Genomic DNA, 72,089 nt, shown 5'->3' with positions numbered 1-72,089 from the left:
ATGCTCCCCAGATACACTTTCAAACACCTTGCTTTCTGAACCCTGCCACTTTGCTACCGATCCCGGAGGAGGACAGGCCCCTCCATGACTGTGTTGAAGTGTTAGCTGAGGTAACCACCATACGAAAAGACCTCAGCGACTTGCCATTAGAAAACAGTGAGCTGGTATGGTTCACGGACGGGAGCAGTTATATAAAGGATGGACAGAGAAAAGCGGGGGCAGCCATAGTAGATGACACTGGGAGGATCATCTGGGCTGAGGCCTTGCCCCCTGGAACATCAGCCCAAAAAGCAGAACTGATAGCTATGATACAAGCACTAGAGAGGGCAAAAGGAAAAAGAGTCACTATTTACACTGAGAGCCAATATGCTTTCAGCACTGTGCACATTCAAGGCCCCATATATAAAGAGCGGGGGCTCTTGACGGCAGAGGGAAAAGAGATTAAAAATGTGCCTGAGATTCGCAGACTCTTGGCAGTGGTCCACTTTCCCCGGGCAGTGTCCATAGTGCATGTCCCGGGACACCAGAAAGGAGAGGGTGTCAGGGCCCGAGGCAACCATGCGGCCGATGCAGCAGCCCGTGAGGCAGCTGCTGGAGACCACGAAGCCCATATACTGACTGTGGGATGGGAACACTTCCCCCAAGCCCCGTATACTCCCCCTCTGATTTGAGCTGGGTGCAAGATAATACCACCCGTCCTGCTGGCAAAAACGGATGGTATCGGGACCAAGATGACAACTTGTTGCTTCCTGCTGATCTGGGCAGGCATCTCTGTACCCATTTACATCAAACTACCCATTTGGGAGAGAAAAAGACTTTGACACTCCTACAAACAGCGCAGCTGCGGTTTCCCCAACAGAAGAAAACTATCCAGGATATAGTCCTCACCTGCAAGGCCTGCCAGATGATGAGACCGGGAAAAGGACAGCACACAGGTGTAAGATATCGGGGGGAAAGGCCAGGACATCATTGGGAGATAGATTTCACTGAGGTAAGGCCAGGCAAGTATGGGTACCGTTACCTGTTAGTTTTGGTTGATACGTTTTCTGGGTGGGTAGAAGCTTACCCTACTAAGAAGGAGACAGCGATAGTAGTAGCTAAGAAGCTCCTAGAAGAGATTATATCTAGGTTTGGGCTGCCGGCATCTATCGGCTCTGATAATGGACCTGCATTTGTGGGTAAAATTGTTCAGGAACTGGCCTCAGCCCTGGGGACCAAATGGAAGTTACATTGCGAATACAGTCCCCAGAGCTCAGGACAGGTAGAAAGAATGAATCGGACCCTAAAAGAAACTTTAACAAAACTGGCAATAGAGACTGATGGGGACTGGGTGACCCTCCTTCCCTTCGCGCTTTTTCGGGCACGAAACACCCCCTATAAACTGGGTTTGACTCCCTTTGAAATTGTATATGGAAGTCCCCCCCCCCCCCGTTTGTCCAGCATTTGAGGAAAAGACCAAACCACCTCTCTCGCTACGTGCTTTCCAACAGGAGATGCTAGCTTTGAGTAAGGTGCATAAACATATCTGGTCATTGGTACGGGAAATTCATGAGGGCCAAAATGAAGGAACAATCCCGTCTCATAATATAGGCCCAGGAGATTGGGTCTGGGTTAAAAGACACCAGTCAAGGACCTTAGAACCAAGATGGAAGGGCCCTTATGTTTTCTTCTTACCACCCCTACTGCCCTCAAGGTAGACGGAATTGGACCCTGGGTATATTGCAACCACGTGCGGCAGGCCACTCCAGAGGAACAAGAGAGGGCTCAAAGAGAATGGAAGTCAACTCTGCATCCCTCCAATCCCTTAAAATTGAAGCTCGTCTGACAGCAGATCTCAGACGGATCACTCTGACTCTCCTGATGATGGCGGTCCTCCTCGACCCCGAAACTGCCAGCACTGACCCACATCAACCTGTCAAGATTACCTGGAGACTTCAAAATGGGCTGACTCGAGAGGTACTCAATACGACCACCAAGATACATCCTCCGAACACCACCTGGTGGCCTGACTTATATTTTGACTTTAAGGACTTAGTGGACACCCCTTGGTCAGGGCTTTTGGTCCGATTTAGAGGTTTTTGGGCATGTCCTGGTCATAAAAGTGACGAGGAAACTTGTGGGAGTATACAACATTATTTCTGTAGGTCATGGAGCTGTGTGACTTCAAATGCTGGGGTAGGGAGATGGAAAATTAGCAACCGAGATTTAGTCAACTTCTCCTTCACTCAGCCTGCATCAAGAGAGGAATTCTATGAATTCTATAATCAGGAAGATGAGATACCTAAAGATGAGATTGCTCAGGTAAAATTAACTTTCAACCAGAAGTTGGCTATGCAGGAAAAGTCTTGGGTGTCTGGATTATCTTGGGGCTTCCAGCTACAGGCCGATGGGTTCAGTGTAAACCCTGGGGGAATCTTGATTGTGAGTCAGATCATAGAACCTATCCAAATCCAAAGTGTAGGCCCCAATCAGATTGAAAATCCAGGCCCACAAAGGGTGTTTAAGGCAGATCCAACTAAGAGGACTACAATTCTGAGCCCTACGCCCTCCGTTTCTTGACCAGGAGGCCAGCCTAATATAGCAGAGGCTCTCAACCCCTTGTCCTCCACCTCCAACCTTGAAACGTCGGACCCGTTATAGGATCTAGCTAAAGCCGCCTTTAAAGCCTTAAACCATTCTAACCCCAGAGCAACTCAATTTTGTTGGCTCTGCTACACTCTTTACCCTCCCTTTTATGAAGCAATAGGCTTAGATGTTTCTTACAGTCTGTCCACCAGCTCAGATCCACCTCAATGTCACTGGAGAAAACATAGGGTCGTTCTCACTATGAAAGAAGTTTGGGGAAGAGGACTTTGCTTAGGTAAAGTTCCACTTGAAAAGACTCCCTTGTGCACCTGAACAGTCAATCTCACAGAACTGGACCAAATAAAATGGATTGTGCCTGAGGCAGGGGGATGGTGGGTCTGCTCACATACCGGGCTGACTCCGTGTCTATATGCACCGGTCTTTAATCCGAATAGAGAGTTTTGTGTATTAGTGACTGTGATGCCCAAAATCTTATATCACCCAGAAGAAGCTATGTATGACTATTGGGCCAAGGAGACTATAGATCAGTTGGGGAAAAACAGAGTTAAGAGAGAGCCTATCACAACCATCACACTAGTGAACATGTTCGGTCTCGGGATTGCTGGGGCAGGGACAAGAATAACATCCCTGACTATGCAAAATCAGGGATTCACTTCCCTACGAGCGGCAATAGATAAAGACATTACCCGTATAGAACAGTCAATCAGCCACCTTGAATAATCCCTAACTTCACTGTCAGAAGTAGTTTTACAAAACAGAAGGGGCCTAGACTTGATCTCCCTACACCAAGGCAGATTATGTGTGACTCTGGGAGAAGAATGTTGCTTTTATGCAGACCACACTGGGGTGGAGAGAAAGTCTATGGCAAAAGTAAGAAAAAGATTAGCACAGCAGAAGAGAGAGCAAGAAGCCCAGCAGGGGTGGTTCAAGTCTTGGTTCCATCAGTCTCCTTGGCTAACAACACTAATTTCTACCCTACTCAGACCGCTCATTATACTCCTACTCATTCTAACTTTTGGCCCATGTATTTTAAATAAATTGATAATCTTTGTAAGAGAACAAATCAGTACCGTTCAGGTAATGGTACTGAGGCAACAATATCAGGCAGTGTCTCAGAATGGAGAAGAAGATTCCTCTCAAGGATCAAAACACAGGGGGGAATGTTAGGACCAAACAGGTGCCATGACAGGCTTCAGGGGGCCAAGGTAGGCCTAAGTCTCCTTTACAGAGGGGCTGAGTTATTGCCAAGGAGGAGCTGAGATCATCCTCTGCAGGCGCCAGGACTCGGCCAATCAGTATACTCCCTGTAGCCTGGTTCAAGCTTATCAGGACAAGGAAAGCCCGTGGAAAGCCCGTGCACGCGAAAATCTAGCCAATTAGCAGATGCTAAGGAACCCTTGCAACCAATCCGCCCCTGTCAACTCCCTGTCTTTGTTTTAACCCTATAAACACTGCTGTAATTCTGGGCTCGGGGCCCTTGTTCCACTCCATTGCATTGGATGAAACTTGGGTCCTGGCTCGAGCTAGAAATAAATTCCCTTTTTGCGTTTGCATTGCTGTGGATGTCTTGTTCTCTCAGTTCTGGGGATTGGGACCTTGGGCATAACACATTGCAACTGATATTACAGAAATATAAAGGCTCATAAGGGATTACTACAAATAATCACATGTCAACAAACTGGACAACCTAGAAGAAATAGAAAAATTTCCAGAAACATACAATTTTCCAAGATTGAGTAATGAAGTTACAGAAAATCTGAACAGACCAGTTTCTAGCTAGGAGCTTGAATCATTAATGAAAAATCTCAAAAAACAAAAGTTCAGGACCAGACAGCTTCACTGGTCAATTCTACCAAACATTTAAAAAAGAATCAATAGCAATCCTCCTCAGCCTCTTCCAAAATATATGAGGAGGGAACATATCCCAACTCATTATGTAAGGTCAGTGTTACCCTGACACCAAAACCAGAAGGAAAAAAAAAAATCTGCTTCTGAATAAGGACAAGAGAAGTAAAAATTACCTATACAAGCAAGAAAAGGTCAGACCATTCAGAACTTCTTTTTGATCATGTTATAGAGCTTAAATGTTAATCTAAATTACATGGACCACCATTGAAGCATATTAAGCAAGAGGCAATTATTTAAAAAAGATAACTATGTCTCTTGGGTGAAGAATTTATTGTAGGTGGCAAGAATGTAAGGAAAGAGACTAGTATGAAGTGGCAGTAGATCAGAGCTGATAATGATTTAGTATTGGGAAGGTGCCAATGTCTATACTCAGATTTCTTACATAATGAATCATATTGATAGAGATACTTTTTACTGAAATGGGAAAGTAAGGAGAAAGAGCATATGCAGATGGCTATAGGGACATGGCTGTGGGAGAGAGGTCAAGAATTTAGTTTATAATTTCTCAGAGAGAATACAATATAGTATGTGTTTAAAATAATGTCATAAATACTCAAAGATTCACTTAAGATCACAGTAATGTTTGGCTTCCTTGGTGACCCAGATGGTAAAGAATTTGCCTGTAATACAGGAGACCCGGGTTCCATCCTTGGGTTGGGAAAATCCCCTGGAGAAGGAAATGACAACCCACTCCAGTATTCTTGCCTGGAGAATTTCAAGAGGAGCCTGGCAGGCTACAGTCCATGGGGTCAAAAAGGACACGACTTAGCGACTAACATTTTCCCAGTAATGATTACTGAGCCTAGCTCAATCCAAGTGCAAGAACTTTCAGTCCAAAGGGGAGCAGGCTGACATATAAACATTAGGACAATAGATAATAACACATGCATAATGATTAGAAGTAGTACCAATGTAAGAAGTGTGAGAAGGAGTCAAGGTTTAAAATTGTATGTGAGATAGGCATTCCAAGACAAATGAGTAGTAAGTGTAAAAGGTAACAGAAGCAAGTATTCCTAGTGTGTAAAAGCATAAACTCAGAGGCCTAAATGCCTGGATTGTAATCCTGCCTCTCTTCCTGAGTAGCTGTCAGATACTGGACAAGTTACACAGCATATCTTGACTCCACGTTATCTACTGTTGCTGTTCAGTCGCTTTTGTGTCCAACCCTTTGTGACCCCATGGGTGGCAGCATGCCAGGCTTCCCTGTCCATCACCAGCTCCTGGAGCTTGCTGATGTCCATCAAGTCTGTGATGCCATCTGACCATCTCATTCTCTGTTGTCCCCTTCTTCTCCTGCCTTCAATCTTTCCCAGCATCAGTGTCTTTTCTAATGAGTCGGCTCATCGCATTAGGTGGCCAAAGTATTGGAGCTTTAGCATCCAATGAATAGTCCAGTGAATATTCAGGACTGATTTCCTTTAAGATTGACAGGTTGGATCTCATTGCAGTCCAAGGGACTCTCAAGAGTCTTCTCCAACGCCACATTTTGAAAGCATCAATTCTTTGGGTCTCAGATTTCTTTATAGTCCAACTCTCACATCCATACATGACTACTGGAAAAAGCTCTGACTAGATGGATCTTTCTGGGCAAAGTAACGTCTCTGCTTTTTAATATGCTGTCTAGGTTGGTCATAACTTTTCTTCCAGGAAGCAAGTATCTTAATTTCATGGATGCAGTCACCATCTGCAGTGATTTTGGAACCCAAGAAAATAAAGTTTCTCACTGTTTCCATTGTTTCCCCATCTATTTGCCATGAAGCGATGGAACCAGATGCCATGATCTTAGTTTCTTGAATGTTGAGTTTTAAGCCAGCTTTTTCACTTTCCTCTTTCACCTTCAAGAGGGCTCTTTAGTTCCTCTTCACTTTCCACCATAAGGGTGGTGTGTCATCTGCATATCTGAGGTTGTTGATATTTCTCCTAACATTCATGATTCCAGCTTGTGCCTCATCCAACATGGCATTTCACATGAGGTACTCTGTGTGTAAGTTAAATAAGCAGGGTAACAATACACAGCCTTGATGTACTCCTTCCCCAATTTTTAACTAGTCTGTTGTTCCATGTCTGGTTCTAACTGTTGCTTCTTGACCTGTATACAGGTTTCTCAGGAAGCAGGTAAGGTAGTCTGGTATTCCTATTTCCTTAAGATTTTCCCACAGTTTTTTGTGATCCACATAGTCAAAGGCTTTAGCATAATCAATGAGGCAAAAGCAAACGTTTTATGTAATTTTCTTGCTTTTTCTATGAGCCAATGGATGTTGGCAATTTGATCTAAAAAATGCAGATAATCACGGCACCTATTGCCTTACGTTGCTGTGAGATTTAAATGAATTAATACGTATAAAACGCTGTTGAAGACTAAAAAGTGCTATGGAAATGTTAAGTATGCTGGTATAATCCTGACAATGATGATGGTGATAACAGCGGTAATAACAATGAAAATGATAAGATGGGAGAGAAGTCTAGAGAAGATTGGGGTGGGGAGATAGACAGGGACCAAATATTCAAGTTTTCTTTGCTAGGACTGTGAATCTCACTCTGTGAACCATCTCCCTAAAAAATTTTGAGCACGAAGTAACAATCAGCTATGTGTTTGGAAAGACTGCCCTGGTTGTGGAGAATAAGTGGCAAAGAAACAAAGCCTGTGAGACAGATACAATTGTCAATGAGCCATAAACTCAGGGCAACATAAAATTACTTCTTAATCTCAGATTTTGAAGCCCTCCCTCAAAATGGGTCAGCAGAGGAAGCATTAAGCAGACCTGACTGATAAGAGGGAAATCACTGCTCCTCTGGATCCCACCCAGTCCTGTAAGCCTGCAGGCTATCAGGGGCTTGAGCTTCAGAGTTGGCCTGCTCGCAGCAGGATTTCATTAGGTGTGACTGTGCAGCCTGAGTTCATTACCCTCTCCCCAGATCTGATCCTCTCTCTTCATCTAATCTCTCCCTTCAGGCACCCAGAGAGGCCCCTGGGAGCCTCCCTCAGCTGTACTCCCTGAACAGCAGTATGTCTCATTAACAACTTTTTAATGAGGTCACAGCCTGTGACTGCTCATTAATTGGCTGGTTAGTCTGCAGCCCCAGGGGTGGAAGAGACTGAAGATAGAAGCCAGTGAGAACAGAGCTCAGCCTATAGAGAGCTGAGGATAGGGAGAGAGAATTAACTTCCTTTTAGCAGAGATTCCAAGCTTTTACTCATGGGTCTCCAGGGTCCCTTTGAGCTCTCAGTGACTATGATTCTGCAAACTGAGGTCTGGACAGAGGGTGGGAGGAGCTCCAACAGAACCCAGTAATCCCAGACTTGGTCCCAGCTCTTGGTCTCAAGAGATTCTTATGGAAATCAAATGCTCCTCAGATTTTCTTTGATGCTTGGGTAAAAGGAATTTTGCTCTTGAAACTTTTTATCATCTTGCCGTACATAATCATGGATTCCTTCGCTATCTCCCTACATGTCTAAGTGGAGATTCTTTGTACTATTTACCAAGTTCATTTAAACTGTACCTGTCCTGGGAGTTCAGTAGTTGGTCCTCTTCTATTTTTCTTGTGTACTATTTCTTAGAGATTCCACCATTGTCAAGATTTCAATATATCACTCTTGTGGCAATGAAACTTGAGTATTGGCTTATATCTCCCATGAGAATTATTACTAGTAATAATTGGCCTCCTAACTGGTCTCCCAGCCTTTGGTCATACTAAGTGTGTGTGCTAAGTTGCTTTAGTCGTGTCCGACTCTGTGCAGCCCTATGGACTGTATCTCACCAGGCTCCTCTGTCCACAGGATTTTTCAGGCAAGAATAGTAGAATTCTCTCCTCCAGGGAATCTTCCTAACCCAGGATCAAACCCACGTCTCTTGTGTCTCCTGCACTGGGAGGCGGGTTCTTTACCACTAGTGCCACCTGGGAAGCCAGTCATACTATAAAGACTTCTATATAGGCTCCACTCTCATTCATCCTTCTCACGGTCTCCGAAGTTCTTTCTAAATATGCATGTAATGATCCATTAAAATGATGTCCTAAATCCTTACAATTCACCCTCATCTGCAGAATGAAAGTATGTTCTTAGCATGTCATGCAGGCCTATGTGTAACCCAGCTCAAGCTTATCTTTCCAGTCTCCATCTTTCCATACTGCAACAGTTGAGTGCATATCAACAGTTGTCACACTGGTCGATTTTCTTTCTCCTTATATTATGCATTTCTAGTTTTTCTAAGCATAGTCTTTTTTCATTCTCTTCAACAATTTAGAATCTAAAAAACCTGTATTCAAATCCTGTGCCTGCTACTGAACAGCTTTAAATATCTATCCTTATATTTAATAAGCTGTAAATGGGATGCAATATAATAATATAACATATGCATAACCAGATTTAATGTATTTTGATATATAATAGAATTTAAATTACATGAGCCAATTACTCCCATTCCGGGAACTGTTTGATCTTTCTATAGTATCTCTTTCGATTCAAAGTGGAGGATGGGTTGTATAGAATTCTCAAGGATGTTTGCTATAATTGTAACATGAGAAATCTAATAAATGCTATCTCCTCCCAAGAAGCAGGGTGAATTAAACAGCTAACATTTATTGATAGGCCAATATGAGTTACACATTTTAAAATACAGTATCAGTTATTCCTCTCTGGTTTCATCACAATTTTTAAAATAGGATACTTGTTTCAAAAAAAGCAAGTAACTTATTCCATTGTCACAACTATTTAAGTATCAGACTAAGAGTTTCAATCTTAGTATGAATCCAAAATATCAAGAAGTTTAAAAATTTGCATATTACTTCTCTAAAATATAAAGGTATAACTTGAAAAGAGTTATATAAAATAAGTAAATTTTAAAAAATAATGTTTAACACAGAGATTAAAATAGTTCCTAGGAGAGGAATAATGAGCAAAGATAATAAAACATAACAAAAAAAATATTGAAAATCAACTTAAATGGAAATTATCTGATCTATTTGGTGATGAATGATTTCTCAGGGAGAATTAAAAGCTCTTATAAAATTACTTTTATTTTCTGAGTGAAAAATATAACTCACACTGAATAAATGTACAATAAATGGCAGAATTTATGATTAAGCCTTGTATCTTTACACAATCTTTTCTGTCTAAAATTCCTCCATCTCATAGCTTCCTCCCTATACTAAGTTAATTTCAACTTATCTTTCAAGATTCAGCTCTAGTTGTATTCTCTGGAATACAGTGCTAATGTTTCCCTTCTAGAAACCCTCTCTGATTCCCGTAGACAAAGCTAAGTTCACTAGCCTTTGTCACGTGTATCTTGGGCATATATTGCCGCTAAAGCATTTAATAAAATATTGTTAATTGTATTTTACATGCAAATCTAATAGATGAGTGTAAGGACAATCTCTCACGTTTATATTCCTTTGCCTGACACTCAGGAATACTCATAAATGTTGAGTGACCTCTCAGCCAAATGTTTTCCATGCTTTCCAGGTGTCTCCAGGACATTTTGGCTTATATAGCAGAGTATCTATCTAGCACAATGCTCTCAAACTACAATTTGTGAAATAAATTTTATGAAGATGCTTCCTTCTCCCCGATAATAGTACCAATAAACACAGCAGAGAAGTTTCCACTAATTTCCTCCCCAAAATGTTCTTTAAATATGCTTTCCTCAAAAGGTCCCCTCCAGTTTTAACCACCCAAACCCACCAGAATTGTTATCCAAACTGCCCAGTAAAAAATGTGAACATGGAAATGCCTTTACTGGTAAGTAGTTTTAATAGCTTGTGAGGGTTTATTTGCATTCACTGATAAAAACAACTCACCCCAAAGTAAAAACCATCTGCTGTACTCCAATGTACAGCATGTTGTTTAAAACAACTTACATTACCCATAATGAAACCCATAATGATACATATGAATACCAACAATCAAACATGAATGATGCAACTATGATCCATGTAAAGAGAAAGAGACGCACTTGAGCACCCAACCACCCTACTCAACATAAATGTCCAAACCATACAGAACATGGAGCAAAGATCAAAGCTTGTTAAAGACATGCTGAACTGGTTAGCTAAGGGTTATGCACAGTTCACAAGACAACTCCAACCCTGTGTGATATGCCTACATGATGAAATTCTGAACTCATGGTTACTTAGAATAAAACACAAACTCATTTTCCAGTCATTATATCTAGACAATTATTTCTTATTATTTACCCTTCTTTTTAATTTAATTTTTCATTGATTTATGTTTACATTCCATCAGGAAACACGTGTACCAAATTCTCAGAGTATAATGGTGAACAAATGCACTGCTGTTCAGTTGGTGCTTATCCAGTAAATGGATCAGAGAAACAAAATTAAAACATCATTCAATGTACTTTACTCTGCTATTAATATAATGCCACAACTTGATAACTGCTATTATGGAGTATACAACAAGTCTTCAACTCCTGAAAATTCTTCCTTAGAGATACTTTTTATTCATCTCTGTTAGTTCACATTCCCATTGCCAAAGCTGGTTATTTATTCCTCTTTTTTATTCTCCTTTTTGTCGCCATATCCTTTCACTTAATCAGTGAATATTTACACACTGAGTCCTGAAGGTACAACAAAAAAATAAACAAGATACTGCCCTGTAAGATTTCTTATGCATAGTGCTTTACTGTGCAACAATTCTACACGTTGGTAAGTGCTACAGTGGAACTACTCAACCAGTCTCTCAGTTCAGTTCAGTCGTTCAGTCCTGTACGACTCCTTGTGACCCCATGAATCACAACACGTCAGGCCTCCCTGTCCATCACCAACTCCTGGAGTTCACTCAGACTCACGTCCATCGAGTCAGTGATGCCATCCATCCATCTCATCCTAGATCGTCCCCTTCTCCTCCTGCCCCCAATCCCTACCAGCATCAGAGTCTTTTCCAATGAGTCAACTCTTCGCAAGAGGTGGCCAAAGTACTGGAGCTTCAGCTTTAGCATCATTCCTTCCAAAGGAATTCCAGAGTTTATCTCCTTCAGAATGGACTGGTTGGATCTCCTTTCAGTTCAAGGGACCCTCAAGAGTCTTCTCCAACACCACAGTTCAAAAGCATCAGTTCTCCGAGGGGAAAGATGGCGGAGGAATAGGACGGGAAGATCACTTTCTCCCTCACAAATTCCTCAAAAGAACATTTCAACGCCGAGCAAACTCCACAAAACAACTTCTGTAGGCTGGCAGAGGACATCAGGCAACCAGAAAAGCAGACCATTGTCTTCAAAAACAGGTAGGAAAAAATATAAAAGACGAAAAAGGAGACAAAGGAGGTGGGGAGGGAGCTCCGTCCCGGGAAGGGAAGCCCGTCCCGGGAAGGGAATTTGAAGAAGAGAGGTTTCCAAACACCAGGAAACACTCTCCCTGCCGAGTCTGTGGCGAGCCTTGGAAACACAGAGGGCAACATAACAGGAAGGAAAAATAGATAAATAATTAAAACCAAGAGATTACAAACCCACCAGTAACTCCCCCAGCGGAAAAGCAGCACAGACGCCTGCATCCGCCATTGGGAAGTGGGGGCAGGGCAGGGACGCGCGGGAGGCGCGGGCTGCAGAGTTTTGCAAGAATCGGGCAGGAACGCCCCACGCGCAACCAGAACGATCTAACTTGGGCTAGCAAACCAGACTGTGGGATAGCTACCACGCGAAAAGCTCGAACATAAGACACCGCCAGGACCGAGCACAGAACAAAGGACGGAACGGAAAAAGCCAGCTGCAGACCATCCCCCGCCAGGGACAGGCAGCCAGAGCCGTAAGGACTGGAAAGGGGCAATTGCAGACCCGGAGAGACTTTACGTACCTAACTGCAAGCAGGCTCCTTTGCTGAGACTTCTGGGGGTGCTGGATGGTCGCAGTCTGCCTCGCGGGGTGCGCCGGCGGTCCGCCCGGGGAGCTGGGCGGCAGCGGCGGAGAAGGTGACAAGCCGCGGCGATCGCGCTCGCCAAACTCCTGAGGACCTGGGAAGGGCACAAAGCTCAGTCCCAGCCGCATTTGTGCCTCTGAGGGCTGCCTGAGCGCCGAACCTGAGCGGCTTGGACCGGGGAAGTGCACGCAGCCTAGGGCCGGCCCCAGACGGTTCCCGGCTGAGCATCGTAGAGCCGGAGCGGTTTGTGCGCCGAGAGAAAGGACAGGTCAAGCAGGGCAGAGATACTGTGTACACACAACAGTGCTATTTGTTTGCAGCATCCCCCCTCCCCACAGCGCGACTGAACTAGTGAGCCTAAAAAACCAGCAAACAGAAGAAGTTAAACAGAGGGAACCACCTTGGAAGTGAGCCCACACGGCCCATAACATCAGAGAAGAGCCAGATTTATTTTTAATATTTTCAAAATCATTCCTTTTTTTTTTTTGCTTTTTTCTTTTTTTTCTTTTTTTTCCTAGCTTTTTTTTAATTGTTAAGTCTTCTATTTCTCCTCTAATTTTTATTTCTATAACCTAGTATTACTATTTTTTTAAAAAAAAGACTTTTTTTTTTTTTTAAGGCAAACACCATATATACTCTTTGGATGGTTGTTGGTGTTTTGTTTTGTTTTGCTTTTTTTATTTGTTTTTTAATAATTCTTTTTTTTTCCTTTCTTCCTTTTTCCTTCTGCTTTTCTTTAATATTGTATCTTTGAAAATCCAACCTCTACTCCAGATTTTTAATTGTTGCTCTTAGGTTTTTGTTGTCAATTTTGTACATTTAAAAACCCAAACTTCACTACCCAAGTTTACCTGAGAGCGAGATTACTGGCTTGACCACTCTCTCCTCCTCTGGACTCTCCTTTTTCTCCACCAGGTGGCCTCTGTCTCTTTTCTCCCCCATCTGTTCTCTGTCCAACTCTGTGAATCTCTGTGTGTTCCAGACGGTAGAGAACACCTAAGGAACTAGTTACTGGCAGGATGTCTCTCTCCTACTCATTCCTCTCTCTTATCCTCATGGTCACCTCTGTCTACTTCCTCCCTCTCCTCTTCCCCGTATAACTCTGTAAATACCTCTGAGCGGTTCAGACTATAGAGCACACATAAGGAAGTGACTACTGGCTAGCTTGCTCTCTCCTCTCTTGATCTCACCGCATCTCATTCCAGTTACCTCTAACTACCCCCTCGATCTTCTCTTCTCCTTGTAACTCAGTGAACCTCTCTGAGTGTCCCTCAATGTGGAGAAACTTTTCATCTTTAACCTAGATGTTTTATCATCGGTGCTGTATAGATGGAGAAGTCTAGAGGCTACTGTAAAAATAAAACTGAAAACCAGAAGCAGGAAGCTTAAATCCAAAGCCTGAAAACATTAGTGAACTCTTGAATTCAGGGAACATCAAGCAGTAGGAGCTCATCAAATGCCTTCATACCTACACCGAAACCAAGCTCCACCCAAGGGCCAACAAGTTCCAAAACAAGACATACCACGCAAATTCTCCAGCAACACAGGAACACTCCCCTGAGCCTCAATATACAGGCAGCTCAAAATTATCCCAAAACCTTTGATGTCTCATAACCCATTACGGGTCACTCCACTGCACTCCAGAGAGAAGAAACCCAGCTCCACCCACCAAAACTCCAACACAAGCCTCCCTAACCAGGAAACCTTGACAAACCACTGATAGAACCCCACCCAAAGTGAGGAAGCTCCATAATAAAGAGAACTCCACAAATTACCAGAACATAAAAAGGCCATCCCAAACGCAGCAATATAACCAAGATGAAGAGACAGAGGAATACTCAGCAGGTAAAGGAACAGGAGAGCTGCCCACCAAACCAAACAAAAGAGGAAGAAGTAGGGAATCTACCAGAGAAGGAATTCCGAATATTGATAGTGAAAATGATCCAAAATCTTGAAATCAAAATGGAAACACAGATAAATAGCCTAGAGACAAGGATTGAGAAGATGCAAGAAAGGTTTAACAAGGACCTAGAAGAAATAAAAAAGAGTCAAAATATAATGAATAATGCAATAAATGAGATCAGAAACACTCTGGAGGCAACAAATAGTAGAATAATGGAGGCAGAGGATAGGATTAGTGAAATAGAAGATAGAATGGTAGAAATAAATGAATCAGAGAGGGAACAAGAAAAACGAATTAAAAGAAACGAGGACAATCTCAGAGACCTCCAGGACAATATGAAACGCTCCAACATTCGAATTATAGGAGTCCCAGAAGAAGAAGACAGAAAGAAAGATCATGAGAAAATCCTTGAGGAGATAATAGTTGAAAACTTCCCTAAAATGGGGAAGGAAATAATCACCCAAGTCCAAGAAACACAGAGAGTTCCAAATAGGATAAACCCAAGACGAAACACCCCAAGACACATATTAATCAAATTAACAAAGATCAAACACAAAGAACAAATATTAAAAGCAGCAAGGGAAAAACAACAAATAACACACAAGGGGATTCCCATAAGGATAACAGCTGATCTTTCAATAGAAACTCTTCAGGCCAGGAGGGAATGGCAAGACATACTTAAAGTGATGAAAGACAATAACCTACAGCCCAGATTACTGTACCCAGCAAGGATCTCATTCAAATATGAAGGCGAAATCAAAAGCTTTACAGACAAGCAAAAGCTGAGAGAATTCAGCACCACCAAACCAGCTCTCCAACAAACTCTAAAGGATATCCTCTAGACAGGAAACACGAAAAGGGTGTATAAACCCGAACCCAAAACAATAAAGTAAATGGTAACAGGATCACACTTATCAATAATTACCTTAAACGTAAATGGCTTGAACGCCCCAACCAAAAGACAAAGACTGGCCGAATGGATACAAAAACAAGACCCCTCTATATGCTGCTTACAAGAGACCCACCTCAAAACAAGGGACACATACAGACTGAAAGTGAAGGGCTGGAAAAAGATATACCACGCAAATAGAGACCAAAAGAAAGCAGGAGTGGCAATACTCATTTCCGATAAAATAGACTTTAAAACAAAGGCTGTGAAAAGAGACAAAGAAGGCCACTACATAATGATCAAAGGATCAATCCAAGAAGAAGATATAACAATTATAAATATATATGCACCCAATATAGGAGCACCACAATATGTAAGACAAATGCTAACAAGTATGAAAGGGGAAATCAACAATAACACAATAATAGTGGGAGACTTTAATACCCCACTCACACCTATGGACAGATCAACTAAACAGAAAATTAACAAAGAAACGCAAACTTTAAATGATACATTAGATCAGTTAGACCTAATTGATATCTATAGGACATTTCACACCAAAACAATGAATTTCACCTTTTTTTCAAGTGCTCATGGAACCTTCTCCAGGATAGATCACATCCTGGGCCATAAATCTAAACTTGATAAATTCAAAAAAATCGAAATCATTCCAAGCATCTTTTCTGACCATAATGCATTAAGATTAGATCTCAATTACAGGAGAAAAACTGTTAAAAATTCCAACATATGGAGGATGAACAACACACTTCTGAATAACCAGCAAATCACAGAAGAAATCAAAAAAGAAATCAAAATATGCATAGAAACTAATGAAAATGAAAACACAACAACCCAAAACCTGTGGGACACTATAAAAGCAGTGCTAAGAGGAAAGTTCATAGCAATACAGGCATACCTCAAGAAACAAGAAAAAAGTCAAATAAATAACCTAACTCTACAACTAAAGCAACTAGAAAAGGAAGAGTTGGAGAACCCCAGAGTTAGTAGAAGGAAAGAAATCTTAAAAATTAGGGCAGAAATAAATGCAAAAGAAACAAAAGAGACCATAGCAAAAATCAACAAAGCCAAAAGCTGGTTCTTTGAAAGGATAAATAAAATTGACAAACCATTAGCCAGACTCATCAAGAAGCAAAGAGAGAAAAATCAAATCAATAAAATTAGAAATGAAAATGGAGAGATCACAACAGACAACACAGAAATACAAAGGATCATAAGAGACTACTATCAACAGTTGTATGCCAATAAAATGGACAACGTGGAAGAAATGGACAAATTCTTAGAAAAGTACAATTTTCCAAAACTGAACCAGGAAGAAATAGAAAATCTTAATAGACCCATCACAAGCACGGAAATTGAAACTGTAATCAGAAATCTTCCAGCAAACAAAAGCCCAGGTCCAGACGGCTTCACAGCTGAATTCTACCAAAAATTTCGAGAAGAGCTAACACCTATCCTCCTCAAACTCTTCCAGAAAATTGCAGAGGAAGGTAAACTTCCAAACTCATTCTATGAGGCCACCATCACCCTCATACCAAAACCTGACAAAGATGTCACAAAAAAAGAAAACTACAGGCCAATATCACTGATGAACATACATGCAAAAATCCTCAACAAAATTCTAGCAATCAGAATCCAACAACACATTAAAAAGATCATACACCATGACCAAGTGGGCTTTATCCCAGGGATGCAAGGATTCTTCAATATCTGCAAATCAATCAATGTAATTCACCACATTAACAAATTGAAAAATAAAAAACATATGATTATCTCAATAGATGCAGAGAAGGCCTTTGACAAAATTCAACATCCATTTATGATAAAAACTCTCCAGAAAGCAGGAATAGAAGGAACATACCTCAACATAATAAAAACTATCTATGACAAACCCACAGCAAACATTATCCTCAATGGTGAAAAATTGAAAGCATTTCCCCTAAAGTCAGGAACAAGACAAGGGTGTCCACTTTCACCACTACTATTCAACATAGTTCTGGAAGTTTTGGCCACAGCAATCAGAGCAGAAAAAGAAATAAAAGGAATCCAAATTGGAAAAGAAGAAGTAAAACTCTCACTGTTTGCAGATGACATGATCCTCTACATGGAAAACCCTAAAGACTCCACCAGAAAATTACTAGAGCTAATCAATGAATATAGTAAAGTTGCAGGATATAAAATCAACACACAGAAATCCCTTGCATTCCTATACACGAATAATGAGAAAGTAGAAAAAGAAATTAAGGAAACAATTCCATTCACCATTGCAACGAAAAGAATAAAATACTTAGGAATATATCTACCTAAAGAAACTAAAGACCTATATATAGAAAACTATAAAACACTGATGAAAGAAATCAAAGAGGACACTAATAGATGGAGAAATATACCATGTTCATGGATTGGAAGAATCAATATAGTGAAAATGAGTATACTACCCAAAGCAATTTACAAATTCAATGCAATCCCTATCAAGCTATCAGCCACATTTTTCACAGAACTAGAACAAATAATTTCAAGATTTGTATGGAAATACAAAAAACCTCGAATAGCCAAAGCAATCTTGAGAAAGAAGAATGGAACTGGAGGAATCAACTTGCCTGACTTCAGGCTCTACTACAAAGCCACAGTCATCAAGACAGTATGGTACTGGCACAAAGACAGACATATAGATCAATGGAACAAAATAGAAAGCCCAGAGATAAATCCACACACATATGGACACCTTATCTTTGACAAAGGAGGCAAGAATATACAATGGAGTAAAGACAATCTCTTTAACAAGTGGTGCTGGGAAAACTGGTCAACCACTTGTAAAAGAATGAAACTAGATCACTTCCTGACACCGCACACAAAAATAAACTCAAAATGGATTAAAGATCTAAATGTAAGATCAGAAACTATAAAACTCCTAGAGGAGAACATAGGCAAAACACTCTCCGACATAAATCACAGCAGGATCCTCTATGATCCACCTCCCAGAATTCTGGAAATAAAAGCAAAAATAAACAAGTGGGATCTAATTAAAATTAAAAGCTTCTGCACAACAAAGGAAAATATAAGCAAGGTGAAAAGACAGCCTTCTGAATGGGAGAAAATAATAGCAAATGAAGCAACTGACAAACAACTAATCTCAAAAATATACAAGCAACTCCTACAGATCAATTCCAGAAAAATAAATGACCCAATCAAAAAATGGGCCAAAGAACTAAATAGACATTTCTCCAAAGAAGACATACGGATGGCTAACAAACACATGAAAAGATGCTCAACATCACTCATTATTAGAGAAATGCAAATCAAAACCACAATGAGGTATCACTTCACACCAGTCAGAATGGCTGCGATCCAAAAATCTGCAAGCAATAAATGCTGGAGAGGGTGTGGAGAAAAGGGAACCCTCCTACACTGTTGGTGGGAATGCAAACTAGTACAGCCACTATGGAGAACAGTGTGGAGATTCCTTAAAAAATTGCAAATAGAACTACCTTATGACCCAGCAATCCCACTGCTGGGCATACACACCGAGGAAACCAGAATTGAAAGAGACACATGTACCCCAATGTTCATCGCAGCACTGTTTATAATAGCCAGGACATGGAAACAACCTAGATGTCCATCAGCAGATGAATGGATAAGAAAGCTGTGGTACATATACACAATGGAGTATTACTCAGCCATTAAAAAGAATTCATTTGAATCAGTTCTGATGAGATGGATGAAACTGGAGCCGATTATACAGAGTGAAGTAAGCCAGAAAGAAAAACACCAATACAGTATACTAACACATATATATGGAATTTAGGAAGATGGCAATGACGACCCTGTATGCAAGACAGGGAAAGAGACACAGATGTGTATAACGGACTTTTGGACTCAGAGGGAGAGGGAGAGGGTGGGATGATTTGGGAGAATGACAGTCTAACATGTATACTATCATGTAAGAATTGAATCGCCAGTCTATGTCTGACGCAGGATGCAGCATGCTTGGGGCTGGTGCATGGGGATGACCCAGAGAGATGTTATGGGGAGGGAGTTGGGAGGGGGGTGCATGTTTGGGAACGCATGTAAGAATTAAAGATTTTAAAATTTTAAAAATAAAAAACTAAAAAAAAATAATAATAATAAAGTGAAGTATAATTTAAAAAAAAAAAAGCATCAGTTCTTCAGCCCTCAGCTTTCTTCACAGTCCAGCTCTCACATCCATACATGACCACTGGAAAAACCATAGCCTTGACTAGACAGACCTTGGTTGGCAAAGTAATGTCTCTGCATTTGAATATGCTATCTAGATTAGTCATGACTTTTCTTCCAAGGAGTAAGTGTCTTTTAATTTCATGGCTGCAGTCACCATCTGCAGTGATTTTGGAGCCCAGAAAGAAAAAGTCTGACACTGTTTCCACAATTTCCCCATCTATTTGCCATAAAGTGATGGGACCAGATGCCATGATCTTCATTTTCTGAATGTTGAGCTTTAAGCCAACTTTTTCACTCTCCACTTTCACTTTCCTCAAGAAGCTTTTTAGTTTCTCTTCACTTTCTGCCATTAGGGTGGTGTCATCTGCATATCTGAGGTTATTGATATTTCTCCCAGCAATCAAATCCTGCTAATTCTTCCTTGGCAAAACTCTTCCACATCTTTTGTTTGAATTCTCATTGGCATTGCCTCTGTCAATGGCCTCAGTTCAGTCACTCAGTCATGTCCAACTCTTTGCAACCCCATGAATCGCAGCACACCAGGCCTCCCTGTCCATCACCAACTCCCAGAGTTCACCCAAACTCATGTCCATCCAGTTGGTGATGCCATCCAGCCATCTCATCCTCTACCATCCCCTTCTGCTCCTGCCCCCAATCCCTCCCAGCATCAGAGTCTTTTCCAATGAGTCAACTCCGCATGAGGTGGCCAAAGTGTTGGAGTTTCAGCCTCAGCATCAGTCCTTCCAATGAACACCCAGGACTGGTCTCCTTTAGGATGGACTGGTTGGATCTCCTTGAAGTCCAAGGGACTCTCAAGAGTCTTCTCCAGCACCATAGTTCAAAAGCATCAATCCTTCAGCACTCAGCTTTCTTCACAGTCCAACTCTCACATCCATACGTGACCACTGGAAAAACCATAGCCTTGACTAGACAGACCTTGGTTGGCAAAGTAATGTCTCTGCATTTGAATATGCTATCTAGGTTGGCCATAACTTTTCTTCCAAGGAGTAAGTGTCTGTTAATTTCATGGCTGCAGTCACCATCTGCAGTGATTTTGGAGCCCCCAAAAATAAAGTCTGACACTGTTTCCACTGTTTCCCCATCTATTTCCCATGAAGTGATGGGACCGGATGCCATGACCTTCGTTTTCTGAATGTTAAGCTTTAAGCCAACTTTTTCACTCTCCTCTTTCATTTTCATCAAGAGACTTTTGAGTTCCTCATCACTTTCTGCCATAAGGATGGTGTCATCTGCATATCTGAGGTTATTGATATTTCTCCCAGCAATCTTGATTCCAGCTTGTGCTTCTACCAGCCCAGCGTCTCTCATGATGTACTTTGCATATAAGTTAAATAAGCAGAGTGACAATATACAGCCTTGATGCACTCCTTTTCCTATTTGGAACCAGTCTGTTGTTCCATGTCCAGTTCTAACTGTTGCTTCCTGACCTGCCTAGCCAGGCCTTTGTTGCTGAAATATTACTGTATAGGCCTCCTCACTGTGCTCATGGCTTCATTCTTTCTTTCCAATCATCCTTTACACTCAGGGCTAAGAACTGATTTACAAAATTTATAAATAAATATACAATTATCCAATGCTACCATAGCTATTAAGTAAAATCATAAAATTCTCTGAAGAAGGTTAAGTGAGACTTTTAACATAAGGGAGGCAGGAAACTCTTTTCTTAGAAAGTAACGACCAAAAATCAGAAAGTCATTTCAGAAAATTGAGTAGGAGTTAACCAGGTGAAAATTCGTAGGAAAAACATTAGAAACAAATGAATTAACCTATGCAAAGATCCTAATGAAGGAAAGTTTAATGAATTAGAGGAAAATAAAAGAAGTCAATCTGACAAATACTAAGTGTAGTTGCAGAAACAGCGATGGTAGAAGTAATCAAAGTGATGCTGTCATCATACACTCAACTGGAAAGCCCCTTTCTCTCCCTGATGGAAACCTTCAAGGCTCAATTCAAATAGTGTCTTGATCAAACCTGCTTTATATGACTTGGCATATTTTCTATACTTAATCCCTTTTCCTTTTCACAACAGGTATTAGGACATGGAGTAATTTTAAGATCTTTCTCTAGGTTATAAGGTTATAAATTAATAGGGGAGGAACCAGAATGAAAGTATTATTTTGTTTCAAGTATCTTATTTTTATTAAAAATTTAATAAATTTGCATGATAAAATTAATTAAGAACAAAAGAATATACTATCAAAATATTTCCCTCTCAGGGTTGATCTCTGTTCTTCCCCACTTTCCTGGCCCAAAGGCAATGACTACTATTAGTTCTTTGTATATCTTTCAAAAAATTTACTGTTACACACTTTATATGTATATGTAAAATATTTAGCTCTATAAAACATATTTAACTTGTATACTGTGTATAGTTTCTTTCATCTTGCTTTTTTTTTAAAAAAAAATTTATCTTGGAGTTTATTCCACATTAGTATATTCACAGTTACGTAGTATTGTAAGGCAGACAGGACCCATTGGGCTTTCCCAGGGACAGGCCTTCCCCCATATCTCCTGCTTTAGCTCCTCCGTGAAGTACCTAGATAATAGTATTTGATCAACATTTCCTGAGTTGTTTTGCAGATGTGAAAAAACTTCCCTCTCTTCAACAAATGGAAGATGTTAACTACCTGACTCCTCCTGGAGCCTAAGGACCAATAATGCTAACCCCTGTGACACTACCTTGTTACCTTATCATCAGCCATTCAGAGAATTGTGCACAAGTTGATCAAAGACACTGTGACACCCCTCCCTTACCTGGCTTTTAAAAGTACTTTGCCAAAACCTTTCAGGGAGTTCAGGGCTTTTTAGGGCATAAACCTCCCATCTCCTTGTATGGCCTTGCAATAAAACTTTCTCTGCCCCAAATTCCAACGTTTCCATTTATTTGGCCTCATTTTGCATCAGGCACACGAACTTGCATTAACAGTATTCAATGGAAATATAAAATTTTTAATCAATTTCCTATTGATAGAATTAAGATAATTTTTATATTGCTTTATTATTAAAAATTGTGCTATAATAAGAAACAGTTTAACTTTTCCTGTGTTTAAAATTCTGTGACTCTTAAAGCCTAAGTGACTAGCTCTATCTTGTACTGCTCTCTGCTGCTGCTGCTGCTAAATCGCTTCAGTCGTGTCCAACTCTGTGCAACCCTATGGACAGCAGCCTACCAGGCTCCTCTGTCCGCAGGATTCTCTAGGCAAGAATACTGGAATGGGTTGCCATTTCCTTCTCCAGTACTGCTCTCTAGGCTTTTCGAAAGCCAGTAGCCTCAATTCACTTGATCAACCTCTGGGTAAGGGCTGATAACAATGACCAGCCTACTATTAGCAAAAAAATAAAAAGATCCTATAAGAGAGGAAGCCTGTTTCAGTCTTTTCAGCAGTTTTCTTTTTCTTCCATCCTGGATTTTGTGTATGTTGTTTAGTCGCTAAGTAGTGTCTAATTCTTTGCGACCCCACGGATGTAGCCCTCCAGGCTCCTCTGTTCATGGAATTTCCCAGGGAAGAATACTGAAGTGGATTGCCATTTCCTTTTCCATGGGACCTTCCCGGATCAGAGGTCAAACCTTTGTCTCCTGCTTGACAGGTGGATTCTTTACCACTGAGCCTCCTTGGAAGCCACAATAATTATATAAATGCAGTTTAAAAAGAATGCAGAGCAATAGGAATTTCATTATACAGGTCATCTTCTCTATGATAGTAACAGAAGGCAACAGTGTGACAATTGTTGAGAGAAATCACTGCAGTCTACCTTCTTCCTGCAGGAAGACTACTTCAGGTCCCATGACACACAGCTTGGCCTAAAAGATAATTTAACTTTCCTCTGCCCCCTTTTCCTCTTTCCAGATTTGCTTCTAAAAGCTCTATCTGGCCTCCATTTCCTTTCTTTTTCTTTTTTTTTTTGTCCAATATTATTGTTCAATTGCTTTGCTAGGAGTCCAGATTCATTCATTCCAAGCACTCTTAAGCTCTTTTAGCAAGCCCCAGTGTTCAACACAAACATAGCCAGGGTGAATGAATATTATAGGTTACAGATCTCCATGGCCAAATTTTAAAAGTTGCATAGGACCTACTGTCTTTTCCAGTGAGGTTTTATTGCCTGATTAATCTACAAAAAATAGATATTAAGAGGCTTCTGAGCCAAAGCCAGGAACTAATCACCCCGTGGACTGTAGCCTACCAGGCTCCTCCATCCATGGGATTCTCCAGGCAAGAATACTGGAGTGGGTTGCCATTTCCTTCTCCAGGGGATCTTCCTGACCCAGGGATCGAACCCAGGTCTCCCACGTTGGAGGCAGATGCTTTAACCTCTGAGCCACCAGGGAAGTTGCATAGCAACTACTTAGTGTTAAATGCTTGATTGTTTATTTGTTCAGTCCCTAGCTTCCCTCAATCATATGTAAGCTTTAAGAGCATAGGGACTTTGTTTTGCTTATTCTCTCTTTGAGGGTCTATAACAATGCCTGGCATATAGTAATTACTCAATATTTGTTAATGAACATTACTGATTACCGGGAAGGTTATTATGAGATTCAAGATACAGTAATATATATGGTGTGTGTGTACGTTAGTCTCTCAGTTGTGTCTGACTCGTTGTGAACCCACAGATTGCAACTCGCCAGGATCCTCAGTCTTTGGAATTCTCCAAGCAAGGATACTGGAGTGGGTAGCCATTCCCTTCTCTGTGGGATCTTCCCAAGCCAGGGGTCGAACCCAGGTCCCCTGCATTGCAGGCAGATTCTTTACCATCTGAGCCACCAAGGAAGCCCATATATGCTATAATAGAATATATTAACATCCTTGTTAATATATCCCATCCTGTTCATACCAATCCTGTAAAATAAGCATATTTGTCTAAGCAATATGGAAATGGAAACTCAGAGAGTTTAATAAAATTGCAAGGTGTCAGCAACCAGAGATTTCCAGTGCTGGGATTAAACTTAGGTCATTCAGAATCCAAAACATTTGTGCTTTTCTCTATACAGTATCACACTCCTCGAGTATGGTTTTCCTTTCTTGAACTTCATCCTATTGGCATCTGACATTCCTTAGGGTCCCAAAGAGTAGTGGAATCAAGAAAGGTCAGGTACCCTTGAGAAAGGGCAGGAAGAGGAGCGAAGTTGAGCCCAGAAACACCTGGGGGAAATGCAGGTGCCAGCCCTTCATGTGGCCCTGAGGACCAAAGAGGCACAGCTGGGAACAGATCTGTCACGACTGGGTGCAGGGCCAACCCATCTAGTCTGCTCACTCGCACCAGACACAGGCTGCAGTGACCTGGTTTCAGGTCCAGTCGTTAACGATTCATCCAGGAAAGGGAGTATGACTCCCTGGTACATTTTCTGGTTCTTCAGACAGCAGAGCCAGAGTTTGTCAAACACTCGGGGGCCTGCATGAAGCATAGGTATCAGGTAGAGCTGAACAAGGAAGACCTCCCTACTGGGCACAGGTAAGGATCTCATCAAGGGCCAAATCAACCCAGGCCCCTCTCAAAGTTCAGGTGCTCAGCTAGGCAAGGTTTGGTGGAACACCTAATTCCATTCCTCTGTCCACACTGGGACAGTCTTATCAGTTTTCCCCCTTCCTGAGCCACAGTTTCCCCCTTCTTTGTCATAAGTAACATCTAAGACAACAAGCAGATTGAGATTACCCAGGGTTTTGTTCTTTTCTCCAATTCTGTCCTGTAAATCTTTCTGGGTCAGAAAACTTCCAGTCACTGTAGCTTTGACAGAGCTTTGACAGATATATCTCCTGAAGTCTTGACTGTCCTCTAACTCAGGAAAGACTTGCTTCAGTGGAACAAGATAGATCACATCAAGTACACTATTTCCTTAGGTCAATTCTGTGGGTATAGAAAGGCTAGAAGAGTGGGTTCCTCTTCCTAGGACAGTCAGTGAATGATTAGAAGAAGAATGTTTTTCTGGAAGTTCTAGAGGGACAGACAGGAGCCTGAAAGGTCTTTTGACTGTGATATGTGGTCTTGCCTTTTTGTTTTTATTTATTACCTGTCTGACTGCTTAAAAGATAGTTTCCCTATTCTAAGATTTTTCTTAAAAATAAATGACAAAGACCAAGGCATATTAGTATATTTCACACATTATTATATTGGTATATAATACAAACCTGTGTCTCTGTGTATTCAGGAATGCTTTCAGTTTAAAAAGTTAGCTCAGTGATTTTTACTTTTTCCTAACTCTTTATTTTTATAATATTGTCACAATACAGTGCACCCTTGGTGTTCTGCACATCTTCAGCCAACTTCATTTTCATCCTTATTTCTTAGAAAGCCATCAAAGACTTTACTAGTATCCCTTTTCCTTATACATTACCCCCACCAAGATACTGTATATTTGCTGTGTCAAGACCTTCACTGTAATTTTAATATAATTGATCATTTAAATATATCCTCCTTTAGATGCTAAGCTAAATGGAGGAAGAAAGCTTCACATCACCAATACTTCAATAGAAGTGGAATAGATATTGAATTTTCTCATATAATTTAAGATTCTCTTATTTAATATAGTCCAGGTTAATTATTTATTAATATTATCTTTTGAACATTCCCTCTAAACTTCCTCATATTTTTCACAGAATTTTTCTGAGTATCTGCTTCTTTTTTCCAGTTTGTCCACTCTTGAAAGAGACATAGCTGGACTCTACTGGGACATACTGTTTATCTACTTAGGTGTACTGCAATACTCCTCTCATATCTTAATGTTGAAAGCCAGTGGATATTCTGAATTCTGACAATCGATTGTCAATTATAGCTTTGCTGGAATAATGAGAAATATCCTAAGGTTGTTACCTCATAATCTAATTAGACTTGAAGGAATAAGCATTACATGACTAGAAGTACTCTACAGTTCTTATATTGAAGGAGGAGAGAAAGTGCATTAAAACTATTACAGTCTGTAGATAGCCTTCCTTTGCATCTCACTGCCACATTTTCTACTATTTTGAGTCATGTCAAAACAAAACATGATAAAGCAATTGACTTTTTCTACTCTATACCCTCTCGAATACTCTTCATGTTTGTAGTCCTTAAATGTGTACATAAAGGTAAATCCTACTTTGGCAGTAGATGGAGAATATAAACACCAGGAATCTTTAAAGAAGGGGGGATATATAATAGGTACAAATGGAAAATTTCTACTGTTTTTCCACCTGACTCCACTCCATTGCCTCAGGACCTGTCTCACTGAACCCCACTACTAAGGTATTAAATGTGCAGCAGAAAATGAATGTATATAGATATGATCCAAGTTGTTTTAGTAAATATGGTAACAAAATAGAAAATGGATCATAAAGAGTAAGAGTGGGGAAGGATGAGACATTGCCCATTTCAGAACTCAGACTCCATACTGTCTTCTTCATATTGATTCTTAGATAACCCAAGGCACTTTCTGTTACAACTGAGATCCTGATTGTGCTTTTTTCCTGACACTAAGAAAGAGTCTGAAAACAAATCCAGAATCTGACTCTTCCAATCAAGAGTCTCTCTCCATGACCACACCTTCATTCATTTATCAATGGCTGAAGGAAACTGGACAAGAGTAAGTGAGTTTATCCTCATGAGTTTCTCTTCCTTTCCTACTGAAATACAGTCATTACTCTTCCTGACATTTCTATTCATCTACCTGGTCACTCTGCTGGGAAACAGCCTCATCATTCTGGTGACCTTGGCTGACCCCATGCTGCACAGCCCCATGTACTTCTTCCTCAGGAACTTGTCCTTCTTAGAGATTGGCTTCAACCTAGTCATTGTGCCCAAGATGCTGGGGACCCTGATTGCCCAGGACACAACCATCTCCTTTCTTGGCTGTGCCACTCAGATGTATTTCTTCTTCTTCTTCGGGGTTTCTGAATGCTTCCTCCTGGCCACCATGGCCTATGACCGCTATGTAGCCATCTGCAGTCCCTTGCACTACCCAGTCATCATGAACCCAAGGACACGTGCCAAACTGGCAGCTGTCTCCTGGTTTCCAGGCATTCCTGTAGCTACTGTGCAGACCACGTGGCTCTTCAGCTTTCCATTCTGTGGCATCAACAAGGTGAACCACTTCTTCTGTGACAGCCCTCCTGTGCTGAGGCTGGTCTGTGCAGACACAGCACGGTTTGAGATCTATGCCATCATTGGAACCGTTCTGGTTGTCATGACGCCCTGCTTGCTGATCCTATGTTCCTACACTCGCATTGCTGCTGCCATCCTGAAGACTCCATCGGCTAAGGGGAAGCATAAAGCCTTCTCTACCTGCTCATCCCACCTCCTTGCTGTCTCCCTCTTCTATGTATCTTCAAGCCTCACCTACTTCCGTCCAAAGTCCAATAATTCTCCTGAGAGCAAAAAAGTGCTATCATTGTCCTACACTATTGTAACTCCCATGTTGAACCCCATTATCTACAGCCTGAGAAATAATGAGGTGAAGAATGCCCTTGGCCGGACCTTCCGCAAGGCTATGGGTGTCAGAAACTGCTTTCTGTAGACATTTTGAGGTGGAACTAAAGTTTATTAAATGAGGAACAATCAATTCCATGTTTGGGATTCCTCTCTGCCTCTGTTTTCGTCTTTTCTGGAACAAAACCCAGCTGCTGAAATGCCTGTTGAAAAGACCAGTGGAGGGAAGGAGCACAGAGATATATTATACCTATCATTATTATGTGCCATTTTCCTCTGTTTGCCCAATATGGACTTAACATTCCTTATCTTACTGGTACAAATGCTATTTTGAAACTTCTACGACCAATATATTCTAAGTATTTGCTTTGCTAATGTGCACCAATGTGACATACACTGGGGACAGTGTGAAATTTCTTCTAATGTGAACCTGGGGATGTAAGAGTCTTCTTGATACTTTACTTCGTGTTCTGCAAGACTGACTCCATCAGTAGAAATAAAGGCATAAATCCCCCATGCATTATTTGTCCCATTTCTTCATTTCATTTCACATACCTGAGGCAGTTTTGGCTTTAAATTTGTTTGTATTTAGCATGGTAGAGAAAAGTGGATCACTAATCCCCACAACTATCCTTTCATAACTCCAATATCCTTAATCACCTCCTTTCAGGCTATTTTTCTGAGATAGAATGGTCAGAGTTTCCACTTTTCACTCTTGTTCCATATTGAGGTTTTTAAGCTTTGTTGAAGTAATTCCAAATTTTCACAAACTTAATTTCAGGCATGGTGCTGCTTTCAAGGCTTGCAATGGATCCTAGCTGTTCCTATATGTCTTATTAACAACTGTTATGCTTTGCTTACTTTAGTGCCTTTTAATTTTCAACTTTTGTGTAAGTTGCTGTGAAAGTACAAAAGGCCATAAAACACAATTACTGCGTTCAGAAGTTTATCATTTCATCAACATTTGAAAACATGAAAGAAAACTATGAACTCCTGAAATAACGAAATATTATACAACATAAAAGGGCCTTGCCTGTGTTCATATTCCACTCTGCCATTTATTTTTTGGGTGAATAGAGCAAAGTCAATAACTCTCCATACCTTTTTCCTCATCTGTAAAATTATGCAAATAATAATCATACCTATCCTATAGGTTTTGAAGACTAGATAATAATGTATTTATGACAGCCCAAGGATATTGCAGATTCATATACAGGTTTCAGTTCTTAGCAATTACCTCCTCTGAATACCTTTATGAACTTCCTTCTAATAATCTCTGACAATTATAGACATACTGCATGTACATTTTATAATTATTTTTATCACTTAATGTCATAACTGAGGTTAAGAGATTAGGCACCCAACAAATTATTAGGATAGATAAAGCAGTTTTCTTATCTAAAAACAGGTAATTGTGGTTAACTTCCACATAGAGTTGGTATAAGGATTAAACTGGGTAATGAATATAAAGCTCCTGATACCAATCATAAACATTTATTTTCACACTGTGACAATTATTTGTAAACAGAATAATATTTGAGGACTATAAAACATGTCACCATGTTTAAGTGCCATTACTTTATATGCTTTATATTCTCCATAATTCACTGTTTCTTGTATTTCAGTATAAACAGTAATGTAGTGAACATTTTAATATTTTAAGTTTTTTTCTTAAAGTCTTCTTCAGCTACCATATTGACATAAAATTCCAACAGTAGAATAGTGGGTCTAAGTCCCTGAAATTTTGTTTGTTTATTTTTCCTGTAATTACTGATCTATTCCTGTGATTCAAGCATTGTGTTCATTAGTATTTCCAGTGACAAGTAGGCATAACTTTTAATGGCAAAGAGGACAATTCATCAAGTAACCATAATCAGCCTAAATGTGTAATCACCTGATAAGTACTTCAAAATATGGAGGAAAAAATGGTAAAGGTGAAATGAAAAATAGATAAATCCATATACAGTGGGAGATTTCTATACTCATTTCTCATTAATGAGTAGGACAAGTAGAAAGAAAATCAGTAAGAACATAAAACAATTGAGCAACACCAGAATAAACTAGTCCAAAATGATATTAAAAGACACCATACTACACTTCTCATACCAAGTTAGTGTCTGCTTATCATTTAGGAGTAAACTCCAGTGTTTTCTATCAATCTCTCTTAGATTCCTCCAAGCAAATCCAAGTTCACTCTCCTTTGAACACATGTGGCATCTAGTATGTGTTGAGCTCAGTTAGCACTAAGTTAATAAGTTAGCACTGTTAAGCATTAAAGATGTCACAATTGTATTTTTCATATGCATAGAGGACACAGTCAGGACAGTTCATCATTCATTCTTGTATTACTGAGGCCTAGCCCAGTGCCTGGAATACAATGGGTACTTGGTTATTAAATCAATGATTTAATGTATAATTCCTGAATAGTTTCCCTAGCTCTGAAATGTGAATTCCAGGTTTGCAGCTAAATCCAAGATATCTCTGCTTGGGTGTCAAAGCATATATCTAGCACCATCCTCCCAGACAATTTCCAAATCTTAAAAACCTTTTTCTTTTTAATTCTCCCTCTTTTTGACCTCATCATTTGCTGACATTTTCTTTCATTTCATCAGTTGATATTCACAGACGGAATCTTGGTGTAACAGTAAACCAGGTGCTGCCCTCCCAGAGCTCCTGGTTGTGAGACAGACAAACACACAAACAGCTACAGAATAAAAAAGTGCCATGCAGAGTGCAGTACCATGTTGTAATTCTGCACTTCAGTAAAGGCTATCACAGAAGAGTTCAACCAGTCTCTTAATCCTGCTCATTCTTCCTTGGCAAAAGTCTTCTTGCTCAAACCTTGACTCAATTCACATTTTCACTGCCAATGCCATTATACACTATTATATGACACTAGCCAGGCCCTCATTTCTTAATTATTATCATGAGTCTCCCCAGTGTTCTCATTGCTTCTGAGCACTTCCCATTCCTGCATTACGCTCACTAATAAGTACTGAATTTACAAGGATGAGCAAAACAAAGTCCTTGCCTCAAGGACATTACAGTCCACTGGAGAGGAAAAGTATTAAAGAAAGAACTGCACAAATAATTATAATTACAAATTGAAATCATTACTATGAAGGAAAAGAATATTGCTCTGGAAAAAGAATAAAAGGAGAGAGTCATAATTTATAAGCATGATTCAGAGAAGACTTCACTGAGGAAGTAATATTTAGAGTGATATGAGAAAATCGTGCAGGAGTTCACCAAGTAAAAATAAAAAGGAAAAATACTCAAAGCAAAAGAATTAGTATAAAGGTTCTAAATCAACGATTGCAGAAATAGTATTGTGGAATGATAATGATGTTGGCTCATCATATAGTCAACTGGAATGCTCCTTCCTCACCCTAATGGAAACTTTCAAGTCTCAGATCAGGTAGTATCTTGATGAAATTTGCCTAACATGACATTCACCTAGGTTTATCAAGTTTTCCATACTTAAACTTATTTCCTCTTCACAACAGGTATTGGGACATTGAGTAATTTTAGTATCTTTCTCTAGATCATAAGACTAGGAATTAATGGTGGAGGGATGAGATAAAACTAGAGTATTATTTCAAGTACTTTTATTAAAATCTTAATAAATGTTCATGTTCATGATAAAATTAATTAAGCACAAAATAATATATAATCAAAAGATTTCCTTCTGAGGGTTCACCTCTGTGCTTTCCCACTTTTCTGCACCAAGGAATCTGAAGGGTTAATGCAGCCACAATAGCGAAAGTGGAGATGTGCCTGCAAACGGGGCTCCCTGCTCGGGCTGAACGTACTTGCAAGCGAGGTGTTCTGCCAAGGAGTCTGGACACAGCCTTGAGTTTGATGTCCCTTGCAAATGAGGGAACATTCCCTTCTTGTGATAAGAAGGACGGGGCTCTGGACAGACTCTGCAGTAAGCAGAAATTTCACTCCCTTTTGCTGCACAATAACATGTATGCACATGCACTATACTAAAAAGGCTTAGTCATACAGTCTGGAATTCCACCCAGGGGGCTATATAAAAGTAAACCGCAAGCTTGCTTGCTTGCGCAGTTCTTTTTCCTCTGGCCAGAGTGGTGTCTGTCTTTTGTGTGTGTTGTCTTTGTGTCATTTCACTCGCAATCTCCAACAGAATCAATTATAATTAATTCCTTGTGTATCTTCCTAGCAATTTACTGTTTATATATTTTATATGTATATATGTGTAATGTTGGTTCTATGAAATATATATAATTATATTTTATAATTTTGTAATATTTATATCTTGTCCTTTATTTGAAATGGCTTTTATTTCAAATAAAATTTTATCTTGGAGTTTATTCCACATTAACATAGTATATTCACAGAAAAATAATATTACAATGGGAAATCTATCACTTTTAATCCATCACCTATTGATGGAATTATAATAGTTTTGACATTATTTGTTAATAATTGTACCATAGTAAGAAATAATTTAATCTTTCCTGTGACCTAAAACTGTATGATTCTTAAAGCCTGAATCACCAGCTCTATCCTGTGCTACTCTCTAGACTTTTCAAAACCAGTAGCCTCAATTAACTTGATCAACCTTTGGACAAAGGCTTATATCGTCTGCTTATATGACTGCATTAACGATGACTATCCTGCTGCTGCTGCTGCTGCTGAGTCGCTTCAGTCGTGTCCGACTCTGTGCGACCCCATAGACGGCAGCCTACTAGGCTCCGCCATCCCTGGGATTCTCCAGGCAAGAACACTGGAGTGGGTTGCCATTTCCTTCTCCAATGCATGAAAGTGAAAAGCGAAAGTGAAGTCGCTCAGTCGTGCCCGACTCTTAGCGACCCCGTGGCCTGCAGCCTACCAGGCTCCTCCACCCATGGGATTTTCCAGGCAAGAGTGGGGTGCCATTGCCTTCTCCAATGACTATCCTACTGTTAGCAAAAAACAAAAAGATCCTATGGTAGAGAAGTCCCTTCTTTCAGCAGTTTTCTATTTCTTCCATCCTGAATTTGTGTATAGCAACTACTTAATCTTAAGTACTGAATTGTTTCTTTGTTCAATGCCTGGATTTCTCCATTCAAATGTAAACTTTAGGAGCACAGGGACTTTTTTGTTGTTCATTTCTCTTTCTAAGGGTCTAGAAAAATGCCTGGCATGTAGTAATTAGTCAATATTTGTTGATGAACAAACACTGGCTATTGCGAAGGTTGGAAGTTTATTATAACATGATATTCATGACATAGTAATACATATGTTATAATAGGGCTTCCCAGGTGGCTCAGTAGTAAAGAATCCACCTAGAGCGCAGGAGACCCAGGTTTGATCCCTGGGTTGGGCAGATCTCTGGAGGAGCAAATGTAAACCCACTCCAGTATTCTTGCCTGGAAAATCCCATAGACAGAGGAACCTGGTGGGCTACAGTCTATGAAGTTGCAAAGAGTCAGATATGACTTAGTGATTAGCACGCGCACACACAAGCACATGCTGTAATAGAATACATTAAAATCCTTTTTAATATATCCCATCCTGTCATATCAACCCTGTAAAATAAGCATGTTATCTTTGTCTTAGCAATATGGAAATGGAAACTCAAGAGAGTTTAATAACATTGCTAGGCATCACAAACCAGAGATTTCTAGTGCTGGGATTAAATTTAGGTCACTTAGAATCCAAAATGTTTATGCTTTTCTCTATACAACATCACATTCCTAGAGAAAGGTTTTCCTTTCTTGAACTTCATCCTATTGGCATCTGACATTCCTTAGAGTCCTGAAGTCAAGAAAGGTCATGTACCCTTGAGGAAGGGCAGGAAGAGGAGCTAAGCTGATATCAGAAACACCTGGGGGAAATGCAGGTGCCAGCCCTTCATCTGGCTCTGAGGACAAAAGAGGCACATCTGGGAACAGATCTCCTAAGTCAGGACTGGGAGCAGGGCCAACCCATCTAGTCTGCTCACTCACACCCGACACAGAGAAGGCTGCAGTGATCTGGCTTCAGGTCTGGTCGTTAATGGCTCATCCAGGAAAGGGAGCAGGACCTCCCTGGTACATTTTCTGGTTCTTCTGACAGCAGAGCCAGAGTTCGTCAAACTCTCAGGAGCCTGCGTGAAGCATAGGTATCAGGTAGAGCTGACCAAGGCAGGTCTCCCTACTGGGCACAGGTAAGGATCTCATCAAGGGCCAAATCACCGCAGGCCCATCTCAAGGTTCAGCTGCTCAACTAGACAAGGTTTGGTGGAATGCCAGAATTCTATTCCTGTGTCCATACCGGAAAAATCATATCTGCTTTTTGCCTCCCTGAGCCTTGATTTCCTATTTTTTTTGTCAGAAAGCAAGATCTGAGACCACAAGAAGATTCAGATTACCAAAGTTATTGTCCAACTGTGACTCCAAATCTTTCTGGTTCAGAAAAAATCCCGTCTCTGAAGCTTTGACAGGACAAATACCTCTTCCAACTCTGAACTTTCCTCTAATTAACTCAAGGAAGACTTGCCTCAGTGGAACATTCATGAGGCAGAGTGCACTATTATTTAGCACAATTCTATGACTGCAGAAAGTCCAGAAAAGTGAGTTCCTCCTCCTGGGACAGTCAGTCAATGATTAACAGAAGGTCTAGAGTCTGTCATACAGAGTGAAGTAAGCAAGAAAGAGAAAAGCAAATATTGTATATTAACGCATATATGTGGAATCTAGAATATGGTATAGATGAACTTATCTGCAAAGCAAAAATAGAGACACAGATGTAAAGAACAAACATATGGATACCAAGGGGGAAGGGGAATGGGATGGATTGGGAGATTGGGGTTAGCATATATATACCACTATGTATAAAACACATAGCTAATAAGAACTAACTGTATTGCACAGGAGTGCTATACACTCGATGCTCTGAGGTGACCAAAATGGGAAGGATATGCAAGGAAGAGGGGATGGATGTGACTGATTCACTTTGCTGCACAGCAGAAACTAACACAACATTGCAAGGCAACTATACGCCAATAAAAAATAGATAAGGAAAGAAAGAAGTATGTTCCTATGGAAGTTGTGGAGTGTCTGGCAAGGCGTCTGTGCATCGACCATGGACCAGAAGGTTCTGCAGTGTCTTCCATCAAGACAGTCTGCCATCTCTCCTGCCCAGCAGTTTCCAGAAATTCTATGGGAAAGCCAATAGTTCATTTCATCTCTACTCCCTCCTCCTTCCCGGTCCTTCTCCACCAGAACCACTCACCATGTTTTGTCATGAAATGAAACTTCTAGTGAAAGTCACTTTCAGTAGAAGAATGTGAGTGGACATGAAATTTAATGAAAACTCAAGGAATGATGAATTTTCTGAAATTCTTGTAGTCATTTATTATAGCATCTCAGTCTGGATTTTCACTGGGCTTGTTCTAAGTATTAAGCAGTTCCTTGTCTGAAAGAGTTTGCAAATTAAACTAGAAAATTCTGATTCAATGGATAATTAGAATAGAAAATTAAAGATAATTATTTTTAAAGCCAGGAATAACCCCATCTGGAAGGAGCGCAGTGAAAACATACCTGAGTTTTAAAAAAGAGAAGGAAGAGGTCAGCAGGATAAAGGAGGCAGGTGTGCCAACAAGTGAAGTTGTGTGAAAAGATACAAAGCCAGACTGGCAAACTTCCAGCTAGCCTCCTGTTTTATATGGCCCATGGGCTAAAAATGGCTTTTAATTTTTAAAAATGATTTAAAAAATCAAAAGAAGAATAACAGTTCATGGCATCTGAAAATTATATGAAATTCAAATTTTGATAAATAAAATCAGTATCCAGATATGCTCATTTGTTTAGGTTTTGTATATATTTGTGTACCTGTTGTTTTATGGGCTTCCCAGGTGGCGCTAGTGGTAGAGACCTGGACTTGATCCCTGGGTCGGGAAGATCCTCTGGAGAAGGGTGTGGCAACCCACTCCAGGATTCTTGCCTGGTGAATCCCAAGGACAGAGGAGCCTAGCAGGCTACAGGCCCTAGGGTTGCAAAGAGTCAGACACAACTGAGTGACTAAGCACAGCACATTATAATATAGATTCAGTGTTTTGTATGCGTGCATTAGTTTAGACGTTGTGTAGTTGCAATAGAGATCATATGGTCCATACAGCCTAAAATATTTTGTCTGTCCTTTTATACAAAAAAGAATATCACCAACCTCTGTACAGAATCGTGAACGGAAGTAATTCATCCAATAAGTGCAAAAACGCTGATTATGAAAGACAAAAGGTGAGACCTAAAATGTATACTGTGTTCAAAATGTAGGCCTTGTTGAAAACCCGTGTTGCCTCTACTATTTTTTTTTTCATTATGATTCTAATTTCAGGACCTGAGTTTTCCTGCTGTGCAAACAATTTACCAAATTCCTTAGCTAAGAAATTACTTAACCTCTCCAAACTTCAATTCATCCATTAGCAACATAGGGAGGAAAATAATAGCATCAAAATCAGACAGTTGTTGAACAGAAGACTATTAAAAAAGTAAAAGTACTAGCATATTTCTATTATATATTCAGCAAATAGTAACAACATACAGTCATCATTTTCATTTTTATCATTATTGCTTTGTTGCTGTTATATAACAAAACGTAGCTCACTGTGGAGTGCTTGAATAATCAGAAACTAAAATTAGGAAGTAACTCATTCCCCACAACGTAAAGGTGATTTTTCCTAAAACTGGCATATTCTTTCAGTTGTTCTTCCTACTTTTTTCTTATTTACAAAGTTTGAATTTACATGTACACATTTATTCTTGTTTTTTAATTTTAATATTATGTCATGGATGTTATTCAATAGCATTTCTTCAAAAAAGACTTAGATGATTACATGATATTTTCTGAAGACTTAGGTCATAATTGACCTAGTCAGTTATTCATTAGTGATTGTTTCCAGTTCTGACACTATAGAGATACAACACTGAATATGTTTATAAGTGAAATCTTTGTCTAAGGCTCTGATTATTGGTTTAAATTAGAAACACCGAGTTCTTGAGACAAAATGTATGAACACTTTAAGAGATTTCATTTAAATTTCCTAAATTGCTTTTCAGAAAAACTATATAATTTTTTACACAAAAATCAAAGATATTTTCTACCATACCACCTCCCGTATTAGCACTGAGCATTGTGATTATTTTTACTTTTCCAAGTTTGATGCGCAAAATTGAATTCTAGTGTTATTTATTGATTTGTCTAATTTGTATTTCGTTTCAGTACTGGGAAAATAGACTAATTTTACATGTTCATTTCTTATTGATATCTCTGGTGAATTGAATCTTCATTCCCTATGTTTTTGAGGGAGAGAAATCATTTTTAATTGAAGTATAGTTGATTTAAAAGGTTTTATTAGTTTCAGATGTACAGCATAGTGATTTATTTAGTACTTTTATAGATTATATTCCTTTCAAAGTTGTTACAAGTTAATGTCTATAACTCTCAGTACTATATATCCTTGTTTCTTACCTATTTTATACATAGTAATTTTTTATTTTTAAATTTTTATTTTATTTTTTTTAATTTATTTACTTAAATTGGAGGTGAATTACTTTACAATATTGTGGTGTGTTTTGCCACACATCGACAGGAATCAGCCATGGATGTACATGTGTCCCACCATCCCAACGCTCCCCCACACCTCCCTCCCTACCCATCCCTCTTAGTTGTCCCAGAGCACCAGCTTTGAGTGCCCTGCTTCATGCATGGAAACTGGACTGGTCATTCTGTTTTACATATGGTAACATACATGTTTCAGTGCCATCCTCCCACATCATCCCACCCTTGCCTTCTCCCACATAGTCCAGAAGTCTGTTCTTTGCATCTGTGTCTCTTTTGCGGTCTTGCATATAGGGTCATCCCTACCGTCTTTCTAAATTCCATATATATAATCTATACTTTTATAGATTATATTCCATTCAAAGTCATTACAAGCTAATGGCTATAATTCTTAGACTATGTGATATACCCTTGTTTCTTACTTATTTTATACATAGTGATTTTGTATCTGTTAGTCTCATACCCTTAGTTTGCCCCTCCCTCTTCCCCCTCTCCTTAGTAACCACTAGTTTGTTTTCTATATCTGTGAGGTTGCTTCTTTTTTGTTATATTCACTGACTGAGTGAGTGAAGTCACACAGTCATGTCCGACTCTTTGCGACCCCATGGACTGTAGCCTATCAGGCTCTTCCACCCATGGGATTTTCCAGGCAAGAGCACTGGAGTGGATTGCCATTTCCTTCCCCAGGGGATCTTCCCGACCCAGGAATCGTACCCGGGTCTTCCGCATTGCAGGCAGATGATTACATTCACTAGTTTGTTTCACTTTTTTAGATTCCTTACATAGTGATATCATACAATATTTGTCCTTCTCTGACATGTCACTAATCATTGTGTTCTCTAGGTCCATGCACATGGTTTCAAATAGCAGAATTTCATTCTTTTTATGGCTGAGCAATACAGTCCATTATATATAGGGGGGGGTGTGTGTGTGCAAAATACTTTTGAATCAATGTTTTTATATTCTCAGGATATATACTCAACAGTGGGATTGCTGGGTCATACAGTAGTTCTCTTTTTAGTTTTTGAGTAACCTCCACCCTGTTTTCCATGGTGGCTACACGAATTTACATTCCCACCAACAGGGTACAAAGGCTCCCTTTTCTCCATATTCTTGCCAGCAAATTATTGTTATTTGTAGACTCTTTGATGATAGCTACTCTGACAGGAGTGAGGTGATATCACGCTATGGTTTTGATTTGCATTTATCTGATTATTAGCCTGAGAATACTGGAGTGAGTAGCCTATCCCTTCTCCAGCAGATCTTCCCAACCCAGGAATTGAACCAGGGTCTCCTGCATTGTAGGGAGATTCTTAACCAACTGAACTATCAGGGAATCCCCCCAATTATTAGCCCTGTTGAACATCTTTTCACATGCTCATTAGCCATCTGTACATTTTTGGGAAAAAATTGTCTATTCAGGCCTTCTGCTCAGTTTTTGATTGGGTTGTTTGGCTTTTTTGATACTGAATTGTACAAGCTGTTTATGTATTTTGGATGGTAACCCCTTGTTGGTCCTAATAACATTTGCAGGTATTTTCTTCCATTCTATGTGTTGTCTTTTTGTTTTGTTGGTGGTTACTTTCATTTTACAAGGGATTTAATGTTCATTAGGTCCCATTTATTTTTGCCTTTATTGATAACAGTTTTCCTTAATGCTCTTGTGACCCCTCCGCAGACCAGTAGACAGTTTTTATTATTTGTTAAATAATAATAATTTGTTGAATAATAATAATTTGCTTTATCTGTTACTACAGATAAAATTTCAAATTTATCATTGTGTTTTAAAATGTTAAGTATTGTTTTGGGTAGCATGAGTATTTCATTTTAATATTTGTGTTTATTCAAATACAAAGATTACAATATCAAGATAAGTAATATAGATACATGAAACAAAAAGAAAAAAGTTAAAACACTTATAACCACTACATTAATATTTTAACATTTAAATGAGTGCAATTGAGTTTTTCTATTTATGGATATGGACTTCCCTGATGGCGCTAAAGAATCTGCCTGCAATCCAGGAGACACAGATGTCGGTTCAATTCCTTGTCAGAAAGACCCCCTGGAGAAGGAACTGATAACCCACTCCAGTACTCTTGCCTGAAAAAGCACATGGACAGAGGAGCCTAGCAGGTTATAGTCCAAAGGGTTGCAAAAAGTCAGATACAACTGAGCACATATACACAGAGCACACATTTACGGGGGTAATTTATATTTTAAAATAAGTATCTTCACACTAAACATATTATTTTGTAACATACTCCATTCACGTATATGCCTCCATGTTATTAAATATTCTTTTATAACATAATTCTAAATTTCAGCTTAGAAATTCATAGCAGAGATATAACAATTTATTTAACCAACTTGCTGGTTTTGTTCTTTTGGTTCATTTGTTTGCAACTACACTATCATAAATAAGGTTGAGAAAAACATTCAGGTAAACACAATTTTCACCCAAACAGTCTAAAGTTGCAGGTAAGATATTGTTAGTTCAAAGTGTCTTTGATTTATATTGGGAGATTTATTTGTCATTTCTTACCTATCATGTTTATTTCCCTTAATTTTTAACATAACTGAGTACTGCAATTGTTTAATCTTATTTTTAATTTTTATTTACTTTTTAGTAACCTTGAACATCTTCCCATGTTTTAGAGCCATTTTGATTTCAAATATATGATTATATTCTTCGCATGATTTTTTTCTTTTCCCAATGTCTTTTTTTTTAAGAATTTTTTTTATTGTGGCGAGAACACTTAACATGAGAACTTTTAAAAACATTTTAATTATACAATACAATTTGTTAACGATAGGCACATTAGATTTTTAAAAGTAATTCATCTGACAAAACTGAAACTTTATACCCTTTACACAGAAACTCCCCTTTTCTTCTTCCTTCAGTTCCCTGGATGTCAATATTCTACTCTTATAGTTTCAGGCCTTACATTTAAATCTTAATCCATTTAGCTTTAGCTTTTTGATTTGTGTAAGATAGTTTTGCGTTTTTGTGTGTAGCAGAAAAGGTCTTTTTGTTGTGGCTCTTGTGACTTTACTTTTTCATTTTTATTTGTTTTCTATCTGAATGGTTAAAGAAAAATTTCCCTATCCTCAAATTTAAAAGAAATATAGCACAAAGATAAGGACACACTGGTATGAGTATATTTCCATTTATTTTGTTGTATACTGAGGAATACTTTGAGTTCAAGTGTTAGCTTAGTTATTTTGATATTTTTCCCAGTCATTTATTCTTGAGTGAACTTCATAATTTCATACGGCACCCTAGATGTTTTGCCTGTCTTTTAGCAGACTTCATATTCACCCCTGTTGCCTAGGAAAGCCTTCATAGACTGCAGTAGGTACCCCTATTTCTCATACATCCCACCAAAGTACTATGTATTTCCTGTATCATGCCCTTCATTGTGATTTAATATAACTGATTATTTGAACATCTCCTTCATTAGATTCTAAAGTTAAAGGAAGCAATCAATCATCATATCACCAGTACCTCAAAAGAGGTAGAATATACATTGAATTTTTTCATATCATTTAAGGCTCTAGCTCTTATTCATATAAACCAGGTAGTTTACTCAAAACAGTTTTTCTTTGCACATTGACTCCAATGTTCCTCATAATTTTTGCACAATTTTTATGAGAATCTGTTTCTTTTTCTGTTTTTGATTTGTCCAGTCTAGAAAGAGAAGTAGTTGGAACTCTTGGGACACACTACTATCTACTTAGGTATACTAAAATACTCCTCTCAGATTTTAATTTCGAAAGCCAGTGGATATTCTGGGTCCTGACAATCAATTGTCAATTATAACTTTGCTGGACTGAGGAGAAATATCCTAAGACGGTCACCTCATAATCTGATTAGACCAGAAAGAATAAGCATTATATGACATCAGGTACTCTGTACCTTGAAAAGGGGGAAAGCTTGCATTAAAACTGCTACATCCTGTCTTTGCATCTCCTTACCACTTTTTCTACTACTTTGAGTCACCTCAAAACAAAGCATGATAAAACAGTTGAATTTTTCTATTTATATACCCTCGCAAGTTGTTTTAGGATTACAGTCCTTAAATATGTACAAAAAAGTAATTACAGGGACTTCCTGGTGGTCCAGTGGCTAAGAATCTGCCCTCCCAATGCAGGCAGCCAAGCTGATCCCGGATCAGGGAGCTACATCCCTCATGCTGAAAATAAGACCCAGCACAACCAAATAAATGAGTACACAAATAAATAAATGTTTTTTTAAAGTTAGCATTATTTCTAGTAATAGGTGGAGAAGTCAAACACCATGAATCTTTGAAGAAGGGGGAGACATAATAGGTATAAATAGAAATTTTCTACTGTTTTTCCATCTGACTCCACTCAATTGCCTCAGGACCCCTCTCACTTAACCATACTATGAGGGTATTAAGTGTGCATCAGAAAATGAGTGTGTGTGGATATGATCCAAATTGTTTTAGCAAATACAGTAACAAAGTGGGAAATGAATCATAAAGAGCAAGACTGGAGAAAGAAGAGACATCGCCCATTTCAGAACACAGGCTCTGGTCTTTCTTCCTTGTGTCTTTATTCTCAGATAACACAAGACCTTTTCTCTTACAACTGAAATCCTGATTGTGCTTCTTTCCCTGACACTAAAAGGAATCCCAACAACAAATCTACAATCAGACTCTTCAATCAAGAGTCTCTCGCTGTGACCACAGCTGGGGGTTCATTCCTATATCAATGGCTGAAGGAAACTGGACAAGAGTAAGTGAGTTTATCCTCATGAGTTTCTCTTCCTTACCTACTGAAATGCAGTCATTACTCTTCCTGACATTTCTATTCATCTACCTGGTCACTCTGCTGGGAAACAGCCTCATCATTCTGGTGACCTTGGCTGACCCCATGCTGCACAGCCCCATGTACTTCTTCCTCAGGAACTTGTCCTTCTTAGAGGTTGGCTTCAACCTAGTCATTGTGCCCAAGATGCTGGGGACCCTGATTGCCCAGGACACAGCCATCTCCTTTCTTGGCTCTGCCACTCAGATGTATTTCTCCTTCTTCTCTGGGGTGTCTGAATGCTTCCTCCTGGCCACCATGGCCTATGACCGCTATGTAGCCATCTGCAGTCCCTTGCACTACCCAGTCATCATGAACCCAAGGACATGTGCCAAACTGGCAGCTGTCTCCTGGTTTCCTGGCATTCCTGTAGCTACTGTGCAGACCACGTGGCTCTTCAGCTTTCCATTCTGTGGCATCAACAAGGTGAACCACTTCTGTGACAGCCCTCCTGTGCTGAGGCTGGTCTGTGCAGACACAGCACGGTTTGAGATCTATGCCATCATTGGAACCGTTCTGGTTGTCATGACGCCCTGCTTGCTGATCCTATGTTCCTACACTCGCATTGCTGCTGCCATCCTGAAGACTCCATCGGCTAAGGGGAAGCATAAAGCCTTCTCTACCTGCTCATCCCACCTCCTTGCTGTCTCCCTCTTCTATGTATCTTCAAGCCTCACCTACTTCCGTCCAAAGTCCAGTAATTCTCCTGAGAGCAAAAAAGTGCTATCACTGTCCTACACTATTGTAACTCCTATGTTGAACCCCATTATCTACAGCTTGAGAAATAATGAGGTGAAGAATGCCCTTGCTCGGACCTTCCACAAGGCTATGGGTGTCAGAAACTGCTTTCTGTAGACATTCTGAGGTGGAACTAAAGTTTATAAAGTGAAGAACAATCAATTCCATGTTTGGGATTCCTCTCTGCCTCTGTTTTCGTCTTTTCTGGAACAAAACCCAGCTGCTGAAATGGCTGTTGAAGTGAAGGGAAGGAGCACAGAGATATATTACACCTATCATTATTATGTGCCATTTTCCTTTGTTTGCCCAATATGGACTTAACATTCCTTATCTTACTGGTACAAATGCTATTTTGAAACTTCTACGACCAATATATTCTCAGTATTTGCTTTGCTAATGTGCACCAATGTGACATACACTGGGGACAGTGTGAAATTTCATCTAATGTGAACTTGGGGACGTAAGAGTCTTCTTGATACTTTACTTCGTGTTCTGCAAGACTGACTCCATCAGTAGAAATAAAGGCATAAATCCCCCATGCATTATTTGTCCCATTTCTTCATTTCATTTCACATACCTGAGGCAGTTTTGGCTTTAAATTTGTTTGTATTTAGCATGGTAGAGAAAAGTGGATCACTAATCCCCGCAACTATCCTTTCATAACTCCAATATCCATAATCACCTCCTTTCAGGCTATTTTTCTGAGATAGAATGCTCAGAGTTTCCGATTTTCACTCTTGTTCCATACTGAGGTTTTTAAGCTTTGTTGAAGTAATTCCAAATTTTCACAAACTTAATTTCAGGCATGGTGCTGCTTTCAAGGCTTGCAATGGATCCTAGCTGTTCCTATATGTCTTATTAACAACTGTTATGCTTTGCTTACTTTAGTGCCTTTTAATTTTCAACTTTTGTGTAAGTTGCTATGAAAGTACAAAAGACCATAAAACACAATTACTGCGTTCAGAAGTTTATCATTTCATCAACATTTGAAATTATGAAAGAAAAACTATGAACTCCTGAAATAATGAAATATTATACAACATAAAATGGCCTTGCCTGTGTTCATATTCCACTCTGCCATTTATATTTTGGGTGAATAGAGCAAAGTCAATAACTCTTCATACCTTTTTCCTCATCTGTAAAATTATGCAAATAATAATCATACCTATCCTATAGGTTTTTTAAGACTAGATATTAATAATGTATTTATGACATCCCATGCATATTGCAGATTCATATATAGGTTTCGGTTCTTAGCAATTACCTCCTCTGAATACCTTTATGAACTTCCTTCTAATAATCTCTGACAATTATAGACATATTGCATGCACATTTTTATAATTATTTTTATCACTTAATGTCATTACCGAGGTTAACAGATTAGGCACCCAACAAATTATTAGGATAGATAAAACAGGTTTTTTCTTATCTAAAAACAGGTAATTGTGGTTAACTTCCACATAGAGTTGGTATAAGGATTAAACTGGGTAATGAATATAAAGCTCCTGATACCAATCATAAACATTTATTCTCACACTGTGACAATTATTTGTAAGAATAATATTTGAGTGCTATAAAACATGTCACCATCTGTAAGTGCCATTACTTTATATGCTTTAGATGCTCCATAATTCATTGTTTCTTGTATTCCAGTATAAATGGTAATGTAGTGAACATTTTAATATTTTAAGTTTTTTTTTAAAGTCTTCTTCAGCTACCATATTGAGATAATATTCCAACAGTAGAATAGTGGGTCTAAGTCCCTGAAATTTTGTTTATTTTTCCTTTAATTTTTGATCTATTCCTGTGATTCAAGCATTGTGTTCGTTAGTATTTCCAGTGATAAATAGGCATAACTTTTAATGGCAAAGAGGACAATTCATTAAGTAACTATAATCAGCCAAAATGTGTAATCACCTGATAAGTGCTTCAAAATATGGAGGAAAAAATGGTAAAGGTGAAATGAAAAATAGATAAATCCATATACAGTGGGAGATTTCTATACTCATTTCTCATTAATGACTAGGACAAGTAGAAAGAAAATCAGTAAGAACATAAAACAATTGAGCAACACCAGAATAAACTAGTCCAAAATGATATTAAAAGACACCATACTACACTTCTCATACCAAGTTAGTGTCTACTTATCATTTAGGAGTAAACTCCAGTGTTTTCTATCAATCTCTCTTAGATTCCTCCAAGCAAATCCAAGTTCACTCTCCTTTGAACACATGTGGCATCTAGCATGTGTTAAGCTCAGTTAGCACTAAGTTAATAAGTTAGCACTGTTAAGCATTAAAGATATCACAATTGTATTTTTCATATGCATAGAGGACACAGTCAGGACAGTTCATCATTCATTCTTGTATTACTGAGGCCTAGTCCACTGCCTGGAATACAATGGGTACTTGGTTATTAAATCAATGATTAAATGTATAACTCCTAAATAGTTTCCCTAGCTCTGAAATGTGAATCCCAGGTTTGCAGCTAAATCCAAGATATCTCTGCTTGGGTGTCAAAGCATATATCTAGCACCATCCTCCCAGACAATTTCCAAATCTTAAAAACCTTTTTCTTTTTAATTCTCCCTCTTTTTGACCTCATCATTTGCTGACATTTTCTTTCATTTCATCAGTTGATATTCACAGACGGAATCTTGGTGTAACAGTAAACCAGGTGCTGCCCTCCCAGAGCTCCTGGTTGTGAGACAGACAAACACACAAACAGCTACAGAATTAAAAAGTGCCGTGCAGAGTGCAGTACCATGCTGTAATTCTGCACTTCAATAACAGCTATCACAGAAGAGCTCAACCAGTCTCCTAATCCTGCTCATTCTTCCCTGGCAAAAGTCTTCTTGCTCAAACACTGACTCAATTCACATTTTCATTGCCAATGCCATTATACACTATTATACTACACTAGCCAGGCCCTCATTTCTAAATTATTATCATGAGTCTCCCCAGTGTTCTCATTGCTTCTGGGCACTTCCCATTCCTGCTTTACACTCACTAATAAGTACTGAATTTACAAGGATGAGCAAAACAGAGTCCTTGCCTCAAGGACATTACAGTCCACTGGAGAGGAAAAGTATTAAAGAAAGAACTGCACAAATAATTATAATTACAAATTGAAATCATTACTATGAAGGAAAAGAATATTGCTCTGGAAAAAGAATAAAAGGAGAGAGTCATAATTTATAAGCATGATTCAGAGAAAACTTCACTGAGGAAGTAATATTTAGAGTGATATAAGAAAATCGTGCAGGAGTTAACCAAGTAAAAATAAAAAGGAAAAATACTCAAAGCAAAAGAATTAGTATAAAGATTCTAAATCAACGATTGCAGAAATAGTATTGTGGAATGATAATGATGTTGGCTCATCATATAGTCAACTGGAATGCTCTTTCCTCACCCTAATGGAAACTTTCAAGTCTCAGATCAGGTAGTATCTTGATGAAACTTGCCTAACATGACATTCACCTAGGTTTATCAAGTTTTTCATACTTAAACTTATTTCCTCTTCACAACAGGTATTGGGACATTGAGTAATTTTAGTATCTTTCTCTAGATCATAAGACTAAGAATTAATGGTGGAGGGATGAGATAAAACTAGAGTATTATTTCAAGTATTTTTATTAAAATTTTAATAAATGTACATGATAAAATTAAGTACAAAATAATATATAATCAAAAGATTTCCTTCTCAGGGTTCACCTCTGTGCTTTCCCACTTTTCTGCACCAAGGAAACAATTATCATTAATTCCTTGTGTATCTTCCTAGCAATTTACTATTTATATATTTTATATGTATATATGTATAATGTTAGTTCTATGAAATATATAATTCTATTTTATAATTTTTGTAATATTTATATCATGTCCTTTATTTGAAATAGCTTTTATTTCAAATAAAATTTTATCTTGGAGTTTATTCCACATTAACATAGTATATTCACAGAAAAATAATATTACAATGGGAAATCTATCACTTTTAATCCATCACCTATTGATGGAGTTAAAATAGTTTTGACATTATTTGTTAATAATTGTACTATACTAAGAAATAATTTAATCTTTCCTGTGGCCCAAAACTGTATGATTCTTAAAGCCTGAATCACCAGCTCTATCCTGTACTGCTCTCTAGACTTTTCAAAACCAGTGGCCTCAATTAACTTGATCAACCTTTGGACAAGGGCTTATATCGTCTGCTTATATGACAGCCTTAACAATGACTATCCTCCTATTAGCAAAAAGACAAAAAGATCCTATGATAGAGAAGTCCCTTCTTTCAGCAGTTTTCTCTTTCTTCCATCCTGAACTTGTGTATAGCAACTACTTAATCTTAAGTACTTACTTGTTTCTTTGTTCAGTGCCTGGATTTCTCCATTCAAATGTAAGCTTTAGGAGCACAGGGACTTTTTTTGTTGTTCATTTCTCTTTCTAAGGGTCTAGAAAAATGCCTGGCATGTAGTAATTAGTCAATATTTGTTGATGAACAAGTACTGGCTATTGGGAAGGTTGGAAGTTTATTATAACATGATATTCATGATATAGTAATACATATGTTATAATAGGGCTTCCCAGGTGGCTCAGTAGTAAAGAATCCACCTAGAATGTAGGAGACCCAGGTTTGATCCCTGGGTTGGGCAGATCTCTGGAGGAGCAAATGTAAACCCACTCCAGTATTCTTGCCTGGAAAATCTCAGAGACAGAGGAACCTGGTGGGCTACAGTCTGTGAAGTCGCAAAGAGTCAGATAGGACGTAGTGATGAGCACGCACACACACACGCACATGCTGTAATAGAATACATTAAAATCCTTTTTAATATATCCCATCCTGTCATATCAACCCTGTAAAATAAGCATGTTATCTTTGTCTTAGCAATATGGAAATGGAAACTCAAGAGAGTTTAATAACATTGCTAGGCATCACAAACCAGAGATTTCTAGTGCTGGGATTAAATTTAGGTCACTTAGAATCCAAAATGTTTATGCTTTCTCTATACAATATCACATTCCTAGAGAATGGTTTTCCTTTCTTGAACTTCATCCCATTGGCATTTGACATTCCTTAGGGTCCTGAAGTCAAGAAAGGTCATGTACCCTTGAGGAAGGGCAGGAAGAGGAGCTAAGCTGATACCAGAAACACCTGGGGGAAATGCAGGTGCCAGCCCTTCATCTGGCTCTGAGGACAAAAAAGGCACATCTGGGAACAGATCTCCTAAGTCAGGACTGGGAGCAGGGCCGGCCCATCTAGTCTGCTCACTCACCCCCGACACAGAGAAGGCTGCAGTGATCTGGCTTCAGGTCTGGTCGTCAATGGCTCATCCAGGAAAGGGAGCAGGACCTCCCTGGTACTTATTCTGGTTCTTCTGACAGCAGAGCCAGAGTTCGTCAAACTCTCAGGAGCCTGCGTGAAGCATAGGTATCAGGTAGAGCTGACCAAGGCAGGTCTCCCTACTGGGCACAGGTAAGGATCTCATCAAGGGCCAAATCAACCCAGGCCCATCTCAAGGTTCAGCTGCTCAACTAGACAAGGTTTGGTGGAATGCCAGAATTCTATTCCTGTGTCCATAGCAGAAAAATCATATCTGCTTTATGTCTCCCTGAGCCTTGATTTCCCCCTTTTTTTTTTTTTTTTTGTTAGAACGCAAGATCTGAGACCACAAGAAGATTCAGATTACCAAAGTTATTGTCCAACTGAGACTGCAAATCTTTCTGGTTCAGAAAAATTCCAGTCTCTGAAGCTTTGACAGGACGTACACCTTTTCCAACTCTGGACTTTCCTCTAATTAACTCAAGGAAGACTTGCCTCAGTGGAACATTCATGAGGCAGAGTGCACTATTCTTTAGCACAATTCTATGACTGCAGAAAGTCCAGAAAAGTGAGTTCCTCCTCCCGGGACAGTCAGTCAATGAATAACAGAAGGCCTAGAGTCTGACATACAAAGTGAAGTAAGCAAGAAAGAGAAAAGCAAATATTGTATATTAACGCATATATGTGGAATCTAGAATATGGTATAGATGAACTTATCTGCAAAGCAAAAATAGAGACACAGATGTAAAGAACAAACATATGGATACCAAGGGGGAAGGGGAATGGGATGGATTGGGAGACTGGGGTTAGCATATATATACCCCGATGTATAAAACACATGGCTAATAAGAACTAACTGTGTAGCACAGGGAACTCGATGCTCTGAGGTGACCTAAATGGGAAGGAAATGCAAGGAAGAGGGGATGGATGTGACCAATTCTCTTTGCTGCACAGCAGAAACTAACACAACATTGCAAAGCAACTATACGCCAATAAAAAATAAATAAGGAAAGAAAGAAGAACGTTCCTATGGAAGTTGTGGAGGGTCTGGCAAGGCGTCTGTGCATTGACCATGGACCAGAAGGTTCTGCAGTGTCTTCCATCAAGACAGTCTGCCATCTCTCCTGCCCAGCAGTTTCCAGAAATTCTATGGGAAAGCCAATAGTTCATTTCATCTCTACTCCCTCCTCCTTCCCGGTCCTTCTCCACCAGAACCACCATGTTTTGTCATGAAGTGAAACTTCTAGTGAAAGTCGCTTTCAGTAGAAGAATGTGAGTGGACATGAAATCTAATGAAAACTCAAGGAATGATGAACTTTCTGAAATTCTTGTAGTCATGTATTATAAATAGCTCAGTCTGGATTTTCATTGGGCTTGTTCTAAGTATTAAGCAGTTCCTTGTCTGAAAGGGTTTGCAAATTAAACTAGAAAATTCTGATTCAATAGATAATTAAAATAGAAAATTAAAGATAATTATTTTTAAAGCCAGGAATAACCCCATCTGGAAGGAGCACAGCGAAAACATACCTGAGTTTTAAAAAAGAGAAGGAAGAGGTCAGCAGGATAAAGGAGGCAGGTGTGCCAACAAGTGAAGTTTTGTGAAAAGATACAAAGCCAGACTGGCAAACTTCCAGCTAGCCTCCTGTTTTATATGGCCCATGGGCTAAAAATGGCTTTTAATTTTTAAAAATGATTTAAAAAATCAAAAGAAGAATAACAGTTCATGGCATCTGAAAATTATATGAAATTCAAATTTTGATAAATAAAATCAGTATCTAGATATGCTCATTTGTTTAGGTTTTGTATATATTTGTGTACCTGTTATTTCATGGGCTTCCCAGGTGGCGCTAGTGGTAGAGACCTGGACTTGATCCCTGGGTCGGGAAGATCCTCTGGAGAAGGGTGTGGCAACCCACTCCAGGATTCTTGCCTGGTGAATCCCAAGGACAGAGGAGCCTAGCAGGCTACAGGCCCTAGGGTTGCAAAGAGTCAGACACAACTGAGTGACTAAGCACAGCACATTATAATATAGATTCAGTGTTTTGTATGCGTGCATTAGTTTAGACGTTGTGTAGTTGCAATAGAGATCATATGGTCCATACCTAAAATATTTTGTCTGTCCTTTTATACAAAAAAGAATATCACCAACCTCTGTACAGAATCGTGAACGGAAGTAATTCATCCAATAAGTGCAAAAACGCTGATTATGAAAGACAAAAGGTGAGACCTAAAATGTATACTGTGTTCAAAATGTAGGCCTTGTTGAAAACCCGTGTTGCTTCTACTATTTTTTTTTCATTATGATTCTAATTTCAGGACCTGAGTTTTCCTGCTGTGCAAACAATTTACCAAATTCCTTAGCTAAGAAATTACTTAACCTCTCCAAACTTCAATTCATCCATTAGCAACATAGGGAGGAAAATAATAGCATCAAAATCAGACAGTTGTTGAACAGAAGACTATTAAAAAAGTAAAAATACTAGCCTAATTCTATTATATATTCAGCAAATAGTAACAGCATACAGTCATCATTTTCATTTTTATCATTATTGCTTTGCTGCTGTTATATAACAAAACTTAGCTCACTGTGGAGTGCTTGAATAATCAGAAACTAAAATTAGGAAGTAACTCATTCCCCACCACGTAAAGGTGATTTTTCCTAAAACTGGTATATTCTTTCAGTTGTTCTTCCTACTTTTTTCTTATTTACAAAGTTTGAATTTACATGTACACATTTATTCTTGTTTTTTAATTTTAATATTATGTCATGGATGTTATTCAATAGCATTTCTTCAAAAAAGACTTAGATGATTACATGATATTTTCTGAAGTCTTAGGTCATAATTGACCTAGTCAGTTATTCATTAGTGATTATTTCCAGTTCTGACACTATAGAGATACAACACTGAATATGTTTGTAAGTGAAATCTTTGTCTAAGGCTCTGATTATTGGTTTAAATTAGAAACACCGAGTTCTTGAGACGAAATGTATGAACACTTTAAGAGATTTCATTTAAATTTCCTAAATTGCTTTTCAGAAAAACTATATAATTTTTTACACAAAAATCAAAGATATTTTCTACCATACCACCTCCCGTATTAGCACTGAGCATTGTGATTATTTTTACTTTTCCAAGTTTGATGTGCAAAATTGAATTCTAGTGTTATTTATTGATTTGTCTAATTTGTATTTCTTTTTAGTTTTGGGAAAATAGAGTAATTTTATATGTTCATTTCTTATTGATATCTCTGGTGAATTGAATCTTCATTCCCTATGTTTCTGAGGGAGAGAGATCATTTTTAATTGAAGTATAGTTGATTTAAAAGGTTTTATTAGTTTCAGATGTACAGCATAGTGATTTATTTAGTACTTTTATAGATTATATTCCTTTTAAAGTCATTACAAGCTAATGGCTACAACTCAGTACTATATATCCTTGGTTCTTACCTATTTTATACATAGTAATTTTTTTTATTTTTTAAATGTTTATTTTATTTTTTTAAATTTATTTACTTAAATTGGAGGTGAATTACTTTACAATATTGTGGTGTGTTTTGCCACACATCGACAGGAATCAGCCATGGATGTACGTGTGTCCCACCATCCCGACCCTCCCCCACACCTCCCTCCCTACCCATCCCTTCTAGTTGTCCCAGAGCACCAGCTTTGAGTGCCCTGCTTCATGCATGGAAACTGGACTGGTCATTCTGTTTTACATATGGTAACATACATGTTTCAGTGCCATCCTCCCACATCATCCCACCCTTGCCTTCTCCCACATAGTCCAGAAGTCTGTTCTTTGCATCTGTGTCTCTTTTGCGGTCTTGCATATAGGGTCATCCTTACCGTCTTTCTAAATTCCATATATATAATCTATACTTTTATAGATTATATTCCATTCAAAGTCATTACAAGCTAATGGCTATAATTCTTAGACTATGTGATATACCCTTGTTTCTTACTTATTTTATACATAGTGATTTTGTATCTGTTAGTCTCATACCCTTAGTTGGCCCCTCCCTCTTCCCCCTCTCCTTAGTAACCACTAGTTTGTTTTCTATATCTGTGAGGTTGCTTCTTTTTTGTTATATTCACTGACTGAGTGAGTGAAGTCGCACAGTCGTGTCCGACTCTTTGCAACCCCATGGACTGTAGCCTATCAGGCTCTTCCATCCATGGGATTTTCCAGGCAAGAGCACTGGAGTGGATTGCCATTTCCTTCTCCAGGGGATCTTCCCGACCCAGGTATCGTACCCGGGTCTTCCACAGGGCAGGCAGATGATTATATTCACTAGTTTGTTTTATTTTTTTAGATTCCTTATATAGTAATATCATATAATATTTGTCCTTCTCTGACATGTCACTAATCACTGTGTTTTCTAGGTCCATGCACATGGTTTCAAATAGCAGAATTTCATTCTTTTTATGGCTGAGCAATACAGTCCATTATATATAGGTGTGTGTGTGTGTGCACAAATACTTTTGAATCAATGTTTTTATATTCTTAGGATATATACTCAACAGTGGGATTGCTGGGTCATACGGTAGTTCTCTTTTGAGTTTTTGAGTAACCTCCATCCTGTTTTCCATGGTGGCTACACGAATTTACATTCCCACCAACAGGGCACAAAGGCTCCTTTTTCTCCATATTCTTGCCAGCAAATTATTGTTATTTGTAGACCCTTGGATGATAGCTACTCTGCCAGGAATGAGGTGATATCACGCTATGGTTTTGATTTGCATTTATCTGTTTATTAGCCCAGGAATACCGGAGTGAGTAGCCTATCCCTTCTCCAGCAGATCTTCCCAACCCAGGAATTGAACCAGGGTCTCTTGCATTGCAGGGAGATTCTTTACCAACTGAACTATCAGGGAATCCCCCCAATTATTAGCCATGTTGAACATCTTTTCACATGCTCATTAGCCATCTGTACATTTTTGGGAAAAATTTGTCTATTCAGGCCTTCTGCTCAGTTTTTGATTGGGTTGTTTGGCTTTTTTGATACTGAATTGTACAAGCTGTTTATGTATTTTGGATGGTAACCCCTTGTTGGTCCTAATAACATTTGCAGGTATTTTCTTCCATTCTATGTGTTGTCCTTTTGTTTCGTTGGTGGTTACTTTCATTTTACAAGGGATTTAATGTTTACTAGGTCCCATTTATTTTTGCTTTTATTGATAACAGTTTTCCTTAATGCTCTTGTGACCCATCTGCAGACCAATAGACAGTTTTTATTATTTGTTAAATAATAATAATTTGTTGAATAATAATAATTTGTTTTATCTGTTACTACAGATAAAATTTCAAATTTATCATTGTGTTTTAAAATGTTAAGTGTTGTTTTGGGTAGCATGAATATTTCATTTTAATATTTGTGTTTGTTCAAATACAAAGATTACAATATTAAGATAAATAATATAGATACATGAAACAAAAAGAAAAAAGTTAAAACACTTATAACCACTACATTAATATTTTAACATTTAAATGAGTGCAATTGAGTTTTTCTATTTATGGATATGGACTTCCCTGATGGCGCTAAAGAATCTGCCTGCAATCCAGGAGACACAGATGTCGGTTCAATTCCTTGTCAGAAAGACCCCCTGGAGAAGGAACTGATAACCCACTCCAGTACTCTTGCCTGAAAAACACATGGACAGAGGAGCCTAGCAGGTTATAGTCCAAAGGGTTGCAAAAAGTCAGATACAACTGAGCACATATACACAGAGCACACATTTACGGGGGTAATTTATATTTTAAAATAAGTATCTTCACACTAAACATATTATTTTGTAACATACTCCATTCACGTATATGCCTCCATGTTATTAAATATTCTTTTATAACATAATTCTAAATTTCAGCTTAGAAATTCATAGCAGAGATATAACAATTTATTTAACCAACTTGCTGTTTTTATTCTTTTGGTTCATTTGTTTGCAACTACACTATCATAAATAAGGTTGAGAAAAACATTCAGGTAAACACAATTTTCACCCAGACAGTCTAAAGTTGCAGATAAGATATTGTTAGTTCAAAATGTCTTTGATTTATATTGGGAGATTTATTTGTCATTTCTTACCTATCATGTTTATTTCCCTTAATTTTTAACATAACTGAGTACTGCAATTGTTTAATCTTATTTTTAATTTTTACTTACTTTTTAGTAACCTTGAACATCTTCCCATGTTTTAGAGCCATTTTGATTTCAAATATATGATTATATTCTTCGCATGATTTTTTTCTTTTCCCAATGTCTTTTTTTTTAAGAATTTTTTTTATTGTGGCGAGAACACTTAACATGAGAACTTTTAAAAACATTTTAATTATACAATACAATTTGTTAACGATAGGCACATTAGATTTTTAAAAGTAATTCATCTGACAAAACTGAAACTTTATACCCTTTACACAGAAACTCCCCTTTTCTTCTTCCTTCAGTTCCCTGGATGTCAATATTCTACTCTTATAGTTTCAGGCCTTACATTTAAATCTTAATCCATTTAGCTTTAGCTTTTTGATTTGTGTAAGATAGTTTTGCGTTTTTGTGTGTAGCAGAAAAGGTCTTTTTGTTGTGGCTCTTGTGACTTTACTTTTTCATTTTTATTTGTTTTCTATCTGAATGGTTAAAGAAAAATTTCCCTATCCTCAAATTTAAAAGAAATATAGCACAAAGATAAGGACACACTGGTATGAGTATATTTCCATTTATTTTGTTGTATACTGAGGAATACTTTGAGTTCAAGTGTTAGCTTAGTTATTTTGATATTTTTCCCAGTCATTTATTCTTGAGTGAACTTCATAATTTCATACGGCACCCTAGATGTTTTGCCTGTCTTTTAGCAGACTTCATATTCACCCCTGTTGCCTAGGAAAGCCTTCATAGACTGCAGTAGGTACCCCTATTTCTCATACATCCCACCAAAGGTACTATGTATTTCCTGTATCATGCCCTTCATTGTGATTTAATATAACTGATTATTTGAACATCTCCTTCATTAGATTCTAAAGTTAAAGGAAGCAATCAATCATCATATCACCAGTACCTCAAAAGAGGTAGAATATATATTGAATTTTTTCATATCATTTAAGGCTCTAGCTCTTATTCATATAAACCAGGTAGTTTACTCAAAACAGTTTTTCTTTGCACATTGACTCCAATGTTCCTCATAATTTTTGCACAATTTTTATGAGAATCTGTTTCTTTTTCTGTTTTTGATTTGTCCAGTCTAGAAAGAGAAGTAGTTGGAACTCTTGGGACACACTACTATCTACTTAGGTATACTAAAATACTCCTCTCAGATTTTAATTTCGAAAGCCAGTGGATATTCTGGGTCCTGACAATCAATTGTCAATTATAACTTTGCTGGACTGAGGAGAAATATCCTAAGACGGTCACCTCATAATCTGATTAGACCAGAAAGAATAAGCATTATATGACATCAGGTACTCTGTACCTTGAAAAGGGGGAAAGCTTGCATTAAAACTGCTACATCCTGTCTTTGCATCTCCTTACCACTTTTTCTACTACTTTGAGTCACCTCAAAACAAAGCATGATAAAACAGTTGAATTTTTCTATTTATATACCCTCGCAAGTTGTTTTAGGATTACAGTCCTTAAATATGTACAAAAAAGTAATTACAGGGACTTCCTGGTGGTCCAGTGGCTAAGAATCTGCCCTCCCAATGCAGGCAGCCAAGCTGATCCCGGATCAGGGAGCTACATCCCTCATGCTGAAAATAAGACCCAGCACAACCAAATAAATGAGTACACAAATAAATAAATGTTTTTTTAAAGTTAGCATTATTTCTAGTAATAGGTGGAGAAGTCAAACACCATGAATCTTTGAAGAAGGGGGAGACATAATAGGTATAAATAGAAATTTTCTACTGTTTTTCCATCTGACTCCACTCAATTGCCTCAGGACCCCTCTCACTTAACCATACTATGAGGGTATTAAGTGTGCATCAGAAAATGAGTGTGTGTGGATATGATCCAAATTGTTTTAGCAAATACAGTAACAAAGTGGGAAATGAATCATAAAGAGCAAGACTGGAGAAAGAAGAGACATCGCCCATTTCAGAACACAGGCTCTGGTCTTTCTTCCTTGTGTCTTTATTCTCAGATAACACAAGACCTTTTCTCTTACAACTGAAATCCTGATTGTGCTTCTTTCCCTGACACTAAAAGGAATCCCAACAACAAATCTACAATCAGACTCTTCAATCAAGAGTCTCTCGCTGTGACCACAGCTGGGGGTTCATTCCTATATCAATGGCTGAAGGAAACTGGACAAGAGTAAGTGAGTTTATCCTCATGAGTTTCTCTTCCTTACCTACTGAAATGCAGTCATTACTCTTCCTGACATTTCTATTCATCTACCTGGTCACTCTGCTGGGAAACCGCCTCATCATTCTGGTGACCTTGGCTGACCCCATGCTGCACAGCCCCATGTACTTCTTCCTCAGGAACTTGTCCTTCTTAGAGGTTGGCTTCAACCTAGTCATTGTGCCCAAGATGCTGGGGACCCTGATTGCCCAGGACACAGCCATCTCCTTTCTTGGCTCTGCCACTCAGATGTATTTCTCCTTCTTCTCTGGGGTGTCTGAATGCTTCCTCCTGGCCACCATGGCCTATGACCGCTATGTAGCCATCTGCAGTCCCTTGCACTACCCAGTCATCATGAACCCAAGGACATGTGCCAAACTGGCAGCTGTCTCCTGGTTTCCAGGCATTCCCATGGCTACTGTGCAGACCACGTGGCTCTTCAGCTTTCCATTCTGTGGCATCAACAAGGTGAACCACTTCTTCTGTGACAGCCCTCCTGTGCTGAGGCTGGTCTGTGCAGACACAGCACGGTTTGAGATCTATGCCATCATTGGAACCATTCTGGTTGTCATGATGCCCTGCTTGCTGATCCTATGTTCCTACACTCGCATCGCTGCTGCCATCCTGAAGATTCCATCGGCTAAGGGGAAGCATAAAGCCTTCTCTACATGCTCCTCTCACCTGCTCGTCGTCTCCCTTTTCTATGTATCTTTAAGCCTCACCTACTTCCGACCTAAGTCCAATAATTCTCCTGAGAGCAAAAAAGTGCTATCACTGTGCTACACAGTTGTAACTCCCATGTTGAACCCCATTATCTACAGCTTGAGAAATAATGAGGTGAAGAATGCCCTTGGTCGGACCTTCCACAAGGCTATGTGTGTCAGACCTGCATTCTGTAGGCATTTTGAGGTGGAACTAAAGTTTATTAAGTGAGGAACAATCAGTTCCATGTTTGGGATTCCTCTCTCCATCTATCCACATCTCCACTAGGCCAAAAACCAGCTATTGAAAGGGCTGTTGAAAAGCATAGTGAAGAGAAAGCAATATAGAAATAGATTAGTCCTATCATCACACCTGCCTCTTGAGAAACCTATATGCAGATCAGGAAGCAACAGTTAGACGTCAAGGCTGTATACTGTCACCCTGCTTATTTAACTTATATGCAGAGTACATCACGAGAAATGTTGGGCTGGAAGAAACACAAGCTAGAATCAAGGTTGCCGGGAGAAATATCAATAACCTCAGTTATGCAGATGACACCACCCTTATGGCAGAAAGTGACGAGGAGCTAAAAAGCCTCTTGATGAAAGTGAAAGAGGAGAGTGAAAAAGTTGGCTTAAAGCTCAATATTCAGAAAACGAAGATCATGACATCTGGTCCCATCACTTCACAGGAAATATTTGGGGAAACAGTGGAAACAGTGTCAGACTTTATTTTGGGGGGCTCCAAAATCACTGCAGGTGGTGATTGCAGCCATGAAATTAAAAGACACTTACTCCTTGGAAGGAAAGTTATGACCAACCTAGATAGCATATTGAAAAGCAGAGACACTACTTTGCCAACAAAGGTCCGTCTAGTCAAGGCTATGGTTTTTCCTGTGGTCATGTGTGGATGTGAGAGTTGGGCTGTGAAGAAAGCTGAGCACTGAAGAACTGATGATTTTGAATTGTGGTTTTGGAGAAGACTCTTGAGAGTCCCTTGGACAGCAAGGAGATCCAACCAGTCCATTCTGAAGGAGATCAACCCTGGGATTTCTTTGGAGGGACTGATGCTAAAGCTGAAACTCCAGTACTTTGGCCACCTGATGCAAAGAATTGACTCGGGAAAAGACCTTGATGCTAGGAAAGATTGAAGGCTGGAGGAGAAGGGGATGACAGTGGATGAGATGGCTGGATGGCATCACTGACTCGATGGACATGAGTATGGGTAAACTCCGGGAGTTGGTGATGGACAGGGAGGCCTGGTGTGCTGCGATTCATGGGGTCACAAAGAGTCGGACATGACTGAGCAACTGAACTGAACTGAACTGAACTGATCATCACATCTATCAAATTCTTCTGCTTGCTTGTTATGCACTTATTTTTTTTTCTCATTTGACATTTTTGTGGCCAATACATTCCAGAGTAAAATACATGGCATATTTAATCTGTAAATTTGCGCCAAATTTGGGAGCAGTACGAAACTGTTTGAAATGTGAACTTGCAGACAGGAAGTTCTCTTGGCATTTATTGTGTTTAAGACAAATCTAACTCCATTTGATAGAAAAAAAAAGTTTATAATCCCTTAAGCACAAAATACTTCTCATTCATTCACTTCATTTTGCATGCCCCAAAGGCAGTATTGGCTCCTAAATTTGTTGGTATTTAGCATGGACAGAGAAAAGTATATCACTTATCCCTGTAACTATGCCTTTCAGTTCAGTTCAGTCACTCAGTTGCGTCCAACTCTTTGCGACCCCATGGACTGCAGCACACCAGGCTTCCCTGTCCATCACCAACTCCTGGACCTTACTCAAACTCATGTCCATCAGATCAATGATGCCATCCCACCATCTTATCTTCTGCTGGCCCCTTCTCCTCCAGCCTTCAATCTTTCCTAGCATCAGGGTCTTTTCCTGAGTCAGTTCTTTGTGTCAGGTGGCCATAGTATTGGAGTTTCAGCTTCAGTATCAGTCCTTCCAATGATTATTCCTTTATAACCCCAATATCCTCAACCAACTCTTTTCAGGCTATTTCTCCCAGGTAGAATGATTGGAATTTCCAATTTTCTGTCTGAGTTTTTTTCCAAGTTTGTAAGTATTGTTGAAGTTAATTTCAAATTTTCACAAATACAATTTCAGTCATGATGCTTTTTTCTTAAAGGCTTATAATGGATCCTATCTACTCCAATATAGGCCTTATTAACAACTGTTATGTTTTGCCTAAAAAGTGAAAGTGTTATTTGTTCAGTCTTGTACAACTCTTTGCAACCCAATGGACTGTAGCTTGCCAGGCTCCTCTGCCCATGGAATTCCCCAGGCAAGAATACTGGAGTGGATAGCCATTCCCTTGTCCATGGGATCTTCACAACCCAGGGACCAAACCCAGGTCTCCTGGATTGCAGGCAGATACTTTACTGTCTGAACCCCCAGGGAATCCTGGGGGTTTTGGCTAGTGCTTTTCAATTTTAAAAATTTGTGTTTGTTGATGTGAAAATACAAAAGACCATAAAACAGAATTACTGCCTTCAGAACTTTATAATTTAATCAACAATAAAAAATTATAAAAGAAAAACCATAAATCGCTAAAATAAGGGAAATTACTTTACATAAAGGGGCCTATATCATATTCTGTCATTTACTAGGTGGGTGACCATGTGAAAGTAAGTCAAATTCTTTATGCCTCTTTCCTCATCTGTAAAATGATGCATATAATAATAGTGTCTATATGATAGGTAAGTTTTTAAGAGTAAATATTACATATAAAGCACTAAGCATATTGTCGATCCAAATATAGGTATTTACTCTTAGCAAGTACCTTATCTGACTGAGTCCCTCATTTTATAGCTAAGGAAAGCAAGGTTCAAAGATATTTTATTACATATGCTTAAATAAAATTCAGATGCCTTGAATCTCAATTCTCTTTTTTTTAGTACCATGCCCTGCAGGCTACAGTCCATGGGGTCACAAGAGTCAGACATGACTTAGTGACTAAACCACTGCCACCACTGAATAGCTAAGTAAGCAAGTAATTAGCTCAGATTCAAAGTAAAAGAAAACTTTAAAAAATAAGAATGGGTGCTCACTTTGGCAACACATATAATAATATTAGAATGATACAGAGATTAGCATGGCCACTGCACAAGGATGACATGAAAATTCATGAAGCATTCCGTATTTTTAAAAACAGACAAAGACAACACAAAAAAAGAAAACTAGAGACCAATATCACTAATGAACATAGATGCAAAAATCCTCAACAAAATTTTAGCAAACAGAATTCAGCAGCACATCAAAAAGCTCATACACCATGATCAAGTTGGATTTATTCCAAGAATGCAAGGATTCTTCAATACATGCAAATCAATCAATGTGATATACCATGTTAACAAACTGAAAGATAAAAACCATATGATTATCTCAATAGAAGCAGAAAAAGCCTTTAACAAAATTCAGCACCCATTTATGATTAAAACTTTTCAAAAAGTCAGTATAGAAGGAACCTACCTCAATACAATAAAGGCCATATATGATAAGCCTACAGCAAACATTATTCTCAATGGTGAAAAACTGAAAGCATTCCCCCTAAGATCAGGAATCAGACAAGGGTGTCCAGTTTCACCACTAGTATTCAACATAGTTCTGGAAGTTCTAGCTACAGCAACAAAAGAAAAAGAAGTAAAAGGAATCCAGGTCAGGAAAGAAGAAGTAAAGCTCTCACTGTTTGCAGATGACATGATATAGTACATAGAAAACCCTAAAGATAGTATCAGAAAATTACTAAAGCTAATCAGTGAATTTAGCAAAGTTGCAGGATACAAAATCAATACACATAAATCACTTTCATTTCTATATAATAACAATGAAAACTCAGAAAGAGAAATTATGGCATCAATCCCATGCACCACTGCAACAAAAAGAATTAAATATCTAGGAATAAACTTACCTAAGGAGACAAAAGAACTGTACACAGAAAATTTTAAGACACTAATGAAAGAAATCAAAGATGATATAAACAGGTGGAGAGAGATTCCATGTTCCTGAGTAGGAAGAATCAATATTGTGAAAAAGACTATACTACCAAATGCAACCTACAGATTCAGTGTGATCTCTATCAAATTACCAATGGCATTTTTCACAGAACTAAAGGTCTGTCTAGCCAAGGCTATGGTTTTTCCTGTGGTCATGTATGGATGTGAGAGATGGACTGTGAAGAAAGCTGAGCGCCAAAGAATTGATGCTTTTGAACTGTGGTATTGGAGAAGATTCTTGAGAGTCCCTTGGACTGTAAGGAGATCCAACCAGTCCATTCTGAAGGAGATCAGTCCTGGGATTTCTTTGGAAGGAATGATGCTAAAGCTGAAACTCCAGTACTTTGGCCACCTCATGCGAAGAGTTGACATTGGAAAAGACTCTGATGCTGGGAGGGAGTAGGGGCAGGAAGAGAAGGGGATAACAGAGGATGAGATGGCTGGATGGCATCACCGACTCAATGGACATGAGTCTGAGTGAACTCTGGGAGATGGTGATGGACAGGGAGGCCTGGCGTGCTGTGATTCATGGGGTGGCAAAGAGTCGGACAAGACTGAGCAACTGAACTGAACTGAACTGAGAACAAAAAATATTCATATGGAAACACAAAAGACCCTGAATAGCCAAAGCAGTCTTGAGAAAAAAGAATGGAGCTGGAGGAATCACCCTTTCTGACTTCAGATTATAGTACAAAGCTACAGTCATCAAGACAGTATGGTACTGGCACAAAAACAGAAATACAGATCAATGGAACAAGATATAAAGCCCCAAAATAAACCCATGCTCCTATGGGTACCTTATTTTTGACAAAGGAGGCAAGAATATACAATAGGGCAAAGAAAGCCTCTTTAATAAATGGTGCTGGGAAAACTGGACAGCTACATGTAAAAGAATGAAATTAGAACACTTCCTAACACCATACACAAAGATAAACTAAAATGGATTAAAGACCTAAATGTAAGACCAGAAACTATAAAACTCTTAGAGGAAAGCATAGGCAGAACACTCAATGACATAAATCAAAGCAAGATCCTCTAGGACCCACCTCCTAGAGTAACAGAAATAAAAACAAAAGTATACAAGTGGGATCTGATTAAACTTAAAAGTTTTTGCACAGCAAAGGAAACTATAAGCAAGGTGAAAAAACAACCCTCAGAATGGGAGAAAATAATAGCAAATGAAACAACTGACAAATGATTAATTTCCAAAATATACAAGCAGCTCATACAATTCAATACCAGAAAAACAAACAATCCAATCAAAAAGTGGGAAAAAGACCTAAACAGACATTTCTCTAAAGAAGACATACAGATGGCTAAGAAACACATGAAAAGATGCTCAACATTGCTCATTATTAGAGAAATGCAAATCAAAATTACAATGAGATATGACCTCACACCAGTCAGAATGGCCATCATCAAAAAGTCTGCAAACAATAAATGCTGGAGAAGATGTGGAGAAAAGGGAATGCTCTTGCACTGTTGGTAGGAATGTAAGTTGACACAGCCACTATGGAAGGCAGTATGGAGATTCCTTAAAAAAACTAGGAATAAAACCACCATATGACCCAGCAATCCCACTCCAAGGCATATACCCTGAAGAAACCAAAATTCAAATAGACACATGTATTCCATTGTTCATTGCAGCACTATTTCCAATAGCTATAACATGGAAGCAACCTAGATGTCCATCGACAGATGAATGGATTAAAAAGTTGTGGTACATATATGCAATGGAATATTATCAGCCATAAAAAGGAATGCATTTGAGTCAGTTCTAATGAAGTGGATGAACCTAGAGCCTATTATACAGAGTGAAGCAAGTCAGAAAGAGAAAGATAAATTTCATATTCTAATGTATATATACGGAATCTAGAAAAATGGTACTGAAGAATTTATTTACAGGGCAGCAATGGAGAAACAGACATAGAGAATAGACATGGACATGGGGAGAGGGGAAGAGAGGGTGAGATGTATGGAAAGAGTAACATGTAAACTTCATTACCATATGTAAAATAGATAGCCAATGGGAATTTGCTGTATGGCTCAGGAAACACAAACAGGGGCTCTATATCAACCTAGAGGGGCGGGATGGGGAAGGATATGGGGGGAGGTTCAAAAGGGATGGGATATATGTATACCTATGACTGATTCGTGTTGAGGTTTGACAGAAAACAACAAAATTCTGTAAAGCAATTAACCTTCAATTAAAAAAAAATTTTTTTAAATAAAAGAAGAATGGTGGAGAATGTTAATTCTTCAATCGGTTTAAATTCATTATTAACTCTGAATAAATAACAACAATGAGCAGTCCCAGTAACATTAGTAAATTCATCAAAAGCCACAGAAAACCATAATCACTTGCTTTACTTTTTAATTGACTGGTACTGATACTGCTCCTGAGGTCTTCAATTCCTCAAGGATCAGTTCTCACCAAAATGATAATTGTCTTAAGCAAGTTTATTTTCTCTAGACACATTTGTTTTGGTTGTTCCAGTCAAACATAATTTAATCAACTCATCATTGGTAAAGGCTTTCCTTGTTTGGCTAACAAATGAGCCACTTGGAAGCTTTGCTTGCAGCCCCACTTTAATTTTTCCTTTTTAATAAAGACATTCTGCCATAATAAGGTATTCCTTTGAGTTTCAAATTTCTCTGACTGTTGCTTTCTGTAAGTTGGAAATATTCCAGTGAGTACTTAGTGTAGTAATGTCTACATGTATTGTTTATGCTTGGCAAAGCCTGAATATCATTACATTATAAACACAATGATTTACCATCTAATTTGATGTCAGAATATTCTACACTCCTCTGCTCTTTAAAATGTGACATTTGATATAACTTTTTTTCTCATTCTAACTTGATATCTGTGCACTGGTAACAAAATAAATGTTACAGTACAGAAATACACATGGCACTCAAGATGTCAAGCAATAACCTCATCACTGTGCTTTTCTTTTAAACTTGTAATATTTATTTTTTGCAAGAGTAATTCACTCTTAGCAGCAAAAGGGCCATGAACATATTCTTATAACTTGAAAACAGCTACAAAAAGAACTGACCAATTAAGCTGTGACCATTTCCCTTCTATGTTCATCTCCTCGCTCCTGGAAATTTTTTTCCAGTTTTACTGAGATATAATTGACATATAACATTTTATATGTTTAAGGTGTACAGCATAATAATTCAGTACAGTTCTGAAAGAGATGGGAATACCAGACCAACTAACCTGACTCTTGAGAAATCTGTATGCAGGTCAGGAAGCAACAGTTAGAACTGGACATGGAACAACAGACTGGTTCCAAATAGGAAAAGGAGTACGTCAAGGCTGTATATTGTCACCCTGCTTATTGAACTTGTATGTAGAGTACATCATGAGAAACGCTGGGCTGGATGAAGCACAGGCTGGAATCAAGATTGCCGGGAGAAATATCAATAACCTCAGATATGCAGATGACACCACCCTTATGGCAGAAAGTGAAGAGGAGCTAAAAAGCCTCTTGATGAAAGTGAAAGAGGAGAGTGAAAAAGTTGGCTTAAAGCTCAACATTCAGAAAATGAAGATCATGGCATCTGGTCCCATCACTTCATGGGAAATCAATGGGGAAACAGTGGAAACAGTGTCAGACTTTATTTTGGGGGGCTCCAAAATCACTGCAGATGGTGACTGCAGCCATGAAATTAAAAGACGCTTACTCCTTGGAAGAAAAGTTATGACCAACCTAGATAGTATATTCAAAAGCAGAGACATTACTTTGCCGACTAAGGTCCGTCTAGTCAAGGCTATGGTTTTTCCTTTGGTCATGTATGGAGGTGAGAGTTGAACTGTGAAGAAGGCTGAGTGCCGAAGAATTGATGCTTTTGAACTGTGGTGTTGGAGAAGACTCTTGACAGTCCCTTGGACAGCAAGGAGATCCAACCAGTCCATTCTGAAGGAGATCAGCCCTGGGATTTCTTTGGAAGGAATGATGCTAAAGCTGAAGCTCCAGTACTTTGGCCACCTCATGTGAAGAGTTGACTCATTGGAAAAGACTCTGATGCTGGGAGGGATTGGGGGCAGGAGGAGAAGGGGACGACCCAGGATGAGATGGCTGGATGGCATCATGGACTCGATGGACATGAGTCTGAGTGGACTCCGGGAGATGGTAATGGACAGGGAGGCCTGGCGTGCTGCAGCTCATGGGATCACAAAGAGTCAGACACAACTGAGCGACTGAACTGAACTGACACATTTCAAAATGATTACCACAATACATTTAGTTAATATATCGCTTCAAATATTTACAACTTTGTTCTTGTGCATCCCCATGATTTTTAATGCCCAAGCAGAAGATGAAAGTACCACTAATGTATGAACTTCAAACAACCATTCAGTTTTGATGTTATAGCATGAAGTAACTATGATATGTAAATGAATGAGCATGGCTGAGTTCCAATAAAACTTTACTTCTAGGTACTAGAATTTGGATTTTATATACCTTTTTTTTTTTTGCAGGATATATGATGAATACACATAATTGTATTTTTATACACTTGCAGTGAACAACCTGAAAAATAAAATTTAGAATTTCTGTTCAATTGCATAAAAAAGAATAAAACATATAGGAATAAATGTAACAGAAATACAAACCTTATACTCTGAAAGTTGTAAAACATTGAAGGAAATTAAAGATGATCTAAATGAAAGTAAAAGTATCCAAGGTTCATGAATCAAAAAAATGTAACATCATTAAGATAGCAATGTGCTTCAGATTCATCTACAGATTCAACACAATCCCTATCAGAATTCCAGATGACAGAAATTCTTACTTCACATCATAAACAAAAATTAGCTCACAATGGATCGATGACTTAACTGTAAGAGTTCAAACTACAGAGTTCTTAAAATACAGCACAAGCGTAAATCTTCATGATTTTAGATTTCGAAATGGATTCTTAGATATGACACCAAAAGCGCAAGCAAGCAAAGAAAAAACAGTAAATACATTCAGTTCAGTCGCTCAGTCGTGTCTGACCCTTTGCCACCCTGTGGACTGCAGCACACCCGGCTTCTCTGTTCTTCACCAACTCGCAGAGCTTGCTCAGACTCATGTCCATCGAGTCGGTGATGCCATCCAACCATCTCATCCCCTTTTCCACCTGTCTTCAATCTTTCCCAGCATCAGAGTCTTTTTAAATAAGTCAGGTCTTCGCATCAGGTGGCCTGGATTTTATATACTTTTATGTGTCAAGGAATATTATTTTTTTAATTTATTAACCATTTAAAAGCCAAGTAAAAACCATTCTTAACTCATGAACTATATAATACCCATGGAGGGTTGAATTTGGCCTGTAGAGTATCATTTGCCAATATCTGGGAAAGTGCATGAATCAGAAGCTAAAATGCTTGGGCTTTATCCTGCTTCTGTAACTTGACAACTCTGTGATATTGGGCAAGTTATTTAGCGCCCTAACTATATTTCATCTTCTGTAAAGTGAAGATAATCATAAAACCTATTCCACATCTTGGCTGAGAGAATTAAATGAGTGAGTATATGTAAATCATTAAAAACCAAGGCTGAGCACATAGTAATTTCTATATAGAAAAGTTAAGCATTATGAAGATGCTGATGACAGTATTGGTGATGTTGATGACAATGATGAATATAATGAAAATTATTTGGAAGGGAAAACTAAACAGCAGTAAGTGTAGTGAGGTCTGGAGGAGTTCAGTCTTGAAAGGCCTTCTATGCCAAGGTGTTTGAACACTGTTTTGTGAAGTGGATGGATTAATTAAGAGGGTTTTTAGTATGAAGAAACTGTCAAGTGTGTATTTTGGAAAAATTACTTTGGTAGTGGTATGGAGAATGGGTGGCAAAGGGACACAGTCTGTAAGATAGACATCTGTCAAAAGACCTTTGTAACTGGTCAGAGGAGAGATCATGAAACCAAAATTCAGTGCAAAGGAAAACCACCTCTTAATCTCAGAATTTGAAGTCCTCCGTCATAGTGGGTGAGCAGAGCAGGCAGTAAGCAGAGCTGAGAGCTCAGAGAAAATCACTGCTGCTCTGGATCCCACCCACTCTGCAGGTCAGCAGGGACTTGAGCTTCAAAATTGGCCTGCTTTCTAGCAGGATTTCATTAGGTGTGAATCTTCAGCCTGAGTTCGTTACCCTATCCCCAGATCTGATCCTGTCCATTCACCTAAGCTCTCGTTTCAGGCCCCAGGAGAAGCCACTGGGAGCCTCCCTCAGCTGTGCTCCCTGAACAGCAGCATGTCTTATTAACAACTTTTTAATGAAGTCACAGCCTGTGACTGCTCATTAATAGGCTGGTTAGTCTGCAGCCCCAGGGGTGGAAGAGACTGAAGATAGCAGCCAGTGAGAACAGAGCTCAGCCTAAGTAGAGCTGAGGATAGGAAGAGAGAACTAACTCCCTTTAGCAGAGATTCCATGCCTTTACTCTTGGGTCTCCAGGATTCATCCCTCAGCTCTCAGTGACTGTGATTCTGCAGACTGAGGTCTAGAGGGACCAGGGACAGAGGTGGAAGGAATTATAACAGAGCCCAGGGATCCCAGGCTCAGACCAGCTCTCAGTCTAGAGAGACTGTTGAGGAAATCAAATCTTCTTTAGGTTTTCTTCAGTGCTTGTGTAAAAGGGATTTTGCTTTTGAAGTTTTATCATCTTCCCTTCCATAATCATGGACTCCTTTGCTATTCCTCCATCATGCCCAACTTACTATGAAAGCATTAAAGCTGGGTATCCTGTGGCAACAACTGAGGCCCCATGTAGGCAAACATTTCCACTTGTAGAACTTTGCAGTTCATTATACTCTATAGTATTCTTGCAATTTAAAGTAGAATATGAGTTACGCAGAATTCTCAATTAGTTTCCTTTTAATTATCACTTAGGTAAATTATTGGGTTCCCTCCTTTTGCCAAAGAGCAGGGTAAAGAAAGGAATTAACACGTGGTTACTGTCTGTTACCTATTTGTGTACAAAGCATCATTTATACCTCAGAGATATCATCAGGATATATAGAACAGGGACAATGGAACAACCAATAAGTGTCAGAGCTTAGGTATGAATCCAGGTCCCTATGATCTAAAAATACCATGTTCTTTTCAATATAGTATAAATTCTCTAAAATATAAAGGTACAAATTACAAATAAGTTAGAAGGAAAAGGAAAGAACGATATGTAACATAGAAGGCCAAGAGGCTTCAAAAGGATCATAGGAGAAAACATTTTAAGACATATATAATCTTTGGTGAGCTATTAATATTTCTTTGGGATCATTGAAAGGACAAATAAAGTTTTTTTCTCTAAAAAAAGCTACTTGTGATACATTGTCTTCAACAAGAGGTAGACATTATTATTATTATCATTATTATTATTATTTATTAGTATTATTATTATTATTACTAAATTTTTACATCTTTGGGCTTCCTTGGTGGCTCAGAGGGTAAAGCATCTGCCTGTGATGTGGAAGACCCAGGTTCGATCCCTGTGTCGGGAAGATCCCCTGGAGAAGGAAAGGGCAACCCACTCCAGTATTCTTGCCTGAAGAATCCCATGGACAGAGGAGCCTGATAGGCTACAGTCCATGGGGTTGCAAAGAGTTGGACACGACTGAGCAACTTCACTTTTCTATCTTTACTTATCTCTCTACAGTTCCTACCTCTCATTCCATACTCTGCATACCAAGTTAATATCTCCATATCACTTAAGAATAAACTCTAGTGTTTTCTTCTCTCTCTAAGCAAATCTAAGTTCACTTTCCTTTGAAAACATGTGGCATCTTGCATACATCATGATTAAGCATTAAAGACATTGCAATTGTATTTTTCACATGCGTGGAGGACACAGTAAGAACAGTTAATAGTTTATGTTTGTATTTCTGAGGCCTATTCGGTGTCTGGACTATAATAGGTATGGACTGACTGAATAAATGAATGTATAATTCCAAAATTGTTTCCCTAGCCCTGATCTCACTGAAATTTGAGTTCTGTATTTACAGCTGCCTCCAGGACATGTCTGCATAACTATCAAAACATATGTCTAGCACCACACTCCCATCTCCACATTTCGAAAAGAATTTTCTTGTTACTTATCCCTTTTTTGTGACCTCATTATTTGTTGACACTTTTTTTCATTTAATCAGTAAATATTCAGACTGAAACTTGGTGTACCAATGAACTAGGCGCTGCCCTCTAGGAGCTGTGAGACAGACATATACACAAATAGCTACAGACTAAAAAGACTGTGGCGTGTAGAGTGCTATGTGCGTGTGTACATACATGTGCTTGCTCAGTTGTGTCCGACTCTTTGTGACACTATGGACTATAGCCCACCAGGCTCCTCTGTCCATAGGATTTCCCAGGCAAGAATACTTGAGTGGGTTGCCATTTCCTCCTCCAGGGGATCTTCCTGACCCAGGGATCAAACCCTCGTCTCCTGTGTCTTCTGCATTGATGGGCAGATTCTTTACCACTGAGCCACCTGGGAAGCCCAGAGTTCTGTACCATGTTTTAATTCTACATTTCAATAAAGGCTATCATATAAGCGTTCAACCAGTCTCCTAATACCGCTCATTCTTCCTTGGCAAAATTCTCCCTGTTCAAACTATGGCTCAATTCTCATTTTCATTGCCATTGTCTTTACACACCATTATATATCACTTGGCGGGCTTTCATTTCTAAAGTAATATGTTGAGAGTGTCCTCAGTGTTCTCACTGCTTCCAGTTCTGCAATCTTTATAGTCATTGGTAAGAACTCAATTTACAGGGATGTGCAAAACAGAGCCCCTGCCTCAGGGACGTCACAGTCTGAAGGAGAGGAGAGATAATAAGGAAAGAACCACACTGATAAATATGTAATTACAGTTTGATATCATTACTATGAAGGAAAAGAACATACTAATCTGGAGAAAGAATAAAAGGAGGGAATCCTAATTTGCTTTTGGGATCAAAGAAGACCTCACTGAGGAAGTGATATTTAAAGTGCTATCAAAAGATTGTGTAGCAATTAACCAGCTAAAAACAAAAAGGAAAATTATACAAAGCAAGAGAATTAGTATATACAAAGATTCTAAGTCAGTAAGTACAGAAATCGTGTTGGTAGAAATAATAGTAGTTGAAGTTGGTCATCATATAGTCAACTGAACTGTCCCTTCCTCTCCTTAATGACAACCTTCAAGTCCCAGGTCAAACAGTATATTAATGGAGCCTTATCATTTATGCCTATTGCCAGCACATGGCGTATTTCCTGTACTTTGCTTCATTTCATTCTCAGGACAGGAACTGGGCATTTTATAGAAGAGAAACTAAGATATGAAATAATTTTCTCTAGGTCTTGATATTAGGAATCAATGGAATAAACTAAAATGGTAGTTTCTTTTTTAAAAATTGAAGTATAATTGATTTACAATGTTGTGTTAATTTCAGACGTACTGCAAAGTGAATCAGATATTGATAGACAGCTAATGTATGTATATGTACACATATATGTGTATATATTTATGGGCTTTCCTGGTGACTCAGTGGTAAAGAATCTGCCTGCCAATGAACAAGATGCACGTTTGATCCCTGGGTCAGGAAGATCCCCTAGAGGAGGAAATGGCAACCCACTCCAGTATTCTTGCCTGGGAAGTCCCATGGACAGGGGAGCCTGGAAAGCTATAGCCCATGGGGTCACAAAAGTGTTGGACATGACTTAGTGACTAAACAACAACATACATCTATATATTCCTTTTCATTACATAGGTTATTACAAGATATTGAATATAGCTCCCTGTACTATACAGTAGGTCCTTGTTTATTTTATATACAGCAGCTTGTATTTGTTAATCTCATACTCCTAATTTATCCCTTCCCCCATATTACTTTTGGAAACCATGAATTGATTTTCTAGATCAGTGGGTCTGTTCCTGTTTTGTAAAAGAGTTCATTTGTATCCCTTTTTTAGATTCCACATATAGGTGATATCATATGTTATTTGTCTTTCTCTGTCTGACTTCACTTCACTTAGTATGATCATCTCATTCATGTTGCTGCAAGTGGCAGTATTTCATTCCTTTTTATGGCTGAGTAATATTCTGTTTTGTATATATAGCACATCTTCTTTACCCATTCGTCTATCAATGGACACTTAGATTACTTCTATTTCTTGGCTATTATAATTAGTGCTGCTACAAATATTTGGATGCACTTATTTTTTTAAAACAGTTCTTGTGTTTTTCAGATATATGCCCAAGAGTGAGATTGCTGGACCATATGGTAGCTCTATTTTTAGTCCTTTAAGGAACCTCAATACAGGTTTCCCTAGTGACTGCACTAGCTTACGTTCCCAACAGTGTAGGAGGGTTCCCTTCAGAATGATAGCTTTCTTTTGTATTAGATATCTTTCCATTTCACTAAAACCACAAAATTTGCTTATGACAAAAATTCACCAGACTTCTTCCTCCTAGAGGTGGAAATTAATTCCCCTTCCTTGCATGTGGGTTAGACTTAGTGACTTACTTCTGTGCAACAGACCATGAAAAGGAAATAGTAATAAGTAATGTTCATATACCATACACACCCTGGTGTGATGTGATGAGAAGAATGCTTTACTCCTGTGATATAGTCCCCGTTCATTCCCCCAAAAAAGCCTAATCATGAAAAAAACAGCATACAAACCATAATTGAGGGTGATTCTGCAAAATACCTTACCAGTTGCTATTCAAAAATGAAAAATAAGGGAATACTGAGAAAACATCACAGATTGGAAAAAATGAGAATATATGATGACTAAATACAACATAGTATTTTGGAATGAATCTTGGTACAG

The 72,089-nt window shown here is 38.7% G+C and overlaps 3 protein-coding genes and 1 non-coding gene across 4 annotated transcripts; all 4 read left to right on the top strand.

Moving 5' to 3' along the window:
* Positions 1-26,910: 26,910 nt before the first annotated feature.
* On the top strand, positions 26,911-27,873 carry LOC138420591 (olfactory receptor 10A5). Its single transcript, XM_069553902.1, has one exon. It carries the CDS (start codon positions 26,920-26,922, stop codon positions 27,871-27,873), a length of 954 nt encoding a protein of 317 aa, XP_069410003.1. The 5' UTR covers positions 26,911-26,919.
* A 14,189-nt stretch (positions 27,874-42,062) lies between these two features.
* Positions 42,063-43,022, top strand: LOC138420575 (olfactory receptor 10A5-like). The gene has a single exon (XM_069553864.1). It carries the CDS (start codon positions 42,072-42,074, stop codon positions 43,020-43,022), a length of 951 nt encoding a protein of 316 aa, XP_069409965.1. The 5' UTR covers positions 42,063-42,071.
* Positions 43,023-56,489: 13,467 nt separating this feature from the next.
* On the top strand, positions 56,490-57,485 carry LOC138420142 (olfactory receptor 10A5-like). The gene has a single exon (XM_069553298.1). The coding sequence runs from the start codon at positions 56,499-56,501 to the stop codon at positions 57,483-57,485; it is 987 nt and encodes a 328-aa protein (XP_069409399.1). The 5' UTR covers positions 56,490-56,498.
* Positions 57,486-60,327: 2,842 nt separating this feature from the next.
* LOC138421425 (U6 spliceosomal RNA) lies at positions 60,328-60,431 on the top strand. The gene has a single exon (XR_011249503.1). It is a non-coding gene; the product is annotated as a U6 spliceosomal RNA (small nuclear RNA).
* The last annotated feature ends 11,658 nt before the right edge of the window (positions 60,432-72,089 follow it).

This window comes from Ovis canadensis, chromosome 15 (genome assembly GCF_042477335.2).
Source record: "Ovis canadensis isolate MfBH-ARS-UI-01 breed Bighorn chromosome 15, ARS-UI_OviCan_v2, whole genome shotgun sequence".
Taxonomy (NCBI): domain Eukaryota; kingdom Metazoa; phylum Chordata; class Mammalia; order Artiodactyla; family Bovidae; genus Ovis; species Ovis canadensis.
Note: the sequence above shows the minus strand (reverse complement) of the source record. Positions and strands in the feature narration are given on the sequence as shown.

Excerpts from the sequence above, each read along its gene's own strand:
- LOC138420591 (XM_069553902.1), top strand. The coding sequence starts at position 26,920 with ATGGCTGAAGGAAACTGGACAAGAGTAAGTGAGTTTATCCTCATGAGT.
- LOC138420575 (XM_069553864.1), top strand. The coding sequence starts at position 42,072 with ATGGCTGAAGGAAACTGGACAAGAGTAAGTGAGTTTATCCTCATGAGT.
- LOC138420142 (XM_069553298.1), top strand. The coding sequence starts at position 56,499 with ATGGCTGAAGGAAACTGGACAAGAGTAAGTGAGTTTATCCTCATGAGT.